A 72,089-nucleotide genomic window follows, 5' to 3' on the forward strand; every position below is an offset into this window, starting at 1 on the left:
GGACCTGAGCTGAATATATGATTATAGTACTGTTGGTTGATGGCCCATATATGGCCCCGAATTCTTCAGAGAAACTTCGCTGATGTTCTAAGTTTCAGTTATAACCATCATCTTGCTCGTGCTCTCTATATGCAGGATGCAACAAGGGTCACCATGGTCCTGTTCATTGCCTACGATTCTCACCTGGAGGAGAGTCTTATGCATCAGGATCCGAAGATGGAACCATCAGAATATGGCAACTCAGCCCAGCAAGTCATGATGAGAATGATTCTCTTCCTGGGAATGGACCAACTGGGAAAGTGAAGGTTTCAGCTGATGATGTTGCTCAAAAGATCGAGGTCTTGCGTATCAGCAAAGAAGGAAAAACTGCTGAGAAGGATAAGGCAACTGATGCCTGACTAGGGCTTCATATTGTTTCACCTGTTCTTGTTTTGTCTCTACTTGGCAAGTGGACGCTACTTCTTTTGCATTTGCTCTGCCGTGGAAATAAAATGGTCATGAAAAAAAAAACACAGAAAAGGAAAAATCTGTTTTGTATGTTCCTCGCTGTTTCTTCCTTGTTGGAAAATCCATCTTTCGAACTTAGCCACCTTTATAGTTTTAATGATGTAGAACTTTTAAGAAAATGACGATAGTACGGTTGCTAATTACAATAGATTTTTGTTAGCTTGATTATCTAATTCGTGCATGCTTATTCTGCACTGGCAATGAGATGTTCCGCATAACTTTTGCATGGAATTAGTTTTTTCTTGAAAAAATATGAAAATATTTTCTTTAATAATATTGATGTGTTGGTATTAAAAATAAATAAATTTTTTTTTTAATATATTTTTAATAAAAAAGTTATTTTGAAAACTAATGGAAAATAATCTCAAATACTTTTTATGCATCCCACACCTAATCTTTATTACTAGTTAGTTAGTTATAGGTTGGATAATTTATTTTAACGTAAATATAAATATGCAGGTACAGGTAACTTGTTTTTTTTTACTTCAAGAAAAAAATGCAAATGTGAACGTGAATAAAAACAAAACTGATGCTTAAGAATTATATGTATTAATAAAAAAAAATTGTTAATGTAATATTAATCTCAAATTACATTTAACTAGTAGAAAAAACAGGATTGTTGCGAGTATGTATGATTTTTAATTGTTTTTAATTGAAAAATGTAAGTAAAAATATATGAACAAATAAACTAAGAAAAAGTTGTTAATGTCAATCAAATTCTAAAATAAAAAAAAAATTGATAAAATCATTCACATGAAAGTAAAATATAGATAAATACGATATTTAACCTCAACTTTTCGTACATTTTTTTTTTGTCTTAAAGGTTACTTTTTATTACCAAGAACAAATAATTTTTATTTTCATAAACACATCATGAAAATATAACATAAAACACAAAAATTATAAATAAATAAGAATGATCTCTTCAAAAAATTAAATACATACAAAATAATTTAAAAAAACCACTATTTAAAAAAGATGAAATACACAGTCTAAGAAATCAGATAAAAAGGAGTATTAATTTAAATATAAATAAAAAATTTAATTCAAATAAAAACACATAAAAATATATCAATTAAACAATAAAACAAAATTAGAAAAAATAAATAAATTCAAACACTGTCACGCCTAGCAAGTCAGGCTTGTGCTCATGAGCCCTTAATTTTTTTGTTTGGAAATAGGACGAATAACATGTCATCTTTCCATAATTTTTTTAAAAAATAAAATAAAAGGAAGCAACGCATCGTAGACCTTCCTAGTTTTCAACCACCGAACTGGAAAATCAGACAGAGTGTTTTTTATTCAAAAATATAATTTTTAAATTAAAAAAACCTAAAAAAGTCCATATGATGTAAATAAACTAATAAACCAATAAAAAAACCTTAAAAATCACATAAAAACACAAATCCAAACTACAAACAAAATCCTCTCTCAAGTTTGATCTATTTTTTGTTATTTTAGGATAAAGACAATAATAACACCTAAGGGAGTTGAATAAGATGTTTCACTAATACTAACAAATAATACAATTTTATTCAATTTAACACAATAAATATGATTAACCAACAATATAATTAAAGTGCTTAAAGTAAAAAGTATAAGGAGAGAAATTGCAAACTCATTTTAAGTACCAAAATGTAATTGAGTATTGTATTCTTTTAATAATCTAAGCTTAAGAGTACATTGTTCTTAACGAATCCACACCAAACCTTTTTTCACTACTTGAAAAAAAACTCTTCTTCAAGATTTTTATCCACTTGGAGATATACATTCTCCAAGATTTTTTTCACTTGAAAATATGTTCTCTTCAAGATTTTTCTTTGATGATATTCCCTCACCAATATCAAGAGTTTTTACCTAACTCTTATAAGTTTACAATTGTGGTTTTTGTTTACAACAAAAAGCTCTCTCAGTGAGTGGATAATACAATTAAAGTTTGTATCTCTATAACTCATTTAATAGCATTTATGATATTTGAAGGTGTTTAAGTGTTGTGAGAACGAGGATGAATACTCTAGTGCTAGAATGTAAAGGTTTAAATTAGCACAACTTCATATATGAAAGAATTGATGATTTCTAATTTGTTTTCACTTGAAATAGTTTTTATATCATATATGTCTATTATCCTCCTTTATTATTTATGCAATTAAGAGTACTATTTATAAGTTTACAAAAGAAACTAGTTGTCTGTAGTCGTTGGAATGTCATTAACAGTTGAAGCGGTCGACTGGTTCATCTAGAATTTCAAATTGACAGTTTAAACCTGGTGAATTCTTTGAATTGATTAATCAATCTTATATGCATGCTGAGTAAAGTGTGTAAGTTCATTTCAATTGTGCTATCAAGATAAGATAAAGGATTTACACATTGCACTAAAATGAATAATTAATTTTAGGTCTTCACTTACTCTCGTACTTAGACTTCATTCCATTTTGCTTATCAATATATTCTTTATATAAACTTGTTTAAACTTATTCTCTACAAAAAAATATTAGTCAATTTTCTATTTAGTTGTTATTGTCAAAATATATAAGAATATGAATATGTGACCCAAAGGTCGATATGCTTTTCAATAATTTTAAGAGAAAAACACCTTAATAAAACTCCATCCATCAAATAAAACCCATTGACACCAAAACTATTGTTTTCGTGGTCAAAATCGATGTCAACTAAGATATTCTTTCTCTATTATTGGAGTATGGCGACTCTCTGTATTTTCTCTCAAACCAGAGACTAAAGAATTAAAAAAAAAAGTTATGAACTAAAAATGAAAAATAGACAAACTGAAGGGACCAGAAATCCATTATTTAGAAAGTAAAAGAACCAAAGTGAACTTTTCACCATAATTTTGAAACTACCACCAATTTCCTTTACTTTTTTTGCTTCGGTCCTTTGTATTTGAATTTTTCCCTTCCTCAGCAACTTTGCTTAAATTGGCCATCAATTTAGGCTTATAAGGGCGAAATAAAAAGAAGTGAAGGCACAAGGAAAAAAAAGCATTGTAGCAATTTATAATGCAATATGTTTTGATCCACAATGTATGTTGGTATAGTGTTTTTGCTACATGATTTTAGAGTTTTCTATAATATTTATATATTTTAAAGAGGAGATACATTTATTTGATTAATAAAATGACTTTTGTGACTTGGAAGTTTCTGAACTGAAAAAGAAGATCAATTAAAATTTATCAAGTCTACATAATTATTATGATGAGATATGAACTAAACATTATTATATATATCAAATAGATAAAGATAAACACTAGTTGCTGACCATCCAATTTAGAATGTTATTTATATGGTAATTAATGAATGAATTATTTTATTACAACTAATTATTAATTAAGAAAAACTAAGGTGGTTGCGCTCATGCTTAGTAGTTGTCTTGTGTTTTAAAAAAGTCTCTCCGACCATTTGAGCTAAGCTCATGTAGCAAGCATTTTCTATTTTTTAGGACTACCCAAACAACAACAAAGTGTTTTTCATTCAAAAATATATTAAAATATGTTTTTTTTTATTTTTTAAAAATTATTTTTGATATCAGCGTATCGAAATGATCTAAAAACACCAAAAACATATTACTTTAAAGTAAAAAAAAAAAAACAATTTTAATTTTTTTCAAAAACATTTTTAAAACGTAAAAAAAAAAAAAAAAAGGAAAGAAAATGGGTCCAACCTGTCTTCTAGGCCCTAAACGAAAAAGACATCTCGTCCAAGCATGAAAATTCTTGAGTTATCAAAGTTGAGAAGGTGCTTATGTATCGATTTCTTCAGACTTTGAAGTCGTTTCATTATGATCACATTTAGATTGGAGTTTAAACTATCTGATGCAACTTTTTTTCAACTTCCATTGATTTTCCAATGAATGCGAGGTTATCATGGGGGATGATCAAAATGCATTAGTTGTAAATGACACAAGCAGCTCTTTGCAAATAGCTGAAGGCAAGTTTTGATGATGCTTTCTTGCATAACAATGTGCCCAGGTACCCAAGGACTAGCTCTTTTCAGTTGAATCAATGACTGGCTATTGTGCCAAATAAAGCAATTATATCTAATTTGATTAGCTCTGTGAGAATTTTTCATTTTGAAGATGCAGAAATTATCACAAACAATACGTTAGTCATCAACGATGCAAACAGCTCTCAGGAGGCAGTAGTTAGGGTCAAGTTTAAAGATCAGAAAATTTCAGCTAGTTATGCATGAAGGACTACTGATGATTCAGCTTTGTATATAACGAGTTGCAATGTCAAGGAAGTTCATATTATTATCATTTATCAAGCCTAGCTAACAAATTTGTTCCTGAATTTTGAATATGTTAGAAATAAAAAGAAACTGATCAATGATTCAGGCAGCAACAGGCAAACACAGTCGATGGTAAGTAAGTAAAGTGCAGCATGCTTGATACCAGTAAAAAAAACCTGTGTCTTCAACTTCTGATAAGATGAATTATATCTAGATACAGCAATGAAGAATATAATGTTATATTATAAAACATGATTCTAAGCACTTGACAATATTGGACTCCATTAGATGCAGGATGGCAAATCTACACACCAGGTGCTCTCTCTCTTAAAATACTCTACACACGCCAGCTCCAAGAGTAGAATAAATTTGGAACTTGCATGCAATGAATCCCATTAGAAGCTCAAAGACTAGCAAAAAATTCGTTTGCACAGATATTCTTTATGGCAATAATTAAAACATGTAATAGATGTAATTAAAAATGCATGTAACTGGAGTGTGTGTGTGTGTGTGTATTTAACTTCAGCAGCTTTCCTTACCAACAAAAAACATGCAAGTTCATATTGGAGATATTCTTTAACCTTCAAAATAGAAAGCTGATTTATCTAAATACTTGCAGTGAAGCTAAAATATATCGAAATCCCAAGGGTGGACACTTCATCGTTGAAGAGGGCCTGACCTAAAATCATATATTCTAGGAAACACTTGAGCAAAAGCTAAATAGAGTTCTTTTAATCAGGCAAACAAAAAAAAATGGGGGGCAGAATAATAGGAAAATCTTCTGTTATTTGCACATTTTATGTACGGGTGCATGCCTATCTGTCCACCACAATTCCCAAAATCACCTGTGTATGCCAATGTATCCACCAGAATTCACAAAAACAAAAGACAAGTTCATGCAAAAGCAATAGCATCCACAGTGAAATCGGATTATCAACTGAGCAAAGTCTCACTCATGGACTTGATGCTTCCAGATGTCACTTGTTACATTTCTTCTTCAGCTGGTTTCTGATTTCTTCTAATTCCTTCCCTTGTCGCTACAGGATGGAACCGGTAACAAAATTAATTTCAATAAAAAACAACTGAATAGGAGGAGCAAAAGGAATTTCTAGAGCAGAGGCAAGACAAAATGACAAAATTATGGGATTTCTGGTAGCACAAACGCACAAGCAAGGCCACAAGAAGTATATGTGATTCATCACCTAAGACAACTAGGAGGAACTGGATTTTTCTTCTAAAACAAAACAAAGGAAAGAAGAAAGCCTTGCCGGGTGGTTTTAATACAGTAAAGACATAAATCATTCATATACACTTGATATCGATCGAATTGCTCAAGCTATCACATCCATATAGATTAAAATCACATCTAAAAAGAAGGCTTATCAAAACATTCAACTCTTCTTTTTTTTTGTTGCAATTGACAATGAATTGACAAGAAACCAAAAGGAAACCTGCTCTCACTCAATTGCTTCTACGCTACAAATAAGCAAGGCTCAAGGCTAACTTGTTAAGATAGCAAATTAATTCAAGCCTATTCTTAAAACTCACCTTATAAAGGAGCCGAATTAGAGATTTCAACTCATTTAGGCTCATAAGCTAGCTTACTAGCTAAGCTAGGTTTAAATTCTTTAGTTGGAATATTTATAATGTCATGAAAATTCACAATAATAGGAAACAAAATAAGTCCATGCTTAGAGTTTTTATATTTTTTATTATAAACAATTTTTATTTCAAGGATTAGACTAATCGGGGATTCAGCCCATGCTGGATGCTAGTGCCCCAGATTTACTTTTCTCGCCCCAGACCTCAAAAGTATAGTGCTATAAATAAGTGAAGGTAACCTAGTAAAATTTAAGCTAGTCAAGCTTGAGCTTCATGTATTTGGCTCCTTATAGACAGGAGTCAGGCTTGAACCTTGCTAAAACTTAACAAGCAGAATGAAGCTCGAATCTGCTCAGCTAATTTGCAACCCTAATAACTTCCACTTGTTTATAACAGCCAACCTTTGGGTTTATCATATCACCTGTGTTATAATATGTTTTTCCTGTTTTTAGTGTTTTTTTTTTTTACCTAAACTTCTTTGATCAAATAATTCCCTTTCATCTTTTTATCATTTGAAGTTTTTTTTATCAAATTTCTCACTGCCATTGCTATTGCAAATTCTTTCCAAGTGAACATGAAGAATTAAGGATGCTTCAAAACTAAAAAAGTCCAAACTTACCTGTCAAACAAAAGATTATGTCTACATATCAACACTCTTTTCATCAATGTTTTTGGTCAATAAAGTCTTTTTATGATTCATCTAACAGCCCTGCCTAAGATTTGATGTTACAGGGACAAAAGTGTTGTTTCTGAAGCCTATGAGACAAATGGGGGGTACCTAAAACTCAGACTAGTTTGTAATCATCCCTGATAGAGAAGTTCAGAAATACTTTAATTAGAATGGCGCAAATGTTTATAGGAAAGGAAAATATGTTATTTTTCTTCTTTTTTTTAGTGGATTGAAAAACCAAAGCATATTGACTTCTCAATAACATCCTAATATACCAAAGAAACTTCACAGGGTAATGGTCGCGACTCCTGAGAAAGGAGTAAAAAACTTAGTGAGGACTTACAGAATCCAGGTTTCGAGTACCCTGCACAGATTTGTTGACAGTTTTTACACCACTATCTTGTCGAAATCCAAAACCTACTTCATCAGAAATTTGGCATGCCTTTTCACCCAGAAGCTTTCTCTTCTTATAAGGATGGGTACATGATGCATTTGGAGGCCAGGGATCCTCGGAGAACTTCGATTTGTAGGGCTTGTTTGAAAAGTGTTGCTTGTCATCCATATTTGTACGAGTCTTGGATTCTGGACAATCAGAAATGAGAAATTTCACCCACTAACTTGAATTTTTTATTTAAACATAAAAGGAAATGCATTTAAAAGAACATTGGATATCACCTTTAACCACTGGGCTGCTGCGTCCAGACTTGCCATCCTTTACTGCATGACGATTCATTTTTTCCAAGACTATTGATTTTCCAGTCAATTCTTTTACTTTTGGCTCGAGAGTTCCATGATTGCCGAGCATCTGATTTCTTCTTTTATTGAAATAAAGCTCCACTGCACGTGTTCAAAATTTATGAGAGAACAGGTTGTTGTAAATGTGCATCGATAATTCACCAAACAACGATCACTTTGTTACAAGAAATATGGGTCAGAAAGAACTTCACAGACACCTCACACCGGTCTCCAGTTTCTAGTATAGAGAAGATTCAGAATCCAACATCATATAAATTTGCTCTTGCCAACAATAAAAAGATTTAAAAAATTGGTCCGATACAATATGGAAAATTGATTTACAGATTAGAAAAGATCAATACCAGTATTGTTGAAGGGAAAAAAAAAACAAGGGGTGCCACATGTTTATGAGGGGACCAAAGAAATCATTTACAAAACAAAGAGACAACAGAATCTAGTATGGCATCATCGTTAACAGATACTTCCATGTACAAGCACTGTATTTCTAAACCAACTATCCAATAACTAAATACAAGCCTACCTCTCCCTATTGACTCTAGAAACCACCTCCTCTTCAGACATTTAGATCAAAATTATATAGATTTAACACTAAGCAAGGAATAAAAGGAATTCAAAAGATGGGACGGGATACCCCGTCATACAACCTGGCCAAATCTTTTACAAGAAATATGCATAACCAACTTATCCATCCATTAAACACAAAGCTGTCCTGCTTGGATGCTAATTTATGAGGAAATGGAAAGCAAAATATGGCACAACTCTTCATTGTCAATTTGAAGAAGAACACCACTGTACATGAAATAACAGTAGCCCAACCTTTAAATCCACAGATCTGATCTGCAAAGCTCTCAGATATTCTGCATGTTCCAACATCAAAAGAACGGTAAAAAATGTAGTCAGCCATTTCCAACTGTTGTTCAGATGCTTGAGGATTTCTCTGGTCATTTGATGCACAAACAACATTACATTTCCCAACAATTGATTCCTGAAAAGAGTAAAACATTGAGACAGAAATCATTTTATATAAATTTGGACATGGCAATGAGAATCATCATTTTACTGTAAAACCCAATGTGGACTATAATTAGGCAAATACCATCATTTTTAATCAGCAATACAGAAGCTTGTTCATGCCATTATTAAGCATGGAATTATATGATCTCTTCCTGCTAATTAAGTTCACAATCGTGTAAAAGTCCCTTAAAGATGATTTTGCACAAAAAAGAAAATTACCATTCTATGGTTTTAGATTACACAATATTAGAGCAAAACATTATAAAAAAATTCAATTACATTGGCACAGCTAACTAACTCGGAAGAAAATACAAATTGATAGTGATTGAGAGTCTGATTTACCACAAGATTAACATTGCTAAGGCCTTTACCCTTGCCAGAAGCCAAAAATAACTCATTCCTGTTTGGCTTATAATCTCCCAAGAAATTGCGTATGTCCTTGGGACAAAAGAACCACACTGCCCTCACCATCCTTTCATGGGCTGCAGTCTCAAAGATTTGCACAAGTTTACCAATGTTAGTCCCAGAGTCACCTTCACGGTAAAAGCATACACAATCGTGAAGACAGTATTTAACTCCATCATATGTAAATGACTCATAAAACTGTATCTCTTTGTTCAACCGCCCAACTCCCCTCTTAGTACCCCACTTGAATATCTGATTCTCTAATCCATTTTCCTTCTTGAGATGCGACATGGCGTATTTATTTCCCGCTAGCAACACTCAGCCCCTTATTTATGAAACTGCCAATGCAAAAATGGTAAAACCAAATGAATCATACTTTGTCAAGAGCAGCGATACATCTCACATGAACAGAAACCTCTACCAGGTTAAAATAACAATGAATGGGCAGAAAAGAAGCGCATAACAATGTTAAGGCAACAAAAGTCGAATCTCTATAACCAGTGTATTTAAACAATAATTCCTTCGTAAGAACAACATGTTTCAATCAGGTTCTTCTTTTCATCTCGGTACTATTTCTATGATAACAAAGCAAGAAAACAGAACATGTTTTTGCAAGGACTTGCTAGCTTACTGATGCTCTAACTTTCAATTAAGCTTCTTGCAATAAAGAAATGCCTTTAGAAATACTCCTTGAACTATTTCAAAGAGAACCCTCGTGAATAGTCTCTAAGTTGAACAGCCAAGCATTTCACACTTATAGTTTTAGAAGAATTCGTATGGCCAGTAAAAGTTGGGGAACAATATAATTCCAGTTGCCGCGCCAAAAGCGAAAGAATAAGGCCCATGACCCTTAAGTAAAGGCGCCACTAGCAAGAAGTGGGCACCAACATGAAAGCTAAACTGGAGGAATTCCAAACACATATAACCATTATCATGCAAAAATAAGCACCCCTCTTAAACGGAATTTCTATCACTCACCCAAACACACACACACACACACACACACACAGAGGGAGCTAGATTTATCCTTTAAACCAAAAACCCTGAAATTAGGCAAAAATAACCATATGGGCTCAAAGTTCCAAACCTAAAGGAAAATAAAACTGATCATCAGGAGAGAAAAATGGCACAGAGGAAGTATGACGGCCAGCAAGTGGAATAAACTAAAACGAGTGCACACAACCCAGAAGGACAAAAACAAAACCCAATAAATCCACAAATAACGCCATGAGAGAGAGAACATTAAGAAAAAAAATTAGCTGAAGAAAACCAAACGTCAAAGCCGTTAACAAATTTCAAAAAAAAAAAAAAACAGAGAGAAAAGGGGTATTTCACACCAACCAAAAACAAGTTAAAAAATAAAACTCAAATAAAAAGGGAAGAGGGGGTTTCAAAACCAAAACCTATTCTACAACCATGAAAGGAGCTCGAGCGAACGAGAGAAGAAGGAGTGCCAAACGCTAATCGGTAGAAAGGAAAAGAAATGAAAGAACCAAGTTTTCAGAAACCAAAACACAGCTTTAAAATGTACCCAAACCAAAACAATGGCATATTTTAAAATGTATACAAAGAGAGAGAGCTAGAGAAGGCGTAAGCACTAGCTAAGACCAAAGAAAAGGCAGACAAGGTATACCATAAATATCAGAGAGAGAAACGGAGCTAGGCAAGCTTGAGATAAACATGCTTGCTCTCTAAAAGAGTTGATTAAGAAAGCAATTATTTGCAGCAGGTTGGCGTGAGCAGAGCTTACAGCTATAGTAGCATGGGAAGGAAGGAAACCATCAGAACAGGACCCGAGAAAAAAAAATACCTTAAAAGAACACTGGTTACAAGGAAAATAAGTATAATTTAGCTGTGCTAGTGTGCGCTTTATGCGTATGGAAAATAGCGAAGCGGATCGCTAACCGTGCGGTGGTGGTGTGTACTTCTACTGCTGCTTACACAGTGACAAGGAAAGGATGGCTGATGGAGCGGTATTATTGCAGCAGAACCATTTCTTCGAAACGGAGAATACCACCACCACGCGTACGTGCTATCAACTTTTCTTTTATATATATATATAAATATATTAATATATTAAAATTATTAAGAAATATTAAAAAGTTAATCATAAACAATTTAATTTTTTTGAAATGATTTTTCTGCCATAAAAAATATTATAAAAAAAAAGCTAAATAAAATGAGAAAGCATTTTAGCTTTTCTTGTAGAACACTGTAAATTCTATAGTATATTTTTTCACATATTTTTTATGATTTTTTTTAATTAATTTTATTGATTTTATTTTTTAATATTGAAATGACTGAAAATTTAACTTCGTATTTTTTTTCTTTTTATTTTGTCTTTTTATAAGGTTGGTGTAATTTACGAGTTTGTTGAGGTAATCTAGGTTTCCCTAGTTTATGGATGTAGTTTTTTTTTTTTTAATTAAACTTGACTATTGTATAGTCTATTTTTTTCTTATATTGTTAAAAAATAGTTTTAGAAAAAACTATGTTATTAAACTTTATGAAGTAACAAAAATTAAAAGATGTGGAGGAAATCATTGTTCACCCAATACCCATTATACTATGGATTATAATAGTAATCCGCAATGTTTTGTCCTTTTTTCTTTTTAAATTTTTATTGTGATTTTTTTTTCAAATCTATTTTTATTGATTTCATCTTTTAAAATTAAGATTGTTGAAAAATTAGCTTCATAATTTGTTTCCTTTTATTTTGCCTTTATACGAGGTTAGCATAGTTTACGGGTTTGCCAAGGTAATTCAGGTTGTCCTGATTAACGAGTTTAGTGGGTTGTTTTTTTTTCTTTTTTTAATTGAACTTGATTTTTTTTATAGTCTATTTTTTTTTTCATATAGTTAAAAAAATAGTTTTAGAAAAAAGTCATGTTATTAAACTTCATAAAGTAACAAAAATTAAAGGGTGTAAGAAATCATTGTTCACCCACACATATTACACTGTGAATAACAATACTAATCCATGGTGTTTTGATTTCTTTATTTTTTCTTTATGTTTTTGATTTTTTTTATAAATTTTTTTTCAAATTTGTTTTTGTCGATTTTATCTTTTAATATTGAGATGGTTAAAAATTTGGCTTCATAATTTATTTATTTTTATTTTACCTTTCTATAAGGTTAACATGGTTTACGGGTTTGTCAGAGTAACCCGGATTATCCTAGTTTATGAGTTTAATGGGGTGTTTTTTTTTTAATTTAACTTGACATTTTTATCATCTATTTTTTTCTTATATAGTTAAAAAAAAAGTTTCAAAAAAAAAAGTTATGTTATTAAACTTTATAAAGTCTGTTGTAACCCATTTTTGGATCCCCATAAATAAAATAAAATTATAATTATATAAAAAAAAACTGAACAGTATCGTTTTGAGGGACACTGTTTATCTCTCTCTCTTTCCGCACGCTGCCTAAAGCCCCACGCCCCCCTTAAAACATGGAACAGTGACCGAACCTGAAGCCCCACGCCCCCTGTCTGGCCGACCAGCAGGCCGCTCCCCTGCTCCCCACGCGCAACAGCAGCCCGCGCCCCTCTAGCCTATAAATACTGCTCTCAACACCAGCAGCAGAGGAGGATTTTTTTTGGGACGAGAGAGGGCTCTTTTGAAACTGAAGAGGGGGAAAAAGAACGAAGGCAGGGACGTTGGAAAGTTGAATGAGGATGAGAAGTGTAAATGAGAAAAGTTGAATGAGAGAAGAGTGAACGGAGAGAAGGGAAGGAAAGGATTTCTGAAACAGAGGGAGGGAAATATAAACACACCAACACTGCCAGGGATCGTCGTTTTCTTGCTCACCTGATTCTCCCTCCCGCTGCAGCACCACTGGAAAAAAGGCAGCAACAGCACCTCTGCAAGGAGAAGAAGAACTGAGCCTCACTCCTGGAACCGCTGCCATTCGTCTTCATCAACACTACCCATAACCGCAGCACTGCCCACCTCCTTCCTCAGCTCATCATCTTCATCCCACCCGGCGCTGCACCATTGGAAGAAAAGGCAGCACCTGCACCTCCATAAAGCTGCTGTAGAGAGGGAAGAACAGCGTTGACAGAGGGAACAAAGGAAACCAAGAGGAGAAGCAACACCTCTGCAGAGGGGAAGAGAAAACAGCTGCTGTCCCCGGTTTCCACAGCCACCGACCACCATCTTCATCCCAGCCATTCCCTACCACCTGCACCTCCATTGAAGCTGCTGTAGAGAGGGAAGAACAGTTGTTGACAGAGGGAGCAAAGGAAACAAAAAGAAGAAGCAGTGCCGAAACAGCAGGGAGGAGGAAGAAGGCCGCAGCAACGCCACCGCCAAACCGGCCACCAGCACCACTTTCAGCCCATCTATCCAAGCTCATCATCTCAGGTAACCCTTTCCCTTATCACCGTTTAGGGGTCATCTTCTTGCATGCAGACTGTGCACTCTGCACGTTCTGCAAGCAAGAAAATAATTAGCCGGTTACTGTGCATGCACAGTAACCAGCTAATTAATTAACGGGTTATTGTGCTCATGTACAGTAACCCGGTTACTATGCGTGTACAGCAACCCGGTTACTGTACTCATGTACAGTACCAGGTGTTCCTGTTTGTTTCGGGCTGGAATATCAGCCCAGTCCATGTGGCTGGACTCATGTAGAAAATAGACCCGTTTTATTTCGGGCCAATTTCTGCCCAGATACTTATTTTTTGATCACTTGATGGGCTTCAATCAACATATTACTTTTTTTTAAAATCTCGAGCAGAGACATATAATAGTCTCACAAATCAAATAAATGACTCTCAAATCAAATACTTATTTGTACACAAGATCATTTTTTTTTTTTTTTGAGTGATGGATCTTTATTTATGAAGAAATCGGTTGAAGTTAATTTAAGATTAAAAAAAGCATTTTATTTTGTTAATGAAATGATATTATTATCTTTAAATATGTTGCTTTATTAAGTTATCACCATACTTCTAATGGGTTAGAGTTTTTTCTTAATTGGGGTGAGATTCTTCTAGTAGCAATGTCTCTTGTTTTATTTCTCTAGGACAATTGAGATTGCTTTTTCATTATGTTGCTTAGGTGACATAATTTTAAACTATTTTTGTACCGCTTGTTTTCTTCGCTTTAGTTCTTTAAATATTAGCCTAGTATGTTAGACAATTATATCGTGTTTCTTTTCTTACTTAATATTTATCTTACTTACATGGTTAGCCTTTACATTCACCTTTTCAGCTCATTGTTAGACACTTTATTAAAGTTATATATCATTTTATGGCCACATTCTTTCTAGGTCTAGGAGATGTTAGTAATCACTTGCCAATTTATTATCCTCATCCAAGTTTGAATTACTTTTATTATGGTTAATTTTTATACCATTCATTGATAGTGAGCATTCTAGGCATAAAGGTCTTCAGATTTCATTGCTCGATCTTTTTAGCTTTATCCCCGTTCTCTTTTAGGTATAATCGTATGATAAATGAGGCACTTATAAATTTTACAAAGATGTTTGTCATGATTTTCTTGTGCAAATTATTTGGTTTTAATATAATCAATATGCTTTTTGCTTGTAAGAGTATCAATGATAAACTTCAATCTCTATTGTGGTCGATCAAGTCTAGTCTGTTGTATATATTATTTATTAAGAATTCATTTTGATTGAAAAAGCAATTATTATTGTTGTTACCTTAAAGAATGAGTCATTATCCAATTTCATCGTCTTTTCTAATAAGCAAATATGATCAGTTTCCTATGCTTTCTATATCTATTTTTTGAAGATGACACAATTATTAATATCATATCTTCATGAATCATGTTGTTTGTCATAACTCAATTTTAGCTTTCCCTTAACATTATCCTTTTCTTTTCAAATAAAAAAATAAAAAGCAACAAAAAAATGAAACAAGTATCGTGCGTGCTGTATTGTGCCTGCTGTATTGTGGCGTTGAGATTAATGAGTCGCCACCTAGTTATTTAGTTTAGGGTCATCAGAAGACATGAGTGGACTGGTCTTATCTAAAATTTCAAAGTAAAGGATTAGTTGTGGCTAAGAAATGTATTAATACCCCTAACGCATCTTACCTGAGGTAAGTTACATTGTGTGGCCTAGATATAGTTTAAAGGTGTTGATAGGTTCCTAACCGATGGTCTGTTTATTGCTCAGAACGAATGTTTACACTCATGAATAAATCTGACATTTTAAATTTAATATAAGCTTGTATGCCCATGTAAATTCTTATAGGAAAAATCCATGCAAGTGCTCTGACAGAGTTTAATTTATCCTGAAAGGCGAAAGTGTTTTCTACAACTCATATATTGTGGTGAAAAATACTCATAATTAAAATTTGTGAATATCCAAAATAATTTTGATATTTTTCTTGTTAACTCTTGGTACTTAAATACCAGCCTACTAGCAGGTCCAACGTTTATATCAAATATTGAACATTAATTTTCAAGAATTAAAATTTTTAAAGTTACTGAAATATTGACTAAATCCTTAAGGAATTTTACAAACTTATTGTAAATTCCAAGAAAAAAGCATAAAAAATTTCTAAAAACAATGCTAAAAAATATTTTCCCTTATTTTTATAAATAAAATGCAATTTTTGTAAGGATTGGTCGGATGCAACAAGCAAAAATCTTTTTTTTCCCTACAAGGCTATGTTTGTTTGACAAAAACCTATTTTTTAAAAAATCAAAACTGTCAAAATAGACTTAGGTGATGTTTGTCAAACATACCTTTAAACCAAAAAACCTTTTGCAGAAACATTATCAGCCAAACAGGGTCTTACCTTTTAACCCAATCTTAACCTGACTAGGTTGACTTGAAATCTTTGGTCTGACCATTAACCAAACCAAATACATGAATTTGACCTGAAAACTAATCTAAAACTTAAAACAAATCAAATTTAAAAAAAAACATAAAAACACTAAAATCTGTGACTAAAAACAGATCAGAAAAAAAAATCAAGAATAACTCAAAAACATGAAGAACATCCAAGGTAAACCTAACAATATGGATCCCAAATCAGACCAGATACAATCAAAACAAAAACATAGACATGTTGGAAATCATGCAAGGCCTAATCTAGCATCCATTCACTTCGATTATCAAGGAATCAACACGATTATGTCAAAATGGGTTTCGTTTCAAAACTAAAACCTTAAGATTAAAACCCACAGAAACTTGTTATTGATGCAAATTAACCCTAAATTATTTACTAATAAAGTTATCCGAATAGTTTAGTGCAAAGAATTGAACCAAAATTGGTCCAAATCATGGGCTAAGACAATCTTCTTTCTAAAAATACGAAGAACACTGCCTTAGAACCCCAAAAAATGCCCAGATATACCCAGCACTGTCAAACCCCAGAAATGGCCTTTTAGGCCTCTAAACACACTTCTTTTGGTCCTCATAAACCACATTATCAATTTCAAGTATAGTTGAATTTAAAGAACTAACAAATAACATCAAATTATCAATAAGATGAATGAAGTTCCAAAGCTCAAAACCACCAAAGCTAAACAACAAGCATACTCATGTCATTTTGGTTCAAAACTTGATATTTTTAACATATATATGCCAAAATATACTTGTATGAACCATGAATTTGCATTAAAAATATCAAATTGATCAACATGCTTCCAAAATATTTAACCTATTGTTGTTACCTATTTTTTAGGCCTCGCATAAACAAAAAATTAAAAATAAAGGAAAGATAAAATAAGTAAAAAAATCAAAAGAATGACGGATGAAAAACAAAAAATATATATATCTATTAGTTGAGGAGAACATAATAGAACTCACAGGAAATTGCCAGAGACTGGTTGAGGATGGTCAAAGTATAAAAAATTGGAAAATTGGCCCGCGCTTCACCGCGAGTTAGATCAATTTTTTTTAAAATGTAAAAAAATATTAAGAGCGTGGAGAATTTTTTTTATAGTTTTATTAAACCTGACCAGGTGGGTTAATTTTAAAACCTCCCAACTCATCTCTTTATCTAACTCGAGTTTAATTAAACAGTGTGAGAGCTAACTCGATTTAAATTGATCGATTTCATAGATCCAATTGCAACCTTGATAATCGATAAAAACATTACTTAGCTTTTCAAAAAACTTCAAGATGATATTTTCTTAAACAATATTGAGATAATGACAGATTAAACACTTATTTGAGACAATTATCCCTATAAAAGCAAACAAAAATTAATAATGTACTTCATTTCTCAACCAATCCAATATTAAATGATAAAATCAAAAAATAATAAATTAAAAATAATTAAAAGATCAAAAACAGAAAAAAACAATATCCTATTAGTGAGTAAACTTGTCAAATATATAAATTAGGTAAGCCGGGCTAGTACGCCAAACCTGTGAACTAAGTTGTGGACTTCATTGAGATTATAATTTGTTTTTTATTTAACTATATGATAACAAAAATAGATGATTACAAAATAAAATACTAACTCAATATCGAGATGTGTTTTTAGATCACGATAACCTTATAAAAAACAAAATGAAACTAATTATGAAACTGAATTTACAATTAACTTAGATATTATCTAAGGATGAAACTTTTTTTTAAAAAAAAGTTAAACTTGTAAGACCTGTGAACCAAGTTAACCAACCAAACATGTAAATAGGTCCATGGACTTTGTCGTACCCTCCCGAGAGCTCGACGTCGCAGCGACCCATCCTCTTAGCCGGGATTGATTGTTGGGGTCTTGCTGTTGTGAAAAAAGGAGTCGCCACCTAGTATTAAGGTCACTAGAAAACCTAACTGGTCTTTCAGAGATTCTAAGGCAAGGGACTGGTTGCGTAAATGGAAGGTTTTAGCACCCCTAGTACGCCCTACCTAAGGTAAGCTGCTTAGTGTTTGATTTGCCTTATAACTGTCATGGTGTTGATGTTCTCTAATCCCATCAGTTTCCTAGGATAAGTCTACTCTGATAAACGAAATCTAGGGTGCTTTAAAAACTTATTTTTGTCTTAGTGTTTTATACTCTCACGGCTCGCAAACCGTGGAGTAAAAAAATTGAAATGTCCTCGATTATAATCAAGGCTTCTTTCAAGGATGTGTGCGGATTTATTATTCCTAGAAAATTATTTTGGATATTTACCACTCCGGGTTTCTTTATCCAAATTTTAACAGTGAATAATAACAAATTATCCCCAATAATATTTTGGATATTCGTCCTTTAGGGATTTCTTTATCCAAACATTAGTGGTGAATAATAGATGAATTCCCCAAAAATAAGATTTTTATATTTTTTGGAATATTGGCCAATACCCTTTGGAGTTTTACAAACATGTTGTAAAATCCAGAAATGCAAGAAAAATGATTTTTGTTGTGTTTAAGAAATCCATGCGAAAACACATTTTTAAAACTTCAAATATTTGTTTTTTAGATAAAAAAAAACGTAAAAACAATGTTAGGGTATTGGCCGTATGCATGAAAACAAAACATTTTTTATTTTATATTTTTTTTGATGTCTTGACGAAAACCGGGTATTTTCATACCGGATTTGTATCTTTATAGTACAAAAATATAAATTTGCAGAAAATCACAGATTTTTTAAATGCATCTTTGAAAAAAAACTTTTTGAATGGGCCAGACCCGGCCCGAAATAAAACAATCTCATCAATAATTTTAATTATTTGTTCTTGAGTTATAAATAAGAAATTATTTTGGTATACACTAATAAGAAATTAACTAATTCACTTATTCTCTTAATTAATTTGTGTTAATATATTGATCACTTTCATAAATAAAATTATTGTTGTTTCATTTTATCTATTTTGAAAAAATAAATTTAAATAACTAATTAATTTTATTGTTTAAGAAAACTGATGCCAATAATTTTAATTATTAAATTTTTATTTTGTTTTTAAAATTAATTGGTTCATTAATTTTTATTTTTATAAAATAAAATATATGAAAAAGATTTATCGAAGTCCACGAGATTGCAGGGTATTTTCATATATATATATATATATATATATATATAAGGGTACGAGTAGTTGGAGAAAAATGATTGGATAAGTTTCGTCCAATGGATGAGTATAGGCATATCATATAAGGGTAATCGGAACAATAACATTGATATAGGACAAGGCAAAATAAAATATTGTCCTCTCTCTCTCTCTCTCTCTCTCTCTCTCTCTCTCTCTCTCACACACACACACACACACACACAAAACAACTTCACATTTAATTTTGTGTTGCTTTGTTCCATATATCGAAACGTGTCCTTAATCATCAATGGCGAAGTTAAGAGCATTGAACAAGTACAAAGGTCAGGAAAATCAAAACCCCGATGTCCGATTGATTTAAATTGGCCGTTGATGATTAAGGATATAAGTGATTTAATATAATAAATCACTTATATTATACAGAAAATAATATATAAGAATATATCAATATACAATATATATAATTGTATTAATTTGATATATTAGTGCATATAATATTTCAATATAGATAATATTGTAGAAAATACAGTATAATATGTTATATTATTAATAATTATGTATTTTAAATCATATGAATTATTTTATAAAAATAGGATACCATAGAAAAAGAAAATATTTTCAATATTAAGTTCGTTGCTTTTATCTAAATATTCTGCAAAGAACAAAAAAATGTTTCATATAAATAAAAGTTCTACTATTTTTTTTTAAAAAAAGAGAAGTTAATAGCTCAAAATATATTATTTGTCAATTTATTTTATATGATTGGGCAAAACACCAAAAACTAGTTTCCAACTCATATTCCATAAGACAACAGAAAGTAATTCATCTTTTTGAAAATCATTTTCCTTAGAATTCACTACGAAATTTTCTTATTTTTGCCCTTTACATCTTTAAACTTCTACCAAATCCAACCTAAATTTCTTTGAAAAATACAACTCATACAAACAAACTAAAATTTTATATGAACTGACAAGTAAATTGGAGATCTCACATTATTTAAATGATTGCGTTCATCATGAACAACATTGCTCGGAACCTATTCCAATCCCTCTCCCGCGTTAAAAATTAACCTCCAGTTTCCACCATTAGAGCCTAAATTATAACTAGCTTACCACACATAATACTCCCGAAAATTAAACTCCATTGACAGATCCTAATCAATGGGACTTCAAATGGCCTCAAATCAATTCACATCAATGGAAATACTATAATCAAAACAACTTTTGGACAGATAATGAATCAGGTTTAATAAGCTTCATGCCTATAATCACTGGCAAGAGATTTTCCATCCATGCTGCCTAGCACAAGAGTCCAATATCCATGCATATTAAGAGTCGAGAATAGGAGTTGCTAAAAAAAAAGAGGCACTGCAAGTTGAGCTACTTTTGAAACATACAAACTCAAATATGCAATTCCACTCACATACCTGTACAAATATGAGCTATTTTCCTCTCCCTTGGTGTGAAAACAGCAAGAACTGTTTGAATGAGCTTTTAGTTAAACTAATTAGACCTGGCCCGGGGAAAATTAAAAACCAAAAAAATAAAATAACAGAGATAAAATTACAAGTGAAAGAGCTATAAACCTTGGGAATCAGGGCATATGAAGAAAATTGAACATTAAAAAATACCCAAAGAAGAGGAAGACATTAGTCACCCTCCTGGGTTAAATTGCTTACGGAAGAAGGGTATACAACAGATACAAGCCTATGGATAAGGTTAGAAAAGAAAAGTAAAAGGAAGGTGATCTATTGCTTTTCCAAATCTGATTCCAACAAGAGTCTGCTTATGAATGGTGATATAGCTGCCAGTAATGCCTTGGGGCACTCCTCGTGTGGAAGATGGCCACATCCAGATATAGCAACCAGTCTCTGCATAGAAAATAACACTCAGCAAGAATCAACTAATTGATAAAAATGCTAGTGTTCAGTTTCGTCGTAACTTTTCCCCCCTTGAACTCCTTGTTAATAATAAATAACAGCAGAGCCAATATCCATTTTAAAATAGTATCCTAGCACCGAAGCAGTCTGTTTCAGTTTTTGCAATATGAAATCATGGTTGGTTACCATGTACAAAAGTTTTCTTTTCCTTTCAAACTTAGAGCGGGATTTGGATTTCTGGACCACCACTAGCATTTACTGCAGCAAATTTGCAAAATGGAAACTAAATTTCTCATCCTTCATTAATTATCTCCAGAATGAATAATGACAGCAATATTCCAAAATGTCCAATCCAATATTCAAGTAAGAACAGAGAGACACTCACAGAATTTACAAGTTTTGAAGCCATGGCTTGAGAAGATTTAAGTGGAACAAGTACATCTTCAGCACCGGCTATAACTAACACTGGCATGCCTGCTACAGCCTTCAACAAAGCTGCAGAATTTTGTGGTGAAAGGACTGTCTCACATGAAAGTTTGCCTATCTCATGGACTGCTTCATCCCAACCTTCGACACATAGTTGTGCCTGATTCCACACCAAGTCAGTCAAGCCAACATCAAGGTTGACATATTAGAATATCATAAATCCCGGATAACAAAACACTATTATCTTTTCTTTCATGCACAAATACTCACTACAAACAAGTTCAAGTATTTCACTTGAATACATAACTACAGACATAATGCAAGAGTGAAGAAAAACCAGATCAAGCATAATGAGAACTAGGAAACAAATTACAGAGGCATGCCACTACAGACATTCGAATGAATACAACAGGTTTAGTGCTAGTGGCAAATACAAGGGATTTTGGCAATATGACTGTTCAAGTCATACCTTCCCCTGACATTGTACCCATGTCCTCAATAAGCAATCACACCCTCAAAAAAAGGTATTGTGTAGGTTGTTACTATTTCCCTATCCATTGTGTTCCAGTCTCACTATATAAGGCAAAATTAATCTTGGTCACACCAAATAAATCCTCCGCATGGAAGCAAAGCAAAGGAACATATTTCCAACCAAGTATGGTGTATCTTCAATTCTCGCAAAAAGAATCCAATAAAAAGGAAGGTTCCTTTTCCAGTAATTTAATTCCACTTCGTAATATTTTTTCCATACACGGCTTCAATGACAATCAAAAACCTAGAGACACCAAATAGGCATCAAACCCTAAAGGTGTTTATCCTGACCCATAAGCAACAATGTCTGCCTTAAAAAATTAGATTAGATGAATATAATGACAAGCTATGAGGGTATATATCAGAGAGGATTTTCTAAAAAACAATTTGGCCCAGGCATGACCAATGACATGAGAGAATAGCCATGCTGGAAGGAGGCATGAACACACCTTATAAAGACTCAAAATCTCTGTTGTTAGTTTTGTAGCATCATACCATGCACGCCTGTTCACCACTTGAATAATTTCCGTTTGCAGTAAAGGACGAACCAAGTGTTTTTTTCCAAGAGAAGTGCGCATAAGTATCCTAGCAAAGGCAGGAACCACTTCTCTAGACAAGCTAACATTTAGTAATACCACCCCTTTAATTGTAACCTGAAAATGCACGAACATACACATAATGAGAAACATGGCAACCAACATTAGAATTTCAGACACTTAGAAAAATGTGCAAAATTAGAAAGTGCATTTTCACCATTGTCTAACAAATCAGATGAAATTCTAGAGTTTTAGTCTAACTTCAAAGAACTTGATATTAAAGAATCAAAATTAACTACAAACTAGGCATCCAAGATATGCCATCATAACAGGAAGTGCATACAACATCAAATGCATTTTATGCAATAGTTAAATCTTGGAAACCACAGGACAGTGCTTGCTAAAATTATCCACAAGCTCCCTTTCTTTGGAAAAATAAATCCTAAAAATTCTACAGCTTCAACTAATCAAGAGTATGTTCTGGTACAAGAAAAGCTCCAAAGTCCTCTCTCACAAAAAACTCCACGGTAGAGAAAGTGGTACCATCCTTCAAGCACCCACACTAGTATCCCGATTAACCTCTTAACTCATCATCATCTCAACCACAAAACCCAATGAATGACAGGAGCATGCATAACATTCCTCAAGTTACTTACTATTCAACTCTCTTCCAATATGGTTTAGTAGAGAGATATGCAGCATCACATTATTTAACTGTAGAAGAACTTACGTTGAAAGAAGTCATTGATTCTTGGACTCTTTGAGTGGCTTTTAAAGCAAGCAAGCCTCCATCATCATGACCAACAAGCACCACCGAAGAAAACCCCATCTCAGAACAGAAAGAAAGAAGCAGGTCAACCTGAAAACACCAGAGCAGACTTAAGCTTCAAAGCAATAATTAAGTCTCCAAACAGAGCAGGTAAAGATGAAAAGACAGATACAACACCATATAACATGTCAAATGTATGTGAAAATGCTTATTACGAGCAAACTGCATAAATCAACTCGACAAAACAATGAATTGAAAGCTGTAAATGATGAGAGTATAAATAGCTAAATGGATAATTCTGCAACAGAAAAAGATTTCAGTTGCACGGGTGCATCTCCTTCCTTTTAATTTTCTTAAGATTGCAAGAAAAGTTATCTAACAGTTCCCTCAATCCAAAATGTTTATAGAACTCTGACTTCATTCTCTGTCAACTAACATCTTGAAGTACCTGAGTTTCAAGCTTGTATGGATTGGGCAGTTCTTTATCCTCCCAATCCTTACGACGTAGACGAGAAGTTAACCCCCAACCAGGTCGATCAAAAGCAGCAACTGCACAGCCAACTTGCCGAGATAGCACTCCCATCACATGCCTCCATGAGAAAACTCCCCCTCCAAACCCATGAACTAGAACAATACCTAACTGGCCATTTCCCTCCATATCTAGCTTGGGAATCACAGAGTTCAATTCACACATTCCATCCTCCTGAACAGCATCATCTAGGTTCAGAACAGGAATTTCTTCAGATAGAGCAGAAGTTGGAGAACCACCCAATAATGGAGCATACAGTGAAGAGCTGTAAAATTGATTGCTATAACTCCTACATAGATGATGCTGAGTTTTTGCCACCGCACTAAATGGCTGCCTTTCAAGTCGTAACCTCCCCACCACTAGCTTAGGTGAGCTACCGCAAGAACTAGATTCAAGGACAGTAGTTGAGGATAAGTACCGAGGGGGTGCACCAGGAAAGCAGAGCTTGTAATGGACAGTAAGTCCCAGGCATGTAGTGAACAGGCTGTCAATGTCAGCAAGTAATCTGACTGGGAGTTCCCCTTCATCACGAGTTGTTCCGAAAGGCCTTCGCTTCATTTCACTGTCACTTTTTGGGGTTCTACCCGCTGTGGGAGTGGGAGATCTTGGAACCTTCTGATAGCCCGAGAAAACACTTTTACATGAAAGCACCTGGTAATTCAATTTAAACAGAATAGAGAGAATTAAACTTCTAGATATTGTTGAAAATAACAAGAACAAACTTATAGATATTACTGAAAATAACAAGAACAAATATATGAAACTAACAGTAACAAATTTGTTAACTGGAAACAGAAAATCCAACAATGTTCACTATCCTTTGAGAATATAGATGTTCATGAAATGCTTGATTCAAAACAACCCAAAAAAGGATAAGATATTACAAAACAAATGAGAAAAGGAAAAACATTGGCATGCAAACATACAGCTTCGGGGTCAACTCGGTGAAACATAAGCTTTCTCCTTGCTCTAGAGCTAGTTCTATAAGCAACCACAGAGTGTCCAAGCGCAAAGACAACAGACGAAAGAAACAAGACAGGCATCCCCCATGACTTCTTCAGATGAAGCTTCTGTCTTGAAATTGAGGAAATTGAAGCTTCAGCCTCAATTTGAGAATTGACAGTGAAAACACATGTCTTGATTGAAAGAAGCATAACTGAAACTACAGAACATAGTGTCACAGTTCCAAGGTAAGGTCCATGTGATAATGCTGGTGCATCACACATTGAATAAACACCTGTAATCATCATCGACGCCATTATCAAATAACTCATAAATAAAACACAAATTCCATATAACTAATCAGTTAATAATTTTTTTTAAAGCACATAATTAAAATTTCAAGATAAATAAAATTTATGAAAAATACTTACAGATGATGAGGAAAGATCTGATAAGAGAAATGATAGGTATATCGGTGAAGGAGCTTTTAAAAGAGTATCTACGCAAATGGCTTTTGAATCCATAACATGTCAAGCACGTGAAACTCGACACCAAAAAGAAAGCAACCACCACGTCGCCAATAGCCACAAGCACCGGAATCGATGATGCCAACAGCGACGCCACCATCGCCACCATAAAAATCACCGTCCTTACACTCCTCCTCGCCTTCTCCACCACCACCCCCCAACATCCTCTCGCCGCCGGCGCCATAACCTTCCTCTTCTCTCCAAGAGCAACTAATAACTGTAATTAATCAATAAACTAGGTGATTCTCTATATTCGACGTAAAATATTGCACTTGAAACCATAGCCGAGTCAAGGAAATGAGGATGATAACTCTGATCAGCCGGCGGTTCAATGGCCATTCCTTGGACGATCCGTGTCGCCGGAGAATGGTGATTTCAAATGAAACGGCCAATAGAAACGCCCTTTAGTCAATAATTATGGCTAGGGTTTCAAAGGCATCGAGTGGGGGAGAGAGAGAGAGAGAGAGCGCAGCGCTTGTCCTTCCTCTTCGGTTTCAAATGTTGTGCTGTTTCTCTCTTTCTGGGATTTGGTTTTGAATTCTCTTTTTATCAGGATTTTTCTCTTTCCTCTTTTTTTTTTTTTTTTCAATAGCTGAATTAAATAATTAATTTAAATAAAGTAGTAATAATTATTAGGAATATTACTATATTAGCAAAAGGGTAAAGAAAATTTTATCTATCTGACAGACACCCGACTTGATTCCAGTCTGGTGCATGTCTGGCACTGCCCACTTTCCTTTCTGTGTTGTCTTGTGGGGACTCACCTACCCCTGGTTTTTTCTTTTTCTTTTTCTTTTTCTTTTTCTATTTCCCTTCCTTTCATTTCTTTTATCTTTTGGTGCGAAAAACGCTCACCTTTTCCCGTTGTTTTTTTTATTTTATTTTTTTATGAGAGTACTTGCAGACTTTCAAGTTTCTCAAATTTCCAACACAAAAGAAAAGGGAGTTTTATCTTCATTTTTCTATAAAAAAGTTATTTTACCCGTTTACGTATAAATAAATAAAAAAATCATATGTCAAGCGAATATTTAACATTGACTATTTTTTTATCTTAAATATTTTTATTTATTTTATCCTAGATACTAATTCTGTGGTTAAGAACAAACTATTTTTGTTCTTATGCAAATATAACTTATTTATATGAAATATAAAAGAAAACATTTAAAGATAAATTACAATAATTTTTTTGAAGCATTCTAGAATTAAAAAAGATTAAAATTATTAATTAGTATTTTTTTAAAAATGAACTAAAAAATTTTAAAAATAAATAAAAGAGAGGGTATTAATTAGAATTTAAATAAGAAATTAATGAAAAATAAAAGAAATGATATTAATTACAATTTAAATAAAAAACTTAATTAGAATTAAAATGAGAGAGGCAAGGTGAAGCTAGGCTTGATTGGCTGGACATGAAAAAACCTATTTTTAATTTATTTTAATTTAAAAACACTCTAAAAACCTTATTAAACTCATTTTCAACCTCAAAATATATTTTTTTGTAGGGTGATCATTTTTTATTCAATTTTTACCTATAAAAACAACCAAATCAAAATTTTATAAAATACAAAAAATAAAATTGAAACGGTTCAAACCGATCGGTTTCGATTCGGTTATTTTATATTAAAAACCAAAACCCAGCTGACCGGTTTTTGTTTGGTTTTGGTGCGGTTCGGTTTCAGTTTTTTTATATTAAAAACCAAAAACTATATTGTTTTTTGGGTTTTTTTTTTTTTTACTTTCTAATGGGCTTGATTTCAGTTTGGTTAGGTTTTTTTCAATTTGGCTTTTTTATTTTTTTCAGTTTGATTTTTTTGTTTCAGGTTTATGAAACCAAAATCGAACCGAACTGAATATTTTTTTAAATATTCTAATCGGTTTTTTTCATGATTTAATTTTTTTTTCTCGATTTAATCAGTTTTTTACTCACCCGTGCTCTCTAGTCACTTTAAAAAATAAAAGTCAAATGAATAAAAAAACTTTACAAGCATCAATTTTATTTTATTTTTGCATGGTTAAAGAACAAAACTATTTTCATTAACACTAAGATTAATTCTTTTTATGGTTAAAATATAACTATTCAAGTACTTTCTCTCAATATTTTTCAACAACTTTCTCTCTCCTCTCTATGCATCCAAGCACCAAAACATAAAAAATAAGATTTGGAACTAAAATGTGAAATACTAAAATAATAAGCACCAAATAATCAAATAAATTTTGGTTATTTTCTTTTAATTTCTTTTTTTAACTACAATTAAAGTTCTATTTTGCAAAACCAATCTTTAATTCATCGTCTGAATATTCTTTGACACTAGTATATAGAGAGAATGTAAATTGAAAGAAATATCAATATATAAAACCAAGAAAATACAAACTAGGATGATGAGATTGTAAAATAAAAGGAGTTCAATGATGGAAATGTAAAAAAAAATCACATTGTTTGTATGAACGGTACTGCAATAAATAGTGGATCTAGGTCAGGAGGAATATAATACAACATGGTGTTCCTTTTGTTCATATATTTTAGCATGTTAGTATATTTTGAATTGTAATGTACATATATGATAAAATTTGAAAATTGAAATTCATGTGAATCACAATCAAAATAAATATATATTATGCATTTAAATGACATAATTTGATCAAATACCTTACCCTCAAGTCATATGTCTAGGGTTGGATTAAGATGTGTTTTTGATTAATCTTAAAAAATTTCACTTTAATAAAATATATTATAGAACCTTTTTATAAGTTGAGTTTTTTTTTTTTTTTAACGTAGGTGTTCGGGCCAGTTTGTGCGTATCTCGACTAACCTCACGAGCCCTGAAATTAACGATCATGTAAACCTCCAGTGCCCCTGAGGTTTGTGGAACTTAAACTGGTGATCTTTAAGAAGCAAATTTAGAACTTGATCAATTAACTTATACCCCTCAAAGTTATAAGTTGAGTTTTTATTCTAAGATAACTTTGTAAACAAGATCATAAAAAAAAAAAAAAAATTCCAATTTGTCCATGCCAATTAGATGTTTATTGTTAAAACTAAAAATTTTTCTTGAAAATCTCATTTAAATCTTCTGTATTAATTAATTATGGGAAAAATCTCTTGGAATCGTAAATTTGAAACATGGTTTCATCATTTGTTGGAGACCATTTCTTCCTCTGAGAATGGTTTCCTTTCCTGGCTCATGTCAGCAAAATTAAAGAGGCATTCAAAATCATTACCACATCCCTTTTCTCATGTACAATGTTGTTGGATCGTTGTCTTCTATGGTAGAAGTCAACATCTCAATGGCTCTTTTCTGGCAACCATTCATTGAAAAAATAAAATTAAATGCTCCCAGCATTGTTCCTGCAAATGATTGATACATTACCACAAAATATCTTAATATAAGATTTATATTAAAAATAGAATTAAAAAATAATAATCTAAAATCATGAAGAAGAAAAGATAACTAAAAGACTGCTGTAGAGTTTGTTTGGAAATATGATAGCGGTTGTTTTTCATTTCAAAACACATTAAAATAATATATTTTTTATTTTTTAAAAATTATTTTTGACATTAGCACATCAAAATGATAAGAAAACATAAAAAAATATTAATTTAAATAAAAAAATAAATTTTTTAAATTTTTTTCAAAAATATTTTCTAAACACAATATCAAACACACTATAGTAGAATAATATTGGGTTGATTCCTATATGTAATAACTTTTTTATAATCTATGTGAAAAGTTAATTAAAACACGAGTCTCTTTAAGAAACCGTGTATTTTTATACATATAGGGGGAAGAATAGGAAATACTTTTTGATGAAACAATTAATTTTTTTCTTAATTATGAAATGTCTTTTAAATTTACATTTAAGGTGAACTAGTTATTGTTTGAATTGATGTCGTAACATTTCACAACCGTTTTGACTAAGGATTTCCATTTAAAAATATTTCTTTTCTTTTTTTATTTGGATATTTCTTGGAGTTACCTTGTGTATCATTGAAGATTAATTTTATTATTATTATTATTAATTATAAAGGCAGACTTGCCATTGGTTTAGCACATTCAAAATAATTTAATAATAATTTATCTTAACTCTGCATGATATTTCATTTTTCTTAAGTCAACAAAGATAAACATGTGTCAAGAAAATGCTATTTAGATCTACACTTAGGTAGTATATATAAAATCATTTATCTTAACGACTGCTTGTATATATATAAAAAATATTTTATTATTATTATTATTATTATCATTATTCAATGGTTCAATCCTAAAGAGAACTCGTGCCATCATTTTTCAAGCCTCAGTTGTCAGGTCTAGCAGTTTTTCTTTTTTTTAATTTAAGTGTAATTAATAATGATTGGCAATAAAATTAATGAAGGGAATTGAAAGAGCGAGAACTCCCGTAAGAGAGAAGGTGGCCATTAATAGAGAGGATCGCTGTCGGGGCTAAAATATATAAACACCGATCCCCCGCTGACCCAGGGTCACGTCAATATTACCACCACCATTGAGCCAAAGGGGACCATGTGGGTCCTGACCTGTTTTGTTGGGCTCGTGCTAGGTGGAGCTTCGTTGTTTGTGGGGCACCAACGTTCCCATTTTCTGAACCCAAAACGGATCACAAGAACCACACCGTTAGTACTGCACTAACCGCCGAGGAATATTTATTTTTTTCTTTTTTTGGACAAACAACCTAGGTATCTTTACAGTACTATAATTTATTCATACTTGTTTCCTTTACAATTTGATTCTTTTCATTTTTCAACTATCCAGCTTTCGTGGGCTATAATGAGAAATGGAATAAATTACGAGCAACTTTGTTCGTGGAAATTGATTTCCTCTGTTTTCTAATATGAAAAAACAAATGTTATAAAATAAGTTAACAAATAATATTTTACAATCAATCCCTAAGTAATAGGGATTTGAAGGATTATGTTTTCTTCTTCATTTCGTGGATCTCGCGACACCCCACCATCATATAAATAATTATCATTAATGTTATTACAATCATCATTTTATTATTAATATAACTATAATGTTATTATCATTTCATCATAATTACCCGTCTTCAACGCTATCACCAACACTATCTTGTTATTAAAGTATCTACCTTTGCAATTTACAATCATCATTTTATCATATTGATATCATTGTCATTGCCACAACAACAATCATTTTATAATCACCACCGCCATCACCGTCAATATCATCATAACAACGATAACTATAACCGTTATTTTCACTATTTTTATCACCAACATTACGACTTTTCTTATGTTGTTATCATCATTTAAAACTCAAGGCTACTACCACCACCATCTTATTATTAAAGGATCTACCATTGCAATTTACAACAATTATTTTATCACTTTGCTACCATTGTCACTGCCACAACAACTAATATCATCATCATCTTTACTATTTTTGTCACCTAACATCATAATTTTTTTTATATTGTTATTATCATTTAAAAATCACTAATGAAAAATAATTTATTATATAAGAAAATACTTGTTTTACAAAATAGAAACAATAAAAAATAATTCATTCTAAATATTTTTTAGAAGCATACTTTTCATTGGAGCCCGCATCTTTTAAAGAATAGTTACGAGCATTGGAGCCGCATCTTTTAACAGAACAGTTTCGTAAGACCAACAAAAGCACGGCAAAAAAAAAAAAAATGCAAAATTATTTATCTAAATTCAACGATTTAATTTTTAAAATAAATTGCATTGAAAAATGTAATTGACCATTTAGATTTAATAATTTAAATTCACAAAATTATGATAGGGTAATTCGAATATGACAACAGGACTATTGTGGATGGTTTTTTATATTTTAATTCAAAATAAAAGGTAAGATTAAACTTTGATTCAATATGAAAAAAAATTGATTATGCACTAAACACATTTATATGATAAAAAAAGAAGAAGAAAAAGCTAAATAGGTAAGCAACACTAAACCAACTCTAAACACACTGCGATGTTCTTTTTATTGTTTTAAAGATCTAAAAGAGAATCAAAATAAATCAATAATTAAACAGAAGTCAATAAAGATTGGAAGTTTGATGTAGTTGGTAGTAGGGGTGAGAAAAAAAACCAGAAAACCGATTAAACCGAGAAAACCGGAAAAAAAATAACCGAAAAAACCGAACCGAAAAAAAACCGATTAAACCGATTAATTTTTTGAAAAAACCGGCCGGTTCGGTTCGGTTTCGGTTTTATAAACAAAAAACTGAAAAAACCGAACCGAAACCGACAAAAAACCGGAAAAAAACCGAGCCAAACCGAGCCAAACCGGAAAAACCGAGCCAAAACCGAGCCAAACCGAAAAAACCGAGTCAGACCGAAAAAACCGAGCCAAAACCGGAAAAAACGGAGCCAAAACCGAGAAAACCGAGCCAAACCGGTTTGAACCGGTTTTTGCCCTAAAAAACCGAACCGAACCGAAACCGGTCGGTTTGACCCGGTTTTGGTTCGGTTTCGGTTTTTTTTTTCAAAAATTTTTTTTTTTCGGTTTGGTTAGTTTTTTTGATAAAAACCGAACCGAACCGAAAATAATCACCCCTAGTTGGTAGGAGTGGTGGGAAGAATAACACCAAACCCTAAGAGCAATGGTAAAGAAAGATTGGAAGTTGAAGATTAAGCTTAATTTTCGTTTCGTTTTTCGTCCCAGATCTCACTCAGATCAATCCAGGCTGCATGAGATTCAAACGCGTGTGTTAAAATATGGGAAGATTAATCAATTTTAACGCCATTATTGTCCTGCAACTATCTAGATGTGATTTCCACGATACATGGATCTCGTTGTTAACTCCTTTTCTTCCTTGCCTCCTTTATTACCATGACGGTAAAAAAGGAAATTAAACTTTTTTTCCTAGCAGAGGAGGAGACAAAAGGGTGACCCAAAATATGAAAATGGGACATAAAGGCAACTGCAAAAGGTAGACATGTATCGTATGTGGACTCACTCTCTCCTTTCTGCCTCAGAAGATGACGTTGCATGGTCCCTGGCCATGTCTTGCTTTCCCTCTTTTTTTTTTTTGTGTGTTTTTGTTTCTTCTTTCAAATTAGCATAAATTTTCATGGAATAATATCATTTAAAAAAATTTTCTCATAATAACATATTTTTATCTTGTTCTGTTTTAGAAATTTAATATTTACTAAATAATAGCTGAAGTTATAATAATATATGATTCTGAACACTTAGGTATGAGTCTGTCATAACTAACATAATTAAATAAGAATTTGCCTTAAACAAATAACATAGATAACTTAACATATATATTTATGGACTAGTATAACAGGTATAGATCCAAGAGTATGTCTGGTCGCATTGGACCAGAATAATGGATTAAAAGAACCATTACTTTTGATTCGACCGTTGGATCACGTTCAAATTTTTACAGGAGTTTTTGGAGGCCGTTCTCCCTATAATAGTCATTGCGTCGCTCCACGGACCATCGAATCTTTAGATATAAAAAATCTCGTCAAGACCCCCTGGTTTTGGAAAATTTTGAGATTTTTCTTATTATTTACAAACCGCCCGACCGGTTTCAATGACAATTACAAACCGCCCGACCGGTTGATGCAGAAAATTAGATTTTTACCTTGTCGCGCTTTAGAATAGCGACATTTACTAAATCAATTTGCCACCTTTCAAACACCTTACAAGGTCTCACGGGCCACCTAAATATGGTGACATGTTTGATGCGCTGGGACGTCTAGTATACGTGTTAGCCACCTTTTATTTTAAAATTATATTTTATATTTATTACAATATCAAATTGCTCCTCAATCAACTTGATTATTACTAGAAAACCAATATGAAAACATAAAAGCCCTTGAACCCAGTTGAATAAATCTTGATTTAAAAGGTAATTTTGTCATTTCTCTTAACTTTTGTTTTTCATTTAAAGATCTTTTCCAGAGTTGAGAGAAGAAAAACACTTTCTTTTTAAAGACTTATGTTTTTCCTTTTACTTGAAATTATTTTTTTTATTGAATTTTTCTAAAGTTATATAAAAATAAAAAAGTTTAGAAAATAGTGTTGAATAAAGCATTTTCCGCGAACCAAAGAGCAAAATTACATTATTTTCCTAACTGGATTTGTTCTGCAGCCTAATAATTGATGCTTTGATTCCTAAGATGTATTATTTCTCTTTTTGACATTCAAGCCATGTCACAGTCACAATTATAGTGGAAATTATACTCTTAATAATGCTTACGGTGACTAAAGTCAAGCCACGCTATATCATTGCCAGTGCTATATATATATATATATATATATATATATATATATATATAATTGCAGCAACTTTATAACTGTATAACACACACACAGACACAGACACACACGTATAGTTATAGCTAGTGGGTATATGAAGTGTCCCACCGCTCCTAACTAGCCTGTTTGGCTCTGCAGTCGAACATGCTTTTGACTGAATTTCAAAAAAAATATTTTTGTTAAAATTGAGTGCGGTTTGTATTTTTTGTATTGTTTTGATGTGCTGATATCAAAAATGATTTTTAAAAAATAAAAAAACATCATTATCATGTATTTCAGCACGAAAAACTATTTAAAAAGCAACCACTACCACACTGCCAAAAAAGCTACATTGACCTAATGTCCTCTAGGAGTGAGCTGTACACGATTAATTTATTAATCAACTTTATTTTGGATAATTTTATTTTAATGGTTTTCAAGTTAAGGGCATATTAGACATTGAACATGAGAGAGAGAGGGGGAGAGAGAGAGGGTTGCTTAAACCTTTTGGCATGTGATGATGTGAGAGAAAATTGATGAAAATGATGGTCCATCAATCCTCAAAGTTGCTGCAAAACAGAACATTGTGTACCATTTCCTCACTGATAGCTTTATTTGAAGTTTGTGTACCATTCTTCCAGCCTTTTCTAGCAGCTTTCAAAAGAATAGGGGACAAAAATTTGAGATATTAAATTAATTATTAATTACTAAAAGAAACTAAAACTATTGTGATTTGACTGGGCAAATTTTATTGTTCATCCTCTAGCTTTTTTACAGCTCTAGCTTTTTTACAGTGGATTGGAGGAGCACCGCTGACTCTCCCTCTCTCTACTTTTGGTTCTAGAACTTTTAACTAGGTTTTCCATGGTTAATTAGTCTGCGTGCAACTTGGTTTTTTTTAATTAGATCATATTAGTTGTATTCTTCTATTATTTTTATTGAAATTCAGCCTGCTTTAGGTTTTGAATCATCTATATCACAATTTAAACCATTGAATCGGTTCAGGTTTTATAATAATAATCTATCATGTTAATATTATCTTGATTTTATTACCTTGATCATATATTTAAAAAATTAAAGCGAGTTAATATTTTTTTTATAATTTTTTTATTATATATTATTTTTCATTTTAATCCTAATTTTTTTTATAATTTCATTTTAATTCTTTTGATTATTTTTTTAAATTTTTTTGTTAAGGTTATTATTCTTTTTAATTCAACCTTTAAATTGAACATTTATTGTTGTCCTCTAACTTATTTTTTATACGATTTTTTCCTTTAAAGTTTTATTTCTCGAGGATTGGGCTTTGCGATTTTTCTATGCATTGTGCTTCTGGTCTGATGATCCGGGTCATGAGTTTAAAAAGTTAACATGGTTACCATCATTTTTTGACTTATTTTCTTTTCTAGTTTTGTTGTTCGACATTGTTTTTTTTTTATTTTAAATTAACTTAATGATTTTCTTCAAAAACTTTTCTATCGAGTTATCTCAGCCTCATAACCTAAAACATAAATTTGACGGGTTAACTCGAATTGGCTCACCGCTCAATTCTCAAATTACATATTTATAATACTAACTTAAGTTGACTCACACTAATTTTATATATATATATATATATATATATATATTTTTTTTATTATTATTCCATATTCTCTGTGGATAAATATTTTTTTCCTGGTTATCATTTTTTTTTTCATTTGATATTCAGTGTTTAACTCAGATTATTAAATTTGTTTATAACACCTAAACAATTTAGGAGAAAACAAAATCGGACCCGTTGCATAGCCAGGCCCCCGCCTAGTTACTTTGCTATTTATGCAGGCGATTTTACAAGTATAGCTAAGCAACTTGTTTCAATAGAATAACTAATTTAACGGTCCCCTGATGAGGCTCTCCACCCAACAACCTTGACAAGAACATTTATATAATAAGCTTCGTTATCTTTCTTTTTTTGGAATTTTCTCTTTGAACTAACTGTGCAAAGAACAATATTTGTACTGTATGAACCAAAAAGCGAACCTTTTACAGTACGAGACATTATTAATATACTATAAATTTGAGATGTATATATGTTTATAGTTTTTGAATTTTATTTTTGCATTTGGGTCATGGATGTTTGCACATATCATCTTCAATGGATGTCAAGCTATGTCAATTAAATGTGATGTTGTGAGAGGTCTATTATTATTATTATTATTATAGTGAAAGATTAATGTGATTTGGATGATAGTAAATTGATGACCTGCACCATACTGCACGTCTGACCAAACTTTTTCAAATATAAAAAAAAATATTCAAACAATAAAAGTATTTTTAAAAAAGTATAAAAAAAATTTAAAACTCAAGTAATTGAGTTGACTAGATTTAATAAGCTTAAATAATTTAATAATATAATTAAAAAAACAATCACAATAAATAAACCAAACAAAACAAAACAATACAATTAACAATGAGCAACTAAAGAAATTAACGTTTACCAATACCACAAAAAGATACCCTATCAATAGTATTAAAAGGTCTTAATGATTTTATTTGATACTGAAGCAAAACTTAAATGAAAACGTGATAACTCTATAGAAAGTAAAATAATAAAAAAATAAATGTCAATTTCCAGCAAATCAAATGTTGAAGGATGAAAGTGAAAATAAAAACAAATTAAAAAATGGACAAAGAACCCGACCTGAGTTCACTTGAGTTAGCACATCAAATCCGCGACTTGGTCATAAGACTAAGATAACCTCGTAGATAGCAAAATGAATAAAATTACAAAGCTCAATTATTAAACAACTCAATGTTCAAGGGTGAAACTGAAAAAAATTAATTTTAAAAAAGCAACGAAAAAAAATCCAAGTCAATTCGGGTTTACATGCCATGTTTACGACCCATGATATAAGATTGGGATAACTCATTGAAAGAAATGTGAAAAACATCATGAAGCTCAATCCCAAAGTAGCCAATTGTTGAAGAATGAAATTAAAAAAAAAATCTATTTAAAAAAAAACCTAAAAAACATAAGTTAGCTCGGGTTAATCTTCGAAACTTGTGACTCAGATCATGAGCTCGACACTATTTCCATAGAAGGAAAACTTGAAAAAAACCATGAAGCTAAATTCCCAACTAATCAAATAATGAGGGATAAAAATGAAAAAACCTATTCAATAAAAAAATGATCCAAAACAAAACAAATAGTAAAAAAAAAAATGATGATCAAATTTGACTTAAAAAATAAATTGAAACTAAATACCAAGGGATGAGATTGAAAAAAATAATAATTAAGAAAAGGATAAAAAACAAATGAGAATAAAAGGAATGAGAACCAAATTTGATATAAAAATTGAATGAAATCAAATGCCGAGGGACGAGATTGAAAAAAAATTAATAAAAAAAGATTCAAAACAAATAGCAATCATAAGAATGATGACTCAATTTAATACAAAAACAAAATGAGAGGACACCTTGCAATTTTAGCAAGCCAACACAAATCCCGAGGAGAATAGAGAAAAGAGGGAGGAGAAGAAAAATAGGTCATCGGAGCTCCACTATCACGCCTCCATCAACACGCATCTTACCACAGGAGCACGATGAGCCGCTTCCAACTCCACTGCAAACGGCGGTGTTTAGTCATCAAGTGACTCCTCACATGAGGGGCGTCTCCCACATATGCTAGCCCATTTGCCTTGCTCATTTATCCAATCTTCATATTTGTTTTAGTTTCAATTTTGATCCCTTAACACTTAATTATTTTAAATTAGTTGAATTTCATTTTATTTTGAAAAATCAAGCATCAACTGAGCATTGTAAATTTCCATCGATATTGCAAGAGAAAACTAAAAGAAACTACTAAATCAAATCCTAAGGGAAACCAATGTGAAGGGATAAAACTAGTCCTTGATGTTGGCAAAAAACCAATCCGAGATTGAATTTTGTTTTGACAAATAAAAAATTAACTGAGCGAAGAAACATTCATTTGACACCTTAAAATACCTTCATAACTTATTCAAGAGAAAACGAACTTTTAACACTCATGACATCTATATCCAAACTTCAAGCAATATCGATGGTATATGCCGTGGTTAGGTTTTATTTCATCTTTCTTTCAATAAAATAAAGAAAAGAAAACCATAATTTGGCTCCTAAAGTATTACCCTATCATTAATTCGAACTCGTTGATTTTATTAAAGTTGATCCGAACATAATCGACACGAGAAAATTTTACTACTTCAAGTCTTTTTATTTTTACGTTTTAAAAATATTTTTAAAAAATAAATTTTTTTTTTAAATTAAACTTTTGGGTGTTTTAATATCATTTTGATATGCAGATATTAAAAATAATTTTTTAAAAAATAAAAAATATATTTTAAAAAGTAACCATAATACCAAATATGCTCGCTCATCCATCGATTGTCAAAGCATCAAATTAGCTTCAACTTCCTCTAGAGAACAATTTTATCGTCAAACTATAATAAATTTGCTATACTTCAAGAATCTGTATAGAAGTAAAATTGTCCTTTAAGATAAATTAGGTTGGAAGAATTAAACAATCACGTTCAAATTTTGGATGGAATATTTTAGCTTACCACCAGCAACGGATAGATGAAGGGGTGGTGCTGTGTAACATCATCAATTACATCTTCGTACAAAATTAATAAAATCAAAAGATTAGGAACTCAATTAATATCGAAACAATATATTAGGGAGCTAAATTGAAGTTTCTCCTCGAGAAAACGTCCCCTTCAACGTAATGGCAAACTGGGACCATTGGATCTTGATCGTGGACTGCTAATCACAAGGCCCTAATCAACTTTGAATCCATTAGAAAGCTCTTCCTCCTGTTTTTCTGCATGTCATCTTCCATCTGAAAAGAATAGCTCTGTAGCTGTAGACTGGGATTGTTGCCTTAATTCACAAAGTGAAAGCTGGGCCAATGTGCATAACTGGAGTGAAGTAACCGAAATACATGTAAAACGACAGGTAGTTGAACTGGGCATGAACTTTGAAGTGATACCAAGATAGTCCTCTAGTCTAGATGTTGTTGAAATGCTTTCGTCACTTGTTTGGTTAGTTTTTTTTTTAGATATATTGTCGCTGTGGATTAGTATATGTTTGATTTTTTTAATGTATTTTGTGTTTTATTATTTTTTTTGGATTAACGTGGATGTTTCGGCTACTTGCGTGTACCTTGATTAATTTTATAGATCTTGAAGTTAACGACCATGTAAACTTTCAATGACTCTGAGGTTGATGAGACTCGAACTATTAAAAATATTATATCTTATTCTTCATTAGATATATGTATGTTTTTATTATTGTTTGATGACCACAAAAAACATTTGTTTTTCTTTCTAGCTCTTATAAAAATCAATGCATATAGCTAGGATTGAATAAATTTTAAATTGAATATAATTAAAAAAGAAATAAAATAGTATTTGTCACATAACACATTTACAATTCAGGTGAATTGAACTTAATTGATAGAATATAGTTCAAATATGTTTTGTAATGAAAAGAATAAATGTCAATTGTTGTTTGCATCATAATTCTTTTTTTTTGAAAGATAGAATGTTTTATTCGCGTGAAACTAACTTCTTTTTATGAGGGTCTTGATCTCTTCCACATTCATGCTTACTTACAAGATGAGAAATATCTTTTCAATAATTCTTTTTGAATTTGAACTTAAAATGGCAACATTATAAACAAACTCACTTATCATCGTGACCATGACCATGGCAGCAGTAATAAGTCCATACATCTGAAACATAGAAGATGATCTATAAACCTTGCCGCAGGTTCTTGAAAATAGAAGGAAAGAAGATAAACATTAATTACAGGCAAACATCTTCAAAGTGGGATCTCAAAATGTGAGCATGGGCTGAAATATATATAAAAACGTAGGAAGCATGGCAACCATCAATGTTCAGGCAATTAACTTGTCTGAGACAGCTGGGTGAACATGGTCATTCTGACCAAGCAAGAAACGGCGCGCTGCCAGAAATGGAAGTCCAAGAACCGGAAGAAGGATTGCTTGACCAACAAGAACAAATTCATCGAACCTGAAATATAACATAGGTTCAAAAATAACTTAATTGGCAATGGGAGTTTACACTGCAAATGACTAAAGTAAGAAAACAAGCTTAAACACTGCAATTTGATGCAATACCAAAGGAATAGTAAAAAAATAAGCACTTGCAGCGCTAATGCTTTCAAGGAACCTTGTTTTCCTAATAACAGAATAATGATTGTTGGACTCCAGGCAGATAAAACAGCTACTGTTTTCATCGCCAAGTTCCTATTGCAGTTTAACTCTCTATATCTGTCAAACAAAAGACTAACCACAACTAAAAACAGTTGACCCAGCCCAATTGCATAAACCATTCTTGGGATGTAACCTTCTGCAATTCCTTGAAGCAATGAAGACAGGCTCTGTATGTTACTTTCAGCCCCCCAAATGCACTGCTATAAGCACATAACCTAAAATAGTTCCCATGGGAATATACTTCCGAAGTCCCCCAAATATGCTGCTAGTGATGGTTCTGTGTTCAGCAGCCATGCCAATAATATTACAAGATAGAATTGGCCCAATTTTAGCAATATACGTCCATAGTGGATCACCTGGGGCAATATCAAGCATCCATGAAGGAGATGCACTCAGAACTAAAGAAGTGGCAGCCTGCTTTGACAGCCCAACTTCAATGGTAAATCTGAGGATGGATATCAACAGTACAAAACTGACTGCCTGCAAAGTGAAGCCCTTGAAGATTAGTATCACAAGAACAATCCGTGATAGATTTTCTGATCACAGCCATCAACTTATTGCAACAAACTTTTATGGCCACCAATACGTACATACTTCAAATAGCATTTTCTTTTTCATGATCGAAGAACTTAGCTTGACAATGCTGGTGGTGGCCAACAGAGAACTTGCCACTTTTCCTCCCTCCACTGAGATCAAGGTTTAAAAAAACTGGATGTCAGCAAAAGGAGGAAAGGCAATTTTCAAACCATGAAAAGCTAGACTCAGGAACTTACAAATATAACTGTTTGACAGGAAGCTACATGCACGTATTGCCACAACAAAAAAGGCAAATATTAATTCAAAGGAAATTCCAGAACCTCCAGGAGACAAAAGAGAAGTCATATAGAGATTATTCACCCTTTGCATGGCAAGAAATATTATAAAGAGTGAAATTAACATGGTCCCGAGACCAATTCCCATCAGCTTCAGTTTAAATTCAGTCCATTTGGAGTGAGCCAGCTCTGAAACATTTGACAGGAAGCTAAAATAAGAATCAACTTGCCTTGTAAGAGCAGGTAACAATGTGTGGCAGCTTTCATTTCTATACAATAGTAAGTTCTTAGTAGTGTGTGCCCAAATCTGCTCTACCTTAACTTATACATTTGATATGTGGAACAAGTCTTCAGATGAAAATCCAATGACAGATGAAGCTGAATAAACTTCAACGTATCTTTTCACCAACAGAAGAGAAGTAATATCACATTGGAAAAACAGGGATGGCGAATAAATGCAAGATTGCCTTAAGAGAGTAATAGCCAAAGTGAAAAACAGGCAGCGGTGGTGGTTTGAATCTTACCAGCCCGTCCCCTACAGGGAAAAGAAAAGCAATATATATGCATGCTTGAAAACAAAAAATGAAAACATCATGTTCATAAATAACAGTATGCTACCTCCACCCTAACAAATCGTTATCTATACCCTTCTAAAACTGGAGAGGGTGACGATGAGACATTTTCCCAGGTCTGATGTGAACGACATGTCCTGCTACTATATTTATGATAAGGTAGATATATATATTCTACGATCATAGGGGATTAAATATTCGAATTACAATATTCCATAGATGTCATTTACTCATTGGTCAAAGTGTGATAATGCACATATTCACAAGTCTTAACTACACCATGCATATGTTTGAGAGAGGAGAGAATGATTTGCCTTTCCTCCATAAGACCCACATAACACACAGCTCATTATCTTCTACATACTCACACATTCTCTGTATCTTTTCCATACATGGACACTGGAACTGCCAGAAAGCTGCAGTTTTTTTTGAGAAGTGGCTGACAGCAGTGCAGAGCTCGTTCAACATATTTGAATCAAGTCTTATTTGTAATCGTTATATGGGTGTTCCAAATCAGAACCCGAAGCCCAATAAGGAAGGTCATTAAACAAGTGGAGTCCCCCTGAAAATGTTTAAAATGCTACAGTCATAACTTCTATTGCTCTTGCGAGTCCTACGAAATCCAGATCATATATATTTCCCATCTTTTCCTCCGCTCACAATGGACAAAAGGTAGTGTTACAGGTTGTAAAAATCATGTAATTAGTAAGTAATGTAGAGCTTCATTGTCAGTTTATTTGACGCACTCATGACATGCATTGCCAACCAAAAAACTTTAAAGGCTAGGCACAGGCTTGGTCTTATAGGCCCATGAGCATTGCTTTTTATTTTAATTAGTCAGTTTTGTTGGGTCACTTAGCCTATCAATTTTTAACTTTGAATTATTTTTTTAATATGAATTAATTAAAATAGATTAAGTAAATGTATGTGTGAGATGCCTAACCTGGTGCGTATTCAATTATAATTGAGATTAATTAAAATAAATAAATTACATAAACTTTGATGACTTTTTTAAATTAAATATTATTTAATTTTTACTTGGTTTATGAATAAGATTGCAACTTTTTTTATATTAATTGGAGCTATCTATTTTTATTATCATTTAATTAGATAAAAAATTAATTTTAAAAAATAAAATTATTAAATATCAAGTATCATGTTCTACATGTATCTTTTAATTTTGCAGTTTAGCTTGTAGTTATCATTAACAATTTTTTTTATATTTATTAGCCCAATTAATTCTTGATTTATTTAATTAAATACATATATTAACCTTTTGATTTACAATTAAAATTTCTCCTTGAGATAAGAAAATCCATTAAAAATACCTACACATTTATTTCTTTTGCATTAAAAATTAAAAATACCTACACATTTATTTCTTTTGCATTAAAAAATAATTTTAGTTCATCTAGAAGCATGGGCATTGACTAATGTACAAACTATAATAACCTAGAAGAGAGGTTTCAATCTTAATTTCTTGATCTTCAATTTCAATTCCATAATGCTACGTAAGTATTGAGATGGGTGCATTTATTAGATGCTTGAATTATCAGCATCTAATAAATGCTTTTAGAATCTCAAAAAACTATGTTGAACTCAAAACACCTCTAAACCAGTTCAAAACACACATAATTAAACTACAAAATATATTTTTCAATTTCGATCTATTTTTTTCAAAAATATGAAAGCTAAAAAACTCATCAATTGCACTTCTCTCATAAAAAGATAAATGAAAAAAATTCAAATGAAAAAAATTTAACAAATTTTCATCAATGAAAATAAATGAAAATGACTCTTCAAATTCAAAAATTCTAATTTTTTAGACGCCTCTTTGGTGGTTAAAATCTATCAAACAATTGATGTATCGTCTGTCCTAGAGAAACAAATTAAGGCTAAGTGTGCATTAAAGCTAGGTGTGCCGGCCTGGTCTTGCAAGTCCACACATGCCGACCATTCTTTGCCCTGGCCAGGCTCTCATGCCCATCTATTTGGCTCAAGGTTGATTCATAAATAGTTGACTCATGAGTTCTGATCTTGGTGTTACAGATGCCCCAGAAATCTGATGGATACCTAGTCTAATTCAACCAACACAATCCAAGTTCATTTCTCCCTCATGTAGGCTGAAACTATACTTTCATTTTTCATGGTATTCTTTTCAAATTTCTTATTCAAGGATCATTCTAACATGCTACAATACCATCATAATTTATAATTTTTTTTTATCAGGGTTTACAAAATGGTTATTAAGCTTAATCAAAGTCATGATTTAGATCATGGATTGAACAGGTTAACTTAATTTAACACGAGTTGATTTGGTAGTTAAAAAAGTGCATTTTCTTTTTAAATTTTTTAGGTTCAAATTTTGAGGCTAATATTTAAGAGAATTTATTAATTTATTAATGTACTAATTAGTATGAAAGAGATGCTTTTAACATCATATGATAATGAGATTTAGAGGGTGTTTGAGAGTCTGATAGTGATTGCGGTTCAAAGTATTTTTCGTTCGGAAATATATCAAAATAATATATATTTTTAAAAAAATTATTTTTGACCTTAACATATCAAAACGATTTGAAAAAATAAAAAAATTAATTTTAAATAAAAAATTAATTTTCAAATTTTTAAGAAATACAATTTCAATCACATTTCCAAACACTATCTTAGTTTTAGTTGAAACGAAAGCTATTAAGACGATTTTCCTTATTGTTTGATTAAAAAAAATCAAAATACATATCTTTTTGGAATTGAACTGATAAATATTTTTTATTAGTTTTTAATTTTTTATTTAAATTTAAAATCCATCATTTTCAATTATTGATGAATGTCATGAAATAAAATAAAAGTCAACATGTAGCGGAGATTGAATGTGAGAGAGTTATGCTAAAATATCAAGTATTGATTTACAATAGAGTGGGTGAGAGAGAGAGTGCAAATGAAAGAGATAGAATTCTTTGAAGCATTAAAATACCCTATTTTATTTTATTGACGAGTCAATATCAATATATAATAATATAATAATAAAACAGATACAATTTCAGGTGCGGTTTTTGATTATGACACAATGATTGCTTGTGTATCGATATATTTAACTAATAATATCTTTTTTAAAAAAATAAATAGAAAATATGAGAAAAAATTTTAACTAAAAACTTTGAATTATAATTTCTTAGCATAGGTTTATTATATATTATTTTTACTTGAACCAATTGAAATGTTCATAACATAAGGTTAAATTTAAGATGCATGTTGAATATTTTTTTGATAAAATATAAAAATAATAAAAAATTAACTTTTAAACTATACCAACTCACTTCAAGTCCCTTTAATTTATTCAAAGATTTATGATAACATACTAGCTGAATTATTTATTATTTAAACCCCCATTGCTTTTTAATTAAATCCTTTTTCCTGATAAAATTATGAAATCAAATGAGACAGCAATATTTTTTTCAAAAATTAACACCAACTAAGAATTTAACTTCGATATGCATCAAGAAAATAATATCTTATATATCTTATGAAATTTGTATTACTTTTTTTATTTTAGTTCTAGTATGATAATTCTCTAAATTATGAAAATTGAAGGGAGAGTTTTCTCAAATTCTATTGAGAAAAAGAATAATATCACTGTGGTGGAGGAGTTGATGGATACTAGTGAACAACCGGCTGGTGAAACGGGAGAAGAACGCCAACGTGGGCATAAGCCTGTTTGGCTCTGCGGTTAAATATGTTTTTGATCAAATTTTAATTTTTTTTTTTTACTAAAATTGAGTGCGGTTTGTATTTTTTGAATCGTTTTGATGTGCTGATGTCAAAAATGATTTTTAAAAAATAAAAAAACATCATTGACATGTATTTCGGCACGAAAAGCTATTTGAAAAGCAACCACTACCACACAGTCAAACACGTGTGTCTCACCATGGATTGTTTGGGAAAGCGATTTAACTTGTATTTTTAAAAGTTTTAAATTTTTTTTATTTAAAATTAATAATTTTTAAATCGTTTTGATATGTTGAAATTAATATTTTTTTTAAAAAAATATTTTTTTTATATAAAAAATAACTATAATTAGACACTCAAACAAACCTTAATAAAAAACCCCGTAAGAAGCCACCTCCCCACCTACTTCCAACCCCCAACGAGTGAATGTTTTGGATAATTATTTCATTTCATAGATATTATATATTATGATTCGGACTCATACATCTCTAATATATATATTTGTTTATGTTATATTGAATAATAAATCATCCTTGAATATTGAGTAACATTAAATAAAAATAAGAATATTGAAGTTTTTTATTTAATAAATAATGGATATAATATAAATTAAATTAAAATTAAATTCAGGAGTATTCATAGATATCCTACAGGACCTACACCAACCTCACCCTCTATGAACCCCAATTTTCTTACACAAGAAGACACCAGTTTTAAAACCCCCTCTCGCTCTCCCCTGCAGAAACACCATCGAACTCCGAAACGCCACCCACCAACTCGCTCAGAAAACACCCATCTTTCCCCTGTTTTAAAGTCAACCAGCCAAGCCTTACGGGAATCCGAAAAAAAAGAACTCGACGAAACGTGACCATGTCATCCGAAACGCAGCAACCCGAAACGCCTCCCAACTTCTGGGGCGACATGCCGGAGGAGGAGTACTATGCGTCACAAGGAGTGACCACTACCCAATCATACTTCGAGACGCCAAATGGGAAGCTCTTCACGCAAGGTTTTCTCCCGTTGGATAAAAAAGTCAAAGCCACGGTATATATGACCCACGGCTATGGATCTGATACTGGCTGGTTGTTCCAGAAGATTTGCATCAGCTTTGCTAACTGGGGTTATGCTGTTTTTGCCGCTGATCTTCTTGGACATGGCAGATCAGACGGTATACGTTGCTACATGGGTAATTAACTCACTTTCCTCTTCACTACTTTATATCAAATATTCAATTAAATATACATTGATTTTGTAAAACATTGTACGATCGAATTCCATTGCCCAGGACAACATTCGGTACATGTGGGGTAGTTCACATGGTTTTCGATATGTTTTTTTCTCCCTCTCGATGCGTTTAGGTTATAACTAGAACTCACAAACGCTAAAATCACAATATGCTTAATTGAAGATGTTTAGTCATGTAATATTTATAATTTTCTTTATTTGGTTCATGATTTTGGGATGGCATAATTCATATAGTATTTATTTTCTTGAGAAATTAAAATATTGAGCTGTAATATGGATTTTATTTTGGAGGAAAAACAGTGCAGGTAAACTATTGCCAAGAACAGAAATAAAAGGAAAAGGGTTGTTAGATATGATGTTACTATTGCTAATTAGTATTCTAGGCATGGCTATAAAAGGGTCCCAATGTCTGTCTCCAAGTTGATTTCATTAAAATTATATTTTCAGATCGAGAGGCAGAACTCAGATTTATTGCAACAATATTTTGTTGAGATTATTGCTCTCTCGTAGACTTGTATCATAATTCATACGCATTAAGCTCGAATCCAGCATATCTTATTCATTCAAAAACACCCAGCATTTGTATTTACATAACTTCTTTCTAAGCTTCTGCAAAAATGAAAACTGAAAAAAAATATGTTGCTGTGAAGGTGACATGGACAAGATTGCTGCCACTTCCCTGTCATTCTTCAAGCACGAGCGCTTCAGCGAACCATACAAGGGCTTACCAGCCTTCTTATTTGGTGAATCAATGGGTGGACTCACAACAATGCTAATGTACTTCCAATCAGAACCTAACATGTGGACGGGCTTGATTTTCTCGGCGCCACTTTTTGTCATACCAGAAGCGATGAAACCAAGCAAGGTACACCTATTCATGTATGGCCTGCTCTTTGGATTGGCTGATACGTGGGCAGCCATGCCAGACAACAAAATGGTAGGCAAAGCGATCAAGGACCCAGAGAAGCTCAAGATCATAGCATCCAACCCTAGGAGATACACAGGCAAGCCTAGGGTGGGAACCATGAGGGAAATTGCTAGGATGTGCCAATACATACAGGACAATTTCTCCAAGGTTACAGCGCCGTTCTTGACAGTCCACGGCACGGCTGATGGGGTGACATGCCCTACATCATCACAGTTGTTGTTTGAGAAAGCCTCTAGTGAGGACAAGAGCTTGAAGATGTACGAGGGCATGTACCATTCTTTGATACAAGGTGAGCCCGATGAGAATGCTAATCTTGTTTTGAAGGATATGAGAGGGTGGATTGACGAGAGGGTTGAGAGGTATGGGTCCAAAAAAGGCGATGACTGAAATCATATAGAATAAAACTATTGATTAATTCTGGAAATGTAAATGTGAAGTTCGGTCATGATCTTTTTGATGGGCAAAACGAATGCGAATGTAATTGAATAAAGTGATAGTAAAACTTTAAAAGTTGTATCTGATCGTGATATTGTGTCGTGTGAATTTGGCTTCGGCAGTTGGTGAAATGGGTTGTAAACAGTCTCCTCGTTTCGAGTGATGATCTTGCATGCCAGATTATGTTCTCACGCAGCACTTTTAACTAACGAATTCAACTGCTGATTCTCTCGGGGTTTTTTTTTTTTAATAATAATAATAATAATAAAAGGAAATTCAACTACTGTCGGACCAGGAGAAAAACTAGTCTGGCATGACTAAAGATGGTCTCTCGGGTTTTTATTTTTTTAATAATTGAATTTTATAATTTATTTTAATTTATTTTTTATAAAGTTATTCTTGTTTCATGACCTAAGTCGCGAGTTTTGCGGATTAACCTTGTTAACTCAGATTATTTCTTTTGTTCTTTTTTATATCAACCTTTTTTCCCTCAACTTCGCCATTCAACACAAGGTAGTTTGATTGAGAATTAAACTTTATATATTTTTTTGATTTGCTTTCTATAGAGCTATCTCGATCTCCTAACCCGGGTTTGACAGGTTAACTCAGGCTGACTCAAGTCGTTTTTTTCCATTTTATATGAACTTTATATAATTTTTTTTAATTTTATTTTTATAGGTTTATCCTGATCTCATGATCTAGGTTTGATAGGTTAACTCAAGTTGATTTAGTTTATTATTTTATCCGCATTTCATTTTCAATTTCATTCTTTAATATTGAGTTCATTGATAATTGAGTTTAATAATTTTTTATAATGTTTTATATATGATCATCAAGATCTCATGATTTAGATAGCACATTTGATAAATTAACTTAAATTGATTTAATATATTGCCGTTTTAATATTTTTAAAAAGTTGTCGTCATAGTTTTTTTTTAATCTAATTATAATTTTATTGGTCATACAAATTATCTTTAAATATGTCAAATTAACTATATCATATCATGCCAGTCCTCTTATAATTAAGAAAGACAAGAGGTTTGCTCCCTCTGTGGTCTCAGGTTCGAGCCCTGTGGTTGCTCATATGATGGCCACTGGAGACTTATATGGTCGTTAACTTCAGGGCCCGTGGAATTAGTCGAGGTGCGCGCAAGCTGGCCCGGACACCCACATTAAACTAAAAAAAAAAAAAAAGAAAAAGAAAGACAAGTATGCTAAAAAAAGAAAAAAAACACAATAACAACACCTTAATTTTTTTCATATAAAAAAAAAAAAAAACAAACACAGCATAGTGTACTTTGTTTAAGTGGCAATGTCAAAGACATAAAACGAGCAAGCAAAAAACCCAAGACAATAGCCTCAATCTACAAGAATAAATGGGCCAGTAAACAAAAGCAAATGGGCAGAAGAGAAGTCAAAATAAAATCCTAAGGAAAATTGGCCTTAGGAATTGAACCTTAAGAATTCAATATTCCACGTACGTAAATACTACCTCAATATTCCACGTACGCATGTGAAATAACTATATATATATATATATATATATATATATATATATATATATAGTCTTTATTTTTATAAAATGGTTTTTAACGTAGGATATATATATATATATATATATATATATATATATATATATATATATATATATATATATATACAGACTACATACACATGCAATATTTTTTAATTTTTTCATGTAAAATAATTATATGTAGTTTTTATTACATGAAATATTTTTTAATTTTTTTATATTAAATATTAAAACTTTATTATTATTATTATTATTATTTTGGATCGAATAGGTATGAATTAAGGTATCGCGGGCTAATTACATGGTATTATTCCAAGAGACGTAAATACGCTTTCTCAGTAACAATTTAAAAAAGAAAAGAAAAGAAAAACGGACTGACGTGTTGCAACAAAAAACGGTTTTTCCGGTTCGCTTGCGTGGTGATTCTGTGTGGGGGCTCGTGCACTTTTTTCATTTCTCGATGTCAGATCCGATAGATATTTTGCCTCTTACCTTTTTGCCACGTGGAGAAACCTTCATCGCCCATTGCATCAAGGTATAATAGCAGAGCAGAATATGCGAGGGAATCTGTGACAGTCGCCCCTGCGTCGCAGCACAAAAGATCGTCCCTCCATTACTTGTATTGTCTCTTACTTTCAATTACTCAATTTTATGTGTCTCAAAAATTATTATTTTTTAAATGGATACGATAATTTTTATATTTTTAAAATAAAATTTACGATACGAAGATATTTTTTCAAAAAATAATTTTTTTTATTATAATTTTTTTTAAAGTACACACATTTATTATGCTATTATCTCATTAAATGCCTATACTGTAAGTGGACCGAGGAAGGATTTGGCTTTGGAAGATCAAAGAAGATGGAATTTGCCCAGGCCAGTGAACGGTGGAGATGGGGTTTGGAATATAAGAATCTACGTGGATGGTGGAGATCCATTCACGACACATTAAATGGCAAAACTCCAATCACATCATATTATTAAGCGTTTGAAAACGTGATTCTACTTGTATTTTTAAAAAATATTTTTTTATATATTTTGAATTGTTTTAATGCACTAATTTTAAAAATAATTTTTTTAAAATAAAAAAGATATTATCTTAACACATTACAGCATAAAAAACACTTTAAAAAACAACCACAACCACGTTAATCAAATCTGTTAGAAACTTTTACTTCCTTCCAACTCAATTCAAATTTGTAGTAATTGAGTCCTTTAAATTGAATAAATTAGGACCCTTCAATCCTGATTGTTCAAGACGAAATTCTTCAATTATCTCTTAACCTGTTTGTAATTGTTAAGTTCATTGCATGTTCATGGATCAGTATTCTATTACCTTCATGATTTGTTTTCATTACATTAAAATTAAAATACGACATTAACGAACTAAATTATATTGATTAAGTAGCACAGTACAAAATCACCATTGACCCTGTTTTTCAGCTAAAATACTTCTATACATATATAATTAAATTGATTGTTTTGAGAAAAATATAGAACTTAATTGATTGAAATCTGTGTGTGTTTTTAAAATTCGGAGCTAAATTGATCATGTTTAGAGTTTGAAAGTTAAAATATACTCCTTCAAATCATTTACATATTCATCTTTCTATTTTATGATTGGTCATATCTCTTCATCTAGTGTCAAAAATCCTTCTAAACAAATTTCAACCACATAATTTTTTTTAAAAAAATAAAAGAATAATTAAAAAATAAAAAAAATAAAAAATGCAATTAGGGATGAAATTGAAAATAAAAAAATAAAAAAAGGGCTCTAATTGACTAAATAATTAAAAAGTCAAGGATCAAATTGGAAAAGGTGCCTAAATGCAGAGACCATTTTATGCTATCATGGATGAAATTGAATGAAATAAAAAAGGGTTGAAATTTGCTAAAAATTAAAAATTCAAAGATCAAATTGAAAAAAATAACAAAATTGAGGGGCTTGTTTGAAAACCTGGAATTTATATTTAAATGAAACAACGTGTCATGTACAAAACAACATTGTTTGACACCATTTTAATAAATAAATAAATAAAATTCACCAAAAAAATATTGTTTTGTTACATGCTTTTTAATAATATCATCTTCCCCCTGCATGATTGCTGCAAATTTTTTTTTCATTGCTTTGGCTGGACTTTGACCTCTTTTTTATCTTTCTCGTACCTTGTGAGAAATGACCAACAACATAAAATTCCTTTTCCTTGCATATGTACTTCATTTCAGCAAAAAACACATGTTTGAAAGCTTTAAAACTGGTGCAAAAAGGCCAATCCAAGCATACTTGGATAAAGTGTACAACCACGGTAAAGGGTTAACATTAACCCAAGGGAACCAATGGCTACAATCATTCTACCAAGAAAGGCTCCAAGAGCTTCTTCATTGTCTATAAATAGATGGACAAAGCAAGAAGTAAGAAGAGCCAAGCTAGAGAGAGAAAATGCCAAGATAGAGTGAGAGAAAAAAAAACAAGGGTTTGAGTTGAGAAGTAAGGGTAGATTGAACCAGAAGGCAATAGAGATTGTGAAAGAAAAAGAGAAGAAAAAACTCAAAATTAAAAAAAAAAATAGGGAAAAAGGAGAGTTTTAGGTTGAAAATGAAAATGTTCTAAGATAGAAAGTAGTACAGGGGAAAAAGAAGAAGATAAAAAAGAGAAATTATGCAAAAACTAAAAAGAGAGAAACTTGAAGTAAAGAGAAAACCATACCACCTCCAGCACACTACTGTCTTTGCCACCATAACAGCTCCTACCTTGTCTGGAACCAATTCTAAGGTAAGCCAAATTCTTATTTTCTTCTTTTCCAGTAGGGTTTTTGCATTGTTTTTACTATTCACAAATGAAAAATAATGCACATTACAATATTCATGCATGATTACCATTAATACATCCATAAATTTTTATTTTATTTTATTTATTTTTTCTCACTTTGATATAATGCTAGCTTTGTTTTGTAAAACTATGTTATTTTTTTTTATGTATGCATGTGTGTAAAAAAATAATAATATTTTATTTCATTTATATTTACTTTGTGTTTTGCATTTAATAAAACTATGCTTTCACCTTTTCATATACGCATGTGTATGTAAATATTTATTTTTAAAAACAAAGAACAAAAACATATAGCAAAGGTAACATTTCTTTAAAAATAATGGTTAAAGGTGATTTTTATCTTCCTTTAAACAAAACCAAACCCTTACTCAAATCTCTAAAATTAGTATATATTTTAGGATTCTTTTAGTCTACTTAAAAGAACTAGATGACAACTTCATTTTTTATATTCCTTTTAATTTTGGACATCCTAAATTCATGTAAGGTGCGACACCTAAAATTCTAGATCTAAAGTAAGGATATCTAGAAATAAAGAACTCAAGGTAGCTTTTTTTTTTATAAAAAAAAATTAAAATGTGGCAACATAAAACTAACTTGACTAAAATGAATATAAAACCATTTAAGATTTTTTTTTAAGGACTTAATCTTTAAATCCTATCAACTAAACATGAAAGCCCATGATTCTTTGAAGTTTTCCTAAACTTCATTAGTTACATAAAAGAATGTAAGATGAATAGGCTCAAATTTGCACGAGGGTCTCTTCTCTTCTTAAGAGATGTCTTTTCAAGGACAAAACCCACTTCCTGGCTGAACCCATATTAGCTAAGAAAATACCTCTTGGGGGGGTACCATGTGTGGATATGGACACACATCACCATTGGTGCCGTCTATGGGGACACCAGTCATGCTGGGTTACCAAGCCCCTCGCCTAGAGGCTATAACGATGCCATTATCTCACATCGGTTGTTATTACCCATTTTAGGGCCTTAAATAAACAAAAAAATAAAAAAAGAAAGAAAAGAGAACTATAAAAAAAATGGAAGAAATAATAAAAATATATTAGTAAGAAGAATATACCAGAACGTCAAGGAAATTTTCAAAGACTGGTTAACAAAGATCAAAATATATAAGATTAGAAAATATGATACTATATTTTCGACTGATAAAGGCCTCCTTAGCAAAAAAAAGTTCAAAATTAGATGTTTAAGGACTTACTTGGAATTTCTCAAGGTTTAATTGAATTTATTAAGAGCTTAATTACAACAAAAAAATAATTTTTGAAGTCAATTTAAGCTTTAGTTGGAAAAAATTAAAGTCTAACGGTTGAATTGCAATTTTGAAAGTTAATTTGGTCAAATCATGAGCTTAATTACATAAATATTGAAGTTTGATGAGCAATTAGAAACTTGATTAAAGAAATCTAAAACCAAGGACAAAACTAAAAAGGCGCGTGAATCTGAAATTGACCAAATCAGGGGCCAAATTGAATAAATTGAAAGTTTGTTGGTCAATTGAGGGTCAAAATGCATAAATTTAAAACTAAGAACTAAAATTAAAATTACGGTCAGCTCTAGGGCTGACAATGGAGTTTAGCAAGAGTGAAATTGCATAAAATTAAAAGTCTGGAGGCAATTACGGATACAATTAAAAGCAATTGGAAGAACATGGACTCAATTGAATTTTATCAAATCCCAAATTAAGAACCCTAAACGATGTGTCGTTTAGACTTAATGAAAAGAATATGAATGACACGTTGTTCGTCAACTTGCACATCTATTTTGACAATTTTGGCTGATCAAGTTAGCAACTTTAGACGCATGAATGTGGAGTTATAAACCTCTAAATTGAGTAAGGTTGGATCCAAATGAAAGGTGTGCACCCTTTGTACCAACTTCAGGTGGTCTTAGATGATGATGGCATTAGAATTGCTTCGATGAGGCCTTGAAAGTGGGCAACTTAGTCATCCTCCTTGACAGTGCAACCATAATACAAAAACTGATTTGGTTTTCATGTGTTCACACATAAAATCTCCTCAATGGGTTCTTATAAAGGGTTTAAAACACTTCTTTCAGGATCAAGAGGTTAAAAATGGATTCAAGACCTCCCAAAACCTTATAAATAGCCCCATCAAGATCAAGAAAAAGAATTAAAAAAGGAATAGAAAAAAATAAAAAGATAGGAAAAGAAAAAAAAATAAAAAGAAATATCAATACAAAACATAAGTGTAGAGGAGCAAAAGTCTAAACAAAAGTTTTCTTATAGTTTGCAAGTTTATGTAAGACAATATTTTCTAAAGGAAAGCCAAGAAAGAGTAGTTGTTTTAGGTATACATTGCTGACACAAAAATAGGTCTTTTGCTGCTTGCTTTTGTTTTTTTTTGGTTTTTTTTGCTTTGCTTTATATTTATATTTTAAAGTATAGAAAAAAAAATTGGAATGTTTAACAAGTAATGTTGTATTCACTAATTTGTTGTTGTGTTGTTTTATTTAATGATGTTTTTTTAAAGTCTTTTTATGTTTTTGATATATTAAAATTGCTATTTAAGTTTATTTTTTTATATATATAATGTTGTTTTAGTTTTTGTTTAGCTTAAGCTATGCATGTTAAAGTAAAGATGTTTATCCTGAGTTTGCTAGGCTTGTTCATACACAAAATAGGTTCAAAAAATCAATTTTGAATCCATGTTGTATAAACATGTATGTTGTTTTAGGTTGATAGTTTTTAGATTGGTACCTCATTCTTGATTTTAATGCTATAATGTTTTTTTTTATTACTTTTTTGGTTCAAACATCTTTTGTATGATATTGTGACTTCTTGGGATAAAAGAGCATGTTTTAGAAAGCAAAAAATGCTCATTTCTGGGTTTGGAAGAGGTTACCCTAGGCGGGTAAATTTCTGGGTTCTTTTAGGTAATGTTCTTTGTGTTCTTGGAAAGAACGTTGCCTTAACCCCTAGGTTTGAACCGATTTCAGTCCTTTTCTTTGCACATAACCATTCTTTATGCATGATTAACCAATAATCTAGTGTTTATTTACATCAATAACATGATTGTAATGGTTTTTAATCACAAGATTTTGGTTTAGAACCAAAACTCATTTTGATAAAATTGTAATGTTTAAGTGATAATCAAAGTGAATGGATGTTAGATTATTGATTCTTTCATGATTTTCAACATGTATGTACTTTTGTTTTCACCAAATCTAGTCTTTTTAGGTTCAATATTATTGGGTTCATTTCGGTGTTCTTGGTGTTCTTCATTTTTTTTGTGTTTGATCCTTTTTGTTCAAGATTTTTTTAGTTTTTGTGTTTTTTGAGTGTTTAATATGTTTTTGGATTTAGTTTTGTTTTTGAGTTATTTTCGGGTCAAAACAGGATTTTTTATTGGATTTATGATCGAATAAAAAATTTCAGGTCAACTCGGTCAGGTAAAAAAAGATTGGGTCAAAAGATTTAATACCCTATTTGGTTTGCCATATTTTTGTTAATGGGTTTTGGGTTGAGGGTGTGTATGGCAAACACCCTTTAAGCTCATTTTTGGTAGTTTTATTACAAAGAAAGTGAGTTTTTGAACAAATAAAAAATAAAAAATTCTTTTTTTCTTGTATATGGCTAAAAATCCTAAAGCAATTAAAGCCTTTTTTTTTAATAAAAAAATCTAAAATACTTTGACATGTTTTTTGTTTTTTAAATATTGCATGGATTTTATAACAAGTTTGTAAAATTTCAAAGGATTTTGGCCTACATTTCAAAAAATAATATTTTTTTTCTTTTAATATGCGGGATTATGAACTTATACATAAGACATATTCTTGATATTAAATAAAAAGATAATTTAATTTATTTTTTATGTTGGCATTGTAACTATTAGATTTTTAACTTAATAAGATAAGAACCTTGTTATTGAAAGAGACTTTTCTTAAACCTTAAACAGACCAATGATTAGAAAACATATTATTTTCTTAATTTATATCAGACAAATAAACAATGCAGCTTACTTCAGGTAAGTCATATTAGGGATGTTAATACTTTGCCTTTATAAAATCAGTTTTTTTACCCAGACTCTGAGATTAGTTAGGGTTTTTAGTGACCAAAATACTAGGTGGCGACTCCCATTCTTTTTTTTTTCTACTGATAAAGAATAAAAATTCCTTGTCCTTTCCACCCACATCATTCCTGACGATCCCGATCCTAAAGGATGATCGTCGTGACGCCGCACACATGCGACATCAACTAAAAGACGAGAGCCCTTCTCACTTATAAAGCATAAGGGTCTCTTTTCTTTTCAAGAGGTGTCTTTTCAAGGACAAAACTCATTACATGGTTGAACTTATATTATCTAGGACAATACTTTATAGAGGACCTACCATATGTGGATATAAGAATACAATAATGATGTGTGTGCCTATATCCGCATATGGTAGGCCCCTTAAGAGGTATTGCCCCCACTGACATGGGTTCAATCATATAGTGGGTTTTGTTTTTGAGAAGGTGTCTCTTGAAAAGAAAGAAGACCCTTTGTGCTATATAAGCAATTAAGGTCTTTGTCTCCTAGTCAATGTGGGATATTGACATCATTGTGGCCCCCTAGGAGAGGGGCTTGGGTAGTGAGCATGACTGACATCCCCACAGATATCGCCAATGGTGATGCGTGTCCATATTCGTACATGGAAGGCCCTTTAAGAGGTATTGTCGTAGTTGATGTGGGTTCAACCATGTAGTGAGTTTTATCTTTAAAAGACACCTCTTTAGAAGAGAGGAGACCTTCATGCTATATAAAGAACTAAAGTCTTCGTCTCCTAGCTGATATGGGATAATGGGATCATCACTAACCAATCATTCCTTGTAAAAAAAGAAACTAAAGAATGAGAAATGATTCAAACAAAATTAAACATGTTGAATTTCATAACCACAAAATTAGCAACAACAAACATCACCTTATCCCTTCAATTAAGAAAACAATAAACAAGGAGAGGATGCCAAATTTGGAAAACAAGTTTTAAAATCCCAACCCTACGTAGAAGTTATCTCTTATATCTTCAGGCAAGAAAGAAGTACTAGGAAATATTTAACTTAAGAGGTTGTGTTGTATAAGTATTTGACAATGATAGATAAGACAACAAACTATCCATTCTTCATAAAAATAAAATTATAAAAATATTTTCAAATAGATTTCACTAAAATATTCAAACAAAGACATTTTTTTTATATTTTTTTAAAAAGATATTTTTTACTAAAATATATTTAAAAAATAATATGTAAAACAAATAGAATTGAACTATACAGTATTAAGAACTTGTTCATGCATTGCTCATCCATTAGGTTATATAAATGGGATCTATTATCAATTATATTAGGATCCTATTTTTTCATGATTTTTTTAAATTGGCATTTTTATTAAACAAAAGTAATAAAATAACATAATTTGAAAGATAATTGATGAAATAACTTAGTTTATACATGTCACAATTGAAAAACATAACATTAAGTGTATATATATTAATTTGATATGTTAATGCATATGAGATGGATGTAAGAAAAGGGCATTTCCAATATAGATATGGCATATGTAGTCAGACAAGGCATAAAAAAAAACTTATAAACACAGATAACGTATATAACAAGATACTCAATTATATGTCTATTTATTATTGTTTTTAAGGTATTTATTTCTAATATATATTGCCTAATTTTGAATTATATTTTGCATTTTATAAGTATACTTGGTTAGGATGTCATGTATGTGAAATACTTCATCTTCATTTACACTTAGAGTTTCTTAGTACATGGATCTTGGTCCGGTTGATCCTTCTGTTCTAAAGTTGCATGAGTTACATAGGTCAGAGGCCATTTGAAATGGGAATATATGTTTGATTTCATATAATAAAAATTATTAATTATTGTGCTAATTATCCTATAATTCATGCTAACACATCAAATTTCTCCTTTTATTATGCAAGATTTGGTTAAGATGTACTACAGATTTTATAAGTTGATGCTGCTTCTAGATCCTGTGATACCATAAGTCATGCATGCAAGTTTTTTTATATTACATGTCTTCAGCATATAAAGATGGATAATGACTTGCTCACGACACTTATTGAGAGAAGAAGACGAGAGACTCACACATTCCACCTTTATATAGGGGAAACAACACCTACATTATAAGACATTGCTATTTTGCTTGGTTTACCCACAAATGGGCAATCACTTACTGTCATGGGTATCTAGAATAAGGTCATTATATGCGAGCATGCATTCGGACGAATGCCCCTTACTAAAATGTTCAAGGGGAATGTTTTATACATGAGATGATTTTGAGAAAACTTTTCTGAATTACCTAATGGTAATGATGATGAGATCCTAAGATGGTATGTTAATGCATACTAATAGTTCAATTAATATATTGATTTGTCTATATTTAATTTGAATTCCATGTTATATTGTGTAGCTATGCTAGAACATATATACTTCATATGTTTGACATTATAGTTTTCATATATCTCAATGAGACACATGTGTCATTTTTCTACTTACCACTATCAAAGGACTTTGAATCCATTCCATTATATAGTTGGGGTCTAGGCGTCCTTTCATATTTGTAGCCATTTGTGTCAAGCTAGCTTGGAAAAAGCAAAGCAAGTTAGAAGATGTTTATTGCTTTTATAAGCAAAATAATTGTAATAATTTTTTTTTTATTTTTGCATTATATTTTTAATGTTTGAGTTGGTTACTAATTATTGTATGTTTTTTGTACATAAAACTATGGTTATGAGAGCGTTTATACTTTGGGTAGCCATGAATTGAGCCTAAACCTGTTATGTTTATTCAGGTTTTGGAGGTTGAGCTACAACTTTTATTAGGATACAAGTAATATCTTATTGATAATACAAATGATGTCATTTAGATTAATAATATTTTTCATGGAAACCTTATTTAATAAGTTAATTACTTATTTATTAATAGATGATATGAGAGTAGATATTTTAAAAATAATTCAACCCATATTTTGTCATTTTATCATAGCGAGTTAGATAGACAGTTACCAAATCATACATGTTAAAATAAATTGCAATGTTGATGTTAAATAAAATGATGAGATAAATTTTTTAACGTTGGAAAATATTGAGAAGTAATATTGAAAAAAAATTGCTTGCGCTGATGTTGAATTATTTTTATATTGAAAAATGTTGGAAAATAATTGTTTGCGTTGATGTTGGTAAATGATGAGAAATAATTGCTTGCGTTGATGTTGAAATTTTTCATATTGAATAATATTGGGAAATAATTGACTGCGTTGATGGTGGTAAATGGTGATAAATAATTGCTTGCGTTGATGTTGATTTTTTTGTTACATTGAAAAATATTGGGAAATAATTGTTTGGATTGATGTTGGTAAATGATGATAAATAATTGCTTGCATTGATGTTGATTTTTTTTATATTGAAAAATATTGAGAAATAATTGTTTACGTTGATGTTGATAAATGATAAAAAATAATTGCTTGCATTAATGTTGAAGTTTTTTATATTGGAAAATAATTATTGGTGTTGATGTTGGTAAATGATGAGAAATAATTGCACTAATGGTGTACAGATTTTTATGTTGTTGGTAAATGATTAGAAATAATTGCATAGATTGATGTTGGTAAATGATGGAAAATAATTGCATTGTTGATGTTTTAATTGGTTGCGTGGAATCCTTATTCAGAAAATGATATGAGAGTTGCTCCTGTTATATGCATATTGGCCATGAACTTATGAACATCAGTTGCTCCTCTTATATTTTTTAAGCTTGTTAAGATGCATTACCCAGACTGTGTAAAGCGGCAATTTGGCTTTAAACAACACATCTCATCTTATATAGATATGAGCGATCAATTGTATTCCATTAGTCATTTAGGTAGGCACGCTGATTATACCTGGATGATCCATTATCTCCAGTATATATCGACGCGGGATGCATGAAGAAATTTTATTTTTAGAGAGGTACATCAAGTAATTTCCGAGGAGGAATACTTAGGCTGGTGTCTAAGTATAACATGCCAAATCATTACACCAAACCTAACGCAGGTTCCTCTATGCGAGGAGATGTAGTATGGGCCACATGCACATCAAATTCAAAATATTGTAAGTATGCGTTACTTTTTATAGACTTGGACAAAACCGTTGCATTTTTTATGTGGATTAATAATTTCTATTTACTTTATATTATGTTGGACAATTGTTACATGTTAGCCGATTTGCTATGGTTGATCTTCTTGATCTCAATGATGATGATAGACTTTCATATTATTATGTATCTTTTTGGTTCAAAACATATCGTACTACACTTGACCTGTTCGGAGAGATATTGAGCCTACATATTGTTGTCTTAAAGGATGAGATCACACAAATAGATGAAAGTCGTGCAATTGATGAAGCCGATCCATCCACTCGTCGTCGCAGAATACATAAATAAGTTCAAATGTATTATTATGTTTTTTTTTTTGTTTAGAGTTATTTTTATTTTTATTACTTTTGTAATATTGTTTTAGTTAATTTTCATGTTGATTTTAATGTTACCTTATATATTATGTATTCTCATACTTACTTTAGATAAACATGATTTAAAATCGTTAATTAACAGGGGAACATGTTGTTTAAAATTTCAAATCATTCTTTTACAAGTTATAAAATGCACTTTGTTATATTTTGTTATTGCCATTATCAATTATCTTTAAAAATAATAAATAAAAATAATATTTAAAAATAATATTAAAATATCGTACTCTCAATTATAAATTTGAGATTATAATTTATGATTTTTTAAAGTTTCGATTGTGGTGATTTAAGGATTGTTTTATATCAAATCTAGAGTTAACATAGAGCTAAGATTGTGCCTGGATTCACATTAGCGTTTGAGCTAAGAATCACTGTTGTTATTAGCGGTAATTTAATACATACACTATTAGCATTTTTAATATAACTCTTATTTCTATATTAATAAATTGCAATTTTCATTAGAAGCTGAATTAAAATGTGCTATTTTCCTAATATTTTTGTATTTATAACTCGAAATCTTTTACCAAACTACGCCTTAGAATTAGGAGTGATCATTTTCGGTTCGGTTTAGTTTTTATTAAAAAAAGTAACCAAACCGAAATGTTTTTTTAAAAACCAAAACCGGTTCAAACCGGCCGGTTTCGGTTCGGTTCGGTTTTTTAGGAAAAAATCGGTTCAAACCGGTTTTGGCTCTGTTTTTTCAGTTTGGCTCGGTTTTTTTTTCCGGTTTTTTTAGTTTGGGTTTGGTTCGGTTCGGTTTTTGCAGTTTTAGCCTTATAAAACCGAAACCGAACCAGTCGGTTTTTTTAAAATTTTAATCTGTTTAATCGTTTTTTTTACAGTTTAGTTTTTTCAATTATTTTATTTTAATTTTTTTACACACCCCTACTCAGAATGGTAAAAGACCCCAGTGGAGCTGAGCCCCTCCCTAATCATGGAGTTCTGTGCTTTCTTGGGAACTCGGGGCTGAGCAGTGGCCATGGGCGTGTCTCCTGTGTGCGGGATACAATTATCACAATTCCCCATGTTTATAATATGGCATTATTAGGAAGCAAGACTTGACATGCAAACGTGTTGTAGAATATCAACGCTTCCACCAAACTTTTCTTGTCCATTCTATACATAAAAAAATGATAAATTTCGTTCTAAAATTCCTGAAAAATCAAATTCTTGGTTTCAGAAATGGATACTGCATCACACGTCTCACGAGTAAAATAAAAATAAAAATAAAAATAATCATGTACAAGAAATCTTTATTTTCTCCGTAATTTTAAAAATAAAGTCATGCTGCCCTTTTAAATGATTAATATCAATAAGATATAATAGGGTATGCTGATTTAAATATCAGGTATCAAAATTAATTTCTTTCAATATAACAGGGCGTCAACCGCATATCTCTTTTAGAATTTGAATAGTAAAGCATATAATATATAAAAAAACAAGTTAGGCACCGGTGCCACACAAACTAGTAAAACCCGTCTTAAGGCAGTGGTTTGACAAATCCGTGGAAAGCCACCTGGCTTGACTTTGAAAATTAGAGTCCACAGAATCTTCTAAATTTTGATCGAGAATTTGGAACTAAAAAGAACCTTGCAAGAAACGTGCACCGCACCCATGTCGAGAATCATGCCCTCCAGGAACGACGGAAACAATTTATCGTTCGATTTAACTTTAAAAAAAAAAACCTGAAAATTAATTTTCTATTACAAAAAATATATTAAAAAAACATTAATTAAACGCTTTCTATGTATATATGGATATAAGATAATGTTTTCTATCAACAAATATTCCATGTGCATGGCATTTAAAGAATCTCGTCATGTATTTTATACACACATTATCTCATATAACCTATAATAATGCTGACACGTTTGGAGTGATTTCAAATCATTATATAGTAATATAAATATGCTGACAATTTATTAAATAGTTTTAATATCTATCATTTGTCCCATGAGTTATCAAGGTACTGTTTATTTTTTTTCCTGTGTAAAAGCTATTTTTTAATATTTTTATATCATTTTAATATATTAATTTCAAATTTTTTTTAAAAAATAATAAATTATTTTAATATATTTTAAAACAAAAATTACTTCAAAAAATAATCATTATTACAATACTCAATTATATCATATGCATTATTCATTTAACTTCTAGCTAATAACACAATATATGAATTTAGGTCTAAGAATATAAATCTAATTTGTGAAAGAAAATTCCCCAATCAATTAAAATAAAAAATAAATAAGAGAAAATGAAAATTCAGCAGGAAACTTGACAGCCGTGCAGGTCATACCTGCACAGCTTGGAATCTCACATGTTACTTTCACACCCTGTATCCCATTTTATTTAGAAAAGTGTAAAGTATCTCGAAGGGCATATCAGCATCTAGCAGAAACCTCAAGAGATTCCCCCCCCCCCCCCCCCCCCCCCATCTTTTTTTTTGTTTGAAAATATAATTTAAAAATATATTAAAATAATTTAAAAATTTAAAAATATAATTTTAAATAATTTTTTTTAAAATCTTTAAAAAACTCCGTTTAATCGTTCCCTAACAGGGCATTTAACTCCACTTGCTATGCTCATTCTGATTTCTGAAACCATAGATTTTGTCTTTTTTTTTTTACCCTACAGATTGAAAACCTTCCCCACTTTGGATGAAAAACTGTAATAATAGTTTTTTAAGAAAATAATGATGTGTTTAGTAGTAAAAGAAAATAATTTTCTTTTTGAACTTTTTGTTTCAATGCAAAATTAAAAAATATACTCATTTGTTGATAATAAAGTTTTTTTTTAAATACATATATCAAGATTATGATTATTTATAATAGTCATTATAATATTCTGTATTTGTAATAACTCAATTGTAGAATACTAATTTTATTTTATTAAAATTAAAAATTATCATGAGAAAGTCTTGTTATTAACTAAAAAAATATTTTTATTATATTTATAGTAAACAAATAAGTTTATAATACTAACTCAATATGAAAATGTAAAAAAAATAATTTTAATATCTTATGGTGCTTATATAGTTATATATATAAAATAATTTTTTTTATTTTTTTATTTGGACAATAGTGAAAAGTTTGTAAAGAAAAATCATTAAAAAAACTTTAAAATATATATTTTAAATCTATTATAAATTTAAAAAATTAAAAAATAAATTTTTAGTCGTCTGACTGAAAAACATATTACAACAGTAAGAGGGTCTGAGTGTTTCGGTTCCTATATATAAAAGTATTCTATCGCTTCTCAATTTCTCTCTAATCAAAACATTCTCCTTCGGCCACCTTATCTCTCAATTTCTCTCTGCGTCTCTCTTATGCTTTCTTATTGAAAACCAAAGATTTGGGTTTTGTTTAAGGGATCTAAAGAGAGGGAAACAGAGAGGGAGAGACATGGAAGCGGTGCTGCAAACCAAAGGGCTTCTTTCACTACCTTCAAACCCCAAAACCAGAGCTTTGTATCCTTCACAGGGCTTAAAGCAGAGGCTTTTTGCTACAAAACCTAAAAATTTTACCGGGTTTTCTTTATCTTCAAATGGGGTCCCAAAATTTCCTACCTTTGTATCAAAACCAAGTGGGTTTTCCCCAAAAGATAGAAACTTGCATATTTGCAGGGCAGAGGCTGCAGCTGATGGACAACCTTTGTTTGGTGAAGAAACTGATAAACCAAAGTTTTTGGGTATTGAGCTTGCGACTCTTAAAAAAATTATCCCACTTGGGTTAATGTTCTTTTGTATTCTTTTTAACTACACAATCCTTAGAGACACTAAGGATGTGTTGGTCGTGACAGCCAAAGGTAGCAGTGCAGAAATTATACCATTTTTGAAAACTTGGGTGAATTTGCCTATGGCTGTTGGGTTCATGTTATTGTATACAAAATTGGCTAATGTATTGTCAAAACAAGCTCTCTTTTATACTGTAATCGTTCCTTTTATTGCCTTCTTTGGGGCTTTTGGGTTTGTTTTGTATCCTCTCAGCAACTATATCCACCCTGAAGCATTTGCTGATAAACTTCTCAACGTACTTGGCCCAAGGTTTCTTGGTCCTCTAGCAATTATGAGGATTTGGACCTTTTGTTTGTTCTATGTCATGGCTGAATTGTGGGGGAGTGTGGTGATTTCAGTGCTGTTCTGGGGATTTGCTAATCAGGTAACCATCCTTCTTTATGAAGGCTGTTTTGGATTCAAAATTGTCTGTTGATTGTTTGTAGCTGTGGTTGTCTTTTTTTCTTCTTTTGTTATATAATTTGTCTTTTTCGTACGTTGTTTTAAAAAAAGAAAGGAAAATCCATGCGCTAGAGGTCACTGATATGTTACTCATGCTTTCTCTAATCGATAATTCTTTGAATTGTTACAAAGCTGCTCTGAATTTGAGTTGTAGTTTGCATAAGGGCTTACATGTTTCAGTCATTGATATTTCAATCGATTTATAGGTTCCCTCTTCATTTCTGATGCTTTTGTTTTTTCATCCAGTTCTAATATATGCTGAATATATTTTTGGGTGCTAGTTCCTCAGCATCTGTGCCATGCTTAAAAGAAAAAGAGATTCATGGATTATGAAAAGTGCTGCGAGTTTTGTCGGAGTGAAGTAAAACTGGTTTGATTAATAAAATTTTAAAGAGCCCTGTCCCTTTGAGATGCTGTTTAGCATGAATAATTTGATTTTTCATTAGTGAATGTTGCTGGTTTAAATGATCCGATCAAACAAGAAAATACATAATTGCTTTTCTTCATTTGGCATTCAGTGAAGCTGAATAAGATGTGGACTATTTGAGGTCGTGTAGAGGTTCATCTTTCTCATCTCTATGGAAAGGGTTTAACTTACTGTAGAGGAAGATTGGATAATAACTCTCTGTGACGTGCTTGTGAAGCATGGTTATTTTGATCTTTAAGTTGACTCTCTATTGATATTCAGTTAGATGTTACAAACAGTCTTAGCACTTCATTTTGCCTTTGTCTGGGCTGATGTCTGGTGTAGATGCCAGGTTTGCCATGCCATAGTTGTAATTGTACCTTATACAAATGCTTCTCTCATTTGCATCTCTTAATTACCTGGTTAAGTTTTGTTAATGCTTCCAAAGGACCTATGATGGTGTTTGTTCATTTCGTTGAATCTCCTACAAGGGTTGTGGATATGATTCTGTTTACCTGTACACAAATGAACAGAGTTTCATACTGCTCTAAATGTGTATTATTTTTTAAACTTTAATTTCCACTTTTATCAATCGGGGGATTAATACAAATGCGAGAATCGTCTTTGCCATGTTTAGTGCAAGAGTGGTTATGGACAGATGCTTCTTCTGATATGTATAAAGTGTTTTTGTTTTCTCTTCCATATCTGAATGGCACTTAAATGTTGATTGAAGCTACCCACTTAATGATGTTGCATGTATTGTGCAGATCACTACTATAGATGAAGCAAAACGATTTTACCCTCTTTTTGGACTTGGGGCGAATGTTGCTCTGATTTTCTCAGGCCGAACAGTGAAGTACTTCTCTAATTTGAGAAGAAACTTGGGTCCTGGTGTTGATGGTTGGGCCATCTCGCTCAAAGGAATGATGAGCATTGTAGTGTTGATGGGGCTTGCAATCTGTTTGTGTTACTGGTGGGTGAATACGTATGTTGCTCTACCAACCCGAAGTAAGAAGAAGAAGGTAATCTTCTCAAAGTATACTATTTAAATTTTATTATGAAATTGAAATAGTATACCCATAAAAATTACTTGTTTTTTTTAATTTGGCACTGGATATTTTTTTCATCAGCCACTCTGCAATTTTTTTTAACACGGCACTCTTAATATAAGGAACAAGTTTTAAAAATGTGATGTGACAGCATCTTACCAGCTATATGCTTGTCATGCCATATTTTGTTGATTATTAGCCTATCTAGATTTGTTCATTCAATGCTGATTAGGACAGGCTTACCTTTATAATTTTGTTAACAAGGATTTTTTTTTTTTAATTATCAGTGAAGGTGTTGAAAAGCTTATTTTGTAGCTCGTATAAAACAAACAAAAAGGTTAAATCACTTGAAGGAACCTTGTGTATAGACACTGAAGGGTGTGAACACATCCTTACAAATTATCTAAAGCCGCAGAAGTGAGAATACTTCTGTAAATATTTCCACCATATCGATAAATGTACAACCACATCAATTTTATTACTGAAGAGTTCATGTGCTTGCTCTATTACAATTTATATTTTCACTTGTAGTTTGATGAGATTCAATTTAGAAGGATATACTTTGAAGATTTAAATTACTTTTCAAAGTGCTCTTCGCTTGGAAATGCATCAAAAAATTGTTTTTTTTTTTTTAATTCATGATTGATATCAACATATCAAAACGATCCAAAAACACCAAAAAAATTGAAGCAAAAAACAAAAATAAATTTTTTTTAAAAAATATGGTTGGTCCGCAAAAACAAACATAGCTTAAAATAGAATGAAAATCCATGTGCAGGAAAAGCCAAAGATGACCACAATGGAGAGCATGAAATTCCTTGTGTCTTCCAGATATATTAGAGATCTTGCGACTTTGGTGGTTGCATATGGTATTAGCATCAACCTTGTTGAGGTTACCTGGAAATCAAAGTTAAAGGCGCAGGTAAACTTGATCTGATTGTGTCCTTGCCCTCCTTTTCTCTGTACTTATTGATTACTGATTCTCTTTGCTCCCCTCTCTGTCACTCAATTCGCAGTTCCCCAGCCCAAATGAGTACTCTGCCTTTATGGGTGACTTTTCAACAGCAACTGGAATAGCAACTTTCACGATGATGCTTCTAAGTCAATTTATATTTGACAAATATGGATGGGGAGTTGCAGCTAAAATTACACCTACAGTCCTGCTTCTAACAGGAGTTGGTTTCTTCTCTCTGATTTTGTTTGGGGGCCCTCTTGTTCCTACCCTTGCACAGTTTGGGATGACTCCTCTTCTTGCTGCTGTATATGTGGGTGCCTTGCAAAACATTTTCAGCAAGAGTGCCAAGTACAGTTTGTTTGATCCATGCAAAGAAATGGCTTATATTCCCTTGGATGAGGACACTAAGGTATGGACCTTTTACTTGTTTTAGATGCTTTTGTAGTTTAGACTAGCAATCTGTTTCAGTCATTCTGAGACGGTTTTGATGCAGGATATGGAAAAGTCAATTTAAAAATGGCTTGTTGTTCAGTGCTAATCTAGCTGCTTTAATCTGTGCTGTAGGTTAAAGGGAAGGCAGCCATTGATGTTGTCTGCAATCCGTTGGGGAAGTCTGGAGGGGCTCTTATTCAACAGTTTATGATTTTAACGTTTGGGTCACTTGCCAATTCAACTCCTTACCTTGGAGGAATACTTCTGGTGATCGTGCTTGCATGGTTAGCCGCGGCCAAGTCTCTGGATACCCAATTTACTGCTCTGCGCCAGGAAGAAGAGCTTGAGAAGGAGATGGAAAGAGTGGCTGTGAAGATTCCTGTAGTGTCTCAAGAAGGTGGAAATGGCTCTCTTCCAAGTGGCACTGCACTCGATCCAACAACAGGTGACTCGACCAGCAGTTTGTCTGAACCTTCAACTCCCCATAAGAACTAGTATATTTCTTCCATTCCTCCACTGTGGGATGCTGGAAGAATAAGCGAACTCAATGAGAAAGTGCTAGTAGGTGAATTTATTTGTAGGAAAAGAATAATAGTTAGAAGGTAGTATGCATCTTGCTGTTCCTCTTCCATGACAACGGACTTGTAAAGTCTTGAGTTCGTCCAGTTTTTAAGTCCGTGTTGTAGAATTGAAATTGGATTAATATTCTTAGATATCTGTTTTTAAATGGTTTTCAAAGTGAAGTGTTTCAAAGAGATGTGTTTCAAAGTGTTTTTTAAATAGTTTTTACGAGGTGTTTTTGATGTAAAGCCATTAAAATCAATGAAAAGCACTTTTGTAATACAAAGTTGCGTTGCATTCAAGAGTAGTGTAGTAAATATTGGTTTTTAAATGTTTTTTTTTTAAATATATCAAAATAATATTTTATTATTTTTAAAATTTTAATTTTAATATCAACATATTAAAAATATAAAATTAATTTGAAGCTAAAAAGTAATTTTAAAAACATAATTGGATAGCAAAGCCAAATAAAACCCCCGAATAATATAATTGCTAGCAATAATAATAAAAAAAAGGGTGCAGTGACATTTTTCAGCAATTTATCATCTTACATGTGCCAAACACAATTTTGAGAGTTGGGATTTGGGAACAATTCGAGTTCTTAACTCTGAAGAGGTTTTAGGTAAATCTAGGATTAGAAGGGAGGAGGAGTCAAGCATGGGGATGGATTGGGAAGGGAAGGGAAGATTGAACAATTTCCTTCTGGCCCAAAGTCTGGGCTGGTTTTCCCAAGTACGTAAGACACAAACTTATAGAATAAAAAAACAACAACAGTAAATAAAAAAACAACAACAGTAAATATACTAAATTTAAAGAATGAAGGTGATAACTATAACTTGCACAAAAAGAGTGCTGGCTAAAATGAAAAAAACAATTATGAAGTTGAATTCTAATATAATCCAATGTTAAAAAATGTTAAAAGACTAAATAAAAAATAAAATAAAATAAAAAATCTAAAACCAATCTGAGTTAGTAAGGCAAAATCATGATGAGGTTCTAATATAACCCAATGTTAAAAAATGTTAAAAGACTAAATAAAAAATAAAATAAAATAAAAAATCTAAAACCAATCTGAGTTAGTAAGGCAAAATCATGATGAGGTTGAGATATTCTCATAGAAAGCAAATAAAAAAAATAAATAAAGAAGTGCAAATTTTAATAAATCCAAAGCTAAAGGTTGGAATAAAAACAATCAGTGTAAAAACAATTACTAAAAAAAAACCGATGATAACCCAGGTTAACATTTCATACACGTGACACGTGACCCATGTCATTAGATCAGGATCGTTGTATCAAAAAAATTTATAAAGCCCAATTCTCAACCATTTCAATGTTGAAGGATGAAATTGAAAAAATAAAATTAATTTTAAAAAAGGATTCAAAGAAAAAAAGCAATTAAAAGAATGAGGACCAAATTTGACATAAAAACTAAACAAAATAAAATGATGTAAAAGTCCTGAGCCAATTTGATTTAGCATAACAAATTCACAACTCAAATCATGAAACCAAGTTATTCTCACAGAAAGCAAATTGAAAAAAATAAAATAAAGAAGCTTAATCTTCAATAAACCTAATGTCGAAAGTTAACATTTTATTCTTGTGACCTGGATCATGAAACTAAGATCACTGTATCAAAAAAAATGATGAAGCCCAATTCGAAAAATATCTAACACTGAAGGATGAAATTAAAAAAAAAATCAATTACAAAAAAGAAAAAAAAACAACTAAAAGAATAAGAACCAAATTTGACATAAAAATAAAATAAAATCAAATAAAATGACGAGGGATGAGATTGAAAAAAGAAATTAATTAAGAAAATGGTATATAAAAAGAAATAGCAATAAAAAGAATGTACATCAAATTCGATATAAAAACCAAATAGAATTAAATACTAAGAGATAAAATTAAAAAAAATAAATCAATCAAAAATAGATTAAAAAAATAAAGAGTAATAAAAAGAATAAAAAGTACAATTGAAACAAAAACACAATTGGAGGACAAAATTTAATTTTGGTTGGTCCAACGCGAATCCTGAGAAGAAAGAGGGAGAAAAAAAGGGGGGAAAAAAGTTTAACTGCGGCCAAACCATTGCAAATCACCGTACCTGGGCTCCTCCATAGGATTTGCTGCCACTTGATGTTTTGGTGACACAGTGGTTGGCCATTTTTGGCCATTGGGGGGGCACTGCATGTGACTCCTGATGAGCGTGGGTGCTTCTTACATGTGACGCGTACATATATATATATATATATATATATATATATATATATCAACAACTTTTTATTTATTTTTTATAATATTTGATAGTATAAAAATACTGAATTGTTACCGACTCTAGTTGATAATTAAAAAAACAAAATGAAATAAAAAAAAAAATACCCGGATGCGAGCCTAAAAATATTATATTTCAAAGATAATTTAGATATTTTAATTTTGAAATTAAAATAAAATTCTAAAAAAAAAACAAGTTAAATTATATCAACACATCAAAACGATAAAATATAAAAAAATAATTTTTAACAAAAAAATAAAAAAAATATTTTAAAATTTAAAAAAATACGGTACAAAATGAAATAAATCATACTAAAGCAGCAGTTAACGTGGTTGCAATATTGTCCTCACGTTTACCTTCGCATAACAATCCAAACTTTTGGCATCGATCATTCATTGCTATAGCGCGTTCTCACATCATGAATAAAAAACATTGAAAAGATCAAGTTGCTAAGAAAAAAAAAACATATTTTCGTTAAAATAAGAAGTAGAATACATGAATAAAAAATAAGAATTTTAACTAAAATAATACATTTTTTTTTTATCTTAAAGACTAAAACCATGCACATTTAATTTAATTATCATAAAACTAAATACATATAAGTTTTGAAAATGGGTCGACGGCTGGTTAAAATTAATTGTGTTCTCCTTGGAAGAGAATAAGCCACGAAGTGTCGTCGGAAGGAATATTAGCATTGAAGATAATTTGTGCGCTCGTCTCTGTTCCTACTCTTCTTTCATCCTTTCTGCTTCTTCACCCTTTCATTCAAAGAATGATTTGACTAAGCAAACGAGAGTTCCATCTATGTATTTGGTGGTGGTGGTGGTTAAATGTTTGCTGTTCTGAATTTGATATCTTTAAAGAAAAGTTAACTTCTAATGATACCGACAAAGATTATATGGCCATTTAATTAGGTGCAATAGCGCTACTATAAACTCGGATTATCCAATAAACAACGTTGATATAGATAAATTATGAGTTATATTTATATTTTAAAATTACTCGAATATTGTATTATTGAATTATTTTTTATTCATTTTGCATGACTCTACATTTTGCTTTTGCATTCTTGAGATTATTTGTGATTATGAAATATGAGGATGTGTTGAGTTTAGTTAGAATTTGTTGATTGAAGTTATTGTGTTTGTTTGCAAGTTTTTTTAAGCGGGAAAAAAATCTTGGATATAGTTTATATATAGAAAAATTCTATCTAAAATTTGTTAAAATTGTAAAATTTTTAACTTTCTAAAATCATGAAGTAAATCAAATTCCATATGAGCAAAAACTATGATTTTATAAATTCTTTTAGGATCAAAACATAGATTTTGGCTATTATTCAACTGTTTTCTGAAATGTCTATCAAAATGATCTGTTAATTGATGTCGCGGTTCTGAACCATAATATTTGATTAAATGTCGTGTTTCTAAATCGTGACAGTTGATTAAATGTCGCAGTTATGAACCCAAACATTATTAAAATGTCGCATTTTTGAACTGCAACATCTTGAAACTGTGCTATTTCACCAAAAAAATTTCATCGTGTGCTATTTCGCCATTTATTTGTATTTTGTGTGCTAATTGCCTATCACAACCCGAATCCGGTCCATGACTGGCAACGCAGGAGCAGTGTTGTAAGGACACCCTATCTACGCTAAGCCTCAGAACAGACATATATAAAAAAAATTATCTGAAAACGCAGTATTTCATAATCTTACAAAATATTATATAATTCAAAACTAATGAAACCAAATGATAGTTCAAAACTTC

General features: G+C 31.5%; 5 protein-coding genes and 1 pseudogene across 8 annotated transcripts in view; 3 read left to right on the plus strand and 3 right to left on the minus strand.

Annotated features, from left to right (window-relative positions):
- The window catches only part of LOC7490969 (uncharacterized), a 4,565-nt gene extending 3,890 nt beyond the window's left edge, over positions 1–675 (plus strand). The window contains exon 7 of one of the 2 annotated variants that reach the window (XM_024593142.2): positions 1–129. This exon is cut by the window's left edge and continues 24 nt beyond it. Coding sequence is in view for 1 of the 2 variants with exons in the window: in XM_002298080.4 (XP_002298116.1) it covers positions 136–398 (263 nt within the window). In the remaining variant the exon portion in view is untranslated. The other variant, XM_002298080.4, reaches the window with a different exon arrangement.
- A 4,785-nt stretch (positions 676–5,460) lies between these two features.
- Positions 5,461–11,213, minus strand: LOC7486619 (protein ANTI-SILENCING 1). Of its 3 annotated transcripts, none has more exons than XM_024583103.2 (6): positions 11,101–11,213; positions 9,133–9,533; positions 8,593–8,761; positions 7,696–7,857; positions 7,364–7,602; positions 5,461–5,785 (listed from the first exon to the last, which is right to left on the minus strand). In XM_024583103.2, exons 2-6 carry the CDS (start codon positions 9,484–9,486, stop codon positions 5,726–5,728), a joined length of 984 nt encoding a protein of 327 aa, XP_024438871.1. In that variant the 5' UTR covers positions 9,487–9,533; positions 11,101–11,213; the 3' UTR covers positions 5,461–5,725. The 3 variants fall into 3 exon arrangements, with proteins under 3 accessions (XP_024438871.1, XP_002299614.2, XP_052304640.1); XM_002299578.4 differs by having other exon boundaries at positions 11,006–11,150; XM_052448680.1 differs by lacking the exon at positions 11,101–11,213 and adding an exon at positions 9,827–10,488.
- Positions 11,214–20,748: 9,535 nt separating this feature from the next.
- LOC7490971 (uncharacterized) lies at positions 20,749–25,818 on the minus strand. The gene is made up of 7 exons (XM_002299580.4): positions 25,189–25,818; positions 24,742–25,052; positions 23,735–24,466; positions 23,248–23,376; positions 22,431–22,634; positions 21,410–21,610; positions 20,749–21,015 (listed from the first exon to the last, which is right to left on the minus strand). The coding sequence occupies exons 1-7, from the start codon at positions 25,466–25,468 to the stop codon at positions 20,893–20,895; spliced, it is 1,980 nt and encodes a 659-aa protein (XP_002299616.1). The 5' UTR covers positions 25,469–25,818; the 3' UTR covers positions 20,749–20,892.
- A 13,638-nt stretch (positions 25,819–39,456) lies between these two features.
- Positions 39,457–41,647, minus strand: LOC112328011 (uncharacterized; annotated as a pseudogene).
- A 3,915-nt stretch (positions 41,648–45,562) lies between these two features.
- On the plus strand, positions 45,563–47,594 carry LOC7486620 (caffeoylshikimate esterase). The gene is made up of 2 exons (XM_002298082.4): positions 45,563–46,088; positions 46,798–47,594. The coding sequence occupies exons 1-2, from the start codon at positions 45,773–45,775 to the stop codon at positions 47,460–47,462; spliced, it is 981 nt and encodes a 326-aa protein (XP_002298118.2). The 5' UTR covers positions 45,563–45,772; the 3' UTR covers positions 47,463–47,594.
- Positions 47,595–63,666: 16,072 nt separating this feature from the next.
- LOC7486621 (plastidic ATP/ADP-transporter) lies at positions 63,667–68,243 on the plus strand. Its single transcript, XM_002298083.4, has 5 exons — positions 63,667–64,571; positions 65,822–66,076; positions 66,882–67,025; positions 67,120–67,467; positions 67,623–68,243. Exons 1-5 carry the CDS (start codon positions 63,816–63,818, stop codon positions 67,983–67,985), a joined length of 1,866 nt encoding a protein of 621 aa, XP_002298119.3. The 5' UTR covers positions 63,667–63,815; the 3' UTR covers positions 67,986–68,243.
- Positions 68,244–72,089: the final 3,846 nt, after the last annotated feature.

This window comes from Populus trichocarpa, chromosome 1, assembly GCF_000002775.5.
Source record: "Populus trichocarpa isolate Nisqually-1 chromosome 1, P.trichocarpa_v4.1, whole genome shotgun sequence".
Classification (NCBI taxonomy): domain Eukaryota; kingdom Viridiplantae; phylum Streptophyta; class Magnoliopsida; order Malpighiales; family Salicaceae; genus Populus; species Populus trichocarpa.

Coding starts and splice junctions, on each gene's coding strand:
- LOC7486619 (XM_024583103.2), bottom strand. CDS start 9,486: ATGTCGCATCTCAAGAAGGAAAATGGATTAGAGAATCAGATATTCAAG. Junction 8,762..9,132: donor TTAGCAATGTTAATCTTGTG/GTAAATCAGACT, acceptor TACTCTTTTCAG/GAATCAATTGTTGGGAAATG. Junction 7,603..7,695: donor CAGCAGCCCAGTGGTTAAAG/GTGATATCCAAT, acceptor CTGATTGTCCAG/AATCCAAGACTCGTACAAAT.
- LOC7490971 (XM_002299580.4), bottom strand. CDS start 25,468: ATGGCGCCGGCGGCGAGAGGATGTTGGGGGGTGGTGGTGGAGAAGGCG. Junction 23,377..23,734: donor CATACAAGCTTGAAACTCAG/GTACTTCAAGAT, acceptor TGGTGTTTTCAG/GTTGACCTGCTTCTTTCTTT. Junction 21,016..21,409: donor CTTCAAAACTTGTAAATTCT/GTGAGTGTCTCT, acceptor TTTTCTATGCAG/AGACTGGTTGCTATATCTGG.
- LOC7486620 (XM_002298082.4), top strand. CDS start 45,773: ATGTCATCCGAAACGCAGCAACCCGAAACGCCTCCCAACTTCTGGGGC. Junction 46,089..46,797: donor CGGTATACGTTGCTACATGG/GTAATTAACTCA, acceptor GTTGCTGTGAAG/GTGACATGGACAAGATTGCT.
- LOC7486621 (XM_002298083.4), top strand. CDS start 63,816: ATGGAAGCGGTGCTGCAAACCAAAGGGCTTCTTTCACTACCTTCAAAC. Junction 66,077..66,881: donor CCCGAAGTAAGAAGAAGAAG/GTAATCTTCTCA, acceptor ATCCATGTGCAG/GAAAAGCCAAAGATGACCAC. Junction 67,468..67,622: donor CCTTGGATGAGGACACTAAG/GTATGGACCTTT, acceptor TCTGTGCTGTAG/GTTAAAGGGAAGGCAGCCAT.